Source organism: Calliphora vicina, chromosome 1 (genome assembly GCF_958450345.1).
Source record: "Calliphora vicina chromosome 1, idCalVici1.1, whole genome shotgun sequence".
In the NCBI taxonomy this organism is placed as follows: domain Eukaryota; kingdom Metazoa; phylum Arthropoda; class Insecta; order Diptera; family Calliphoridae; genus Calliphora; species Calliphora vicina.
In genome coordinates, this window is record NC_088780.1 from 327,467 (window position 1) to 399,555 (window position 72,089).

Here is a 72,089-nt window from a genome sequence, read left to right on the forward strand (position 1 = left end):
CAACGACCTCTACCCCGAGACTTATATAAAATTAAAGCTAGAAGTCTCAGCTAATGACTTATTAAAAATTCAGCTGCCCATTTTGTTAGGAAAAATTTGCTTCACAAGCATGCTATTGCGCATGCAATAACAGCTTTTTTTAAAAAATAATTCGTTATCTCGGGAACTACTGGAAATATTATTACGAAATTTCACATGGTTTTTCATTTGATTCGTAGTTGTTCAGTTTCCTAGGGGTAATGGGGGCCAGTGTGGCCCCTCAAAATTTGGTCACCTCGGTTCTCAAATTTTTAAAAAATCGCCAAAAATCAATTTTTGATCCGAATGAGCTGAAAAAATATAAATAGTACTTGAGAAGATCTACTAAAAATATGCTTAGATGTGTAGGTTATTTTGGATTTTTAGATATGGCGGGAGGGTCGAAATTTTTTATTTTCAGATACCGAAATTCCTGAAACGGGGAAAATGTGTTCCAAAACTGAGTTTTTTTTAGAAAACTGCCTACTGTGACGTAATTTACCGTGTGATAGTAAAAAAAAACTTTGCAAGTATTTAAGGAACATATAGGGCTATACTAATATGGGGCTATTTTGAGGATAAAAGCTTTGCCTTTTTAAAATTTTTTACTCAAACCAAAATTTCTTTTTAAATTGGCCAAGTTTGGATAGGTCTGGGGCGACTAGGTCCACTCAAGTGAGCCAAGTTTTACTTTACACGCTTTTGCATTAGGTTCTCTTTTCGGATCATATACAAATTGTTTATAGTTCCGAACAAAATTTTTTTCTACAAAAGAAAAAATATACGGACTTTTTTGGGAAAAAACGTAAAAAATACGGCCCATTTTACATGTTCCAAATTTTGATGCATATAACTTTTTATTGGGACGATATAACTGTTAGCAAGTTTTTTTTAGCTGATTTAGAATTTTATCACCAATATAGCTGATTTTGTAAAAAAAATTTACCCTCCGCTGGCCCGCAATACGGAAAACCAAAAAAAAGATCGAGCAAAATTAAAAAAAAAAATCATAAACCTAAATACCTCTTCAACTAATGGAAATAACCTACACGTGTAAGTGTATTTTTAGTAGATCTTCTCAAGGACTATTTACATTTTAAATTTCAGCTCATTTTAAATTTGAGACCCGAGGTGTCCAAATTTGAGTGGCCACGTACTGGTCCCCATTACCCCTAGGAAGCTGAACAACTGCAAATCAACCCGAAAACACCTCAGCTCCAACCATGTGAAATTTCGTAATCGTATCTCTAATAGTTCCCGAGATACCGAATTATTTCCAAAAAAATACGTCTCTGAACCACTGTGCGCCCCTTGTTGGTTCATTAGGTCAGAGTTCAAAACTTAAACTCGACAACACTTCCGCTTTGTGCATGTGAAATTTCATTCAAATCGGACTTACCGTTTAAAAGTTACATATTTATTTCCCTCTATTTTTTTCTGTGCGCGTTACTCTTGTAAACCCCGAGCGTACGGTACATACATTTGAAAACATAAATCCTTTTTTATGTTTAATTTTGTGTTTTTATTTTTTTAAACTCCTATATTTTTGGGAAATATTTCAAGGGAAGCATTTGGTCTTTCTAAACGGATTAAATCCCACGCGTGTTCAAGCGAGTATATGATTATAAACGGTTTTATTTTGATATGTAACTTATTTGTATTGAATCTTATTTGAACACCAACATTTTTAAGAGATTTATGCTCGATAAAGTGATTTTCGGAAGTGGGCCTTATAAGAGAGCTATGACTAGTTATGGACCGATCGTCACAAAATTTGGTGGGATAATTTGCGTATACATATGTATATGAAACATATTTGAGTTGAATTTTATTTGGATACTACATATTTCAGAGATTTATGAACACTTATACAATTTCCAAGAATGGTAGCTGTGGAACATTGTGGACCGATAGGTACTAAATTTGGTAGTACGAGTTCAGCTTATATAAAACTTATTTGTGATGAATTTGGTTTGGATATGTTTATAATTAAGACATTTGACTTTAAAATTAAATTAATGATGTTTAAAACATGTGTGTGAAGTTAGCTCCGTTTTTTAACATTACCTATGTTAATGTGTAAACTAACATACTTCGTACTCAAAGACTGTTAGGTTAACAGAGCTGCATTATTTTCAGCTCATTTAACATTTTATGATATAAAACCAAAATTAATTTAAAAATAGTGAAATTTCACATTTTGTTAAAAGGGGCACATTGAAATTTTGAAAAAATGGTTAAATTTTGAAATTGTGCTCGATCTAGTCCTAATGGAGTGGAAAGCCATTACTTCAGAGAGTTCAGAACTGTTCACCTTATATTCAGAATTTATTTCAGATCGGAGATATATAATTTTCCAAATAGTGAAATTTCACATTTTTTTTAAAAGGGGCACATGGAAATTTGTAAAAAATGGTTAAATTTTGGAATTGTGCTCGATCTAGTCCTAATGGAGTGGAGTTCAGAACTGTTTAGTTTATATCAGAATTTATTTCAGATCGGAGTAATTTGACTTTTCACATTTTGTTAAAAGGGGCACATTGAAATTTTGAAAAAATGGTTAAATTTTGAAATTGTGCTCGATCTAGTCCGAATACGCAGGAAAGCCATCAGTTCAGAGAGTTCAGAACTGTTTAGTTTATATTCAGAATTTATTTCAGATCGGAGTAATTTGACTTTTCAAATAATAATTTTTATTTTTAAAGAAAATATGCATTTTACATTTTATATTATTTATCTATGTATGTAAATACATACTCAAAATCTGAATTTTATATTTTAACTATGATTTTGTTCTAAACATACAAGTATTGAATTTAACAACAAAATCTTAAACAATTTTATTTCTAAAATTTAATCTATATATATAAAAGAGTAACGTTACTGACTGACTGACTGACTGATTGATTCATCATCGCACAGCCCAAACGGCTGAAGCTAGAATCACGAAATTTTAACTGTGGGTTCCTCCCTCACCAAAACGATCCGATAAGAAGGGATTTTTGGAAATTCGAACGTTTAAAAAACTTAAAATAGAATGTTACTCCATTTAAAAAATAAGCTGACAGGTGTTTCGTACTTTTTGGAAATTCGAAACTTTTAGGGGAGAAAACGGGTAATCACTGTATTTTGGTACTTTTTTGCACCCTATGTATCTTTTAAACCAATAAACATAGAAACAAATTTTAAATCGTATTCTTTAATTAACAAAAAATAAAAAATATAACTTTGGTACTTTTTGGAAATTCGAACCCTTAAGGGATAAAAATTGTGTTTATTTTTGGTACTTTTTCATAAAATATGTTTTTCTATAATTTGATATAGACATACGAATATTTTATTATGAGCTCTCACCACGATACAGAAATGTATTTGAATTAAATTTTACCAAAGCAATGGGGATAAAAAAGGTACCAAAAAGGGGATAAAATCGGGAAAATACATTTTATTGAAATTATTAAGCCAATTTTGATAATTTTTTAACATTGGATTCGTACAAAAATTAACTAACAGGGTGTTATTTGGAACTCGAGTGCCAAGGTTTATATTGGGCCAAATCCGGGTAAACAGTTTGGTACTTTTTTTAAAACATATTTTTTCTTGGGCACATTAACACAGATTTTAATATTTTGAGACATGTCTGTAGCATAAACAATTTTGGCAAAATGGAATATTTTTAAAGTTCGAACTTGAGGGTAAATTGGTACTTTTCTCCCAATGGTACTTTTTTTTAATATTTTAAATTATTTCACTTATCGACATTAAAGTTAGCTGATATGTATCTGAGTGAAGTTTGTGTTAGGAATAGGGTACAATATTTAGGTACCAAATGTGAGAACTGAACTATAGGTACTTTTTTATTCAGCTAATGGTACTTTTTGAATTTTATATGACAATGGACTTAGAATCATGAAATTAAGCATATATGGTCCTAAGTGAGTGTGAATTTTAGGGGTAGACTTTTTGGTACTTTTTCTTTAATCGAATGGTACTTTTTGTATTTTCTTCACCAATGAACCTAGAAACATTAAATAAAGCTTACATGGGCCAGAGTGGGTGGGAATCCACAATTGTCTGCTTTTTGGTACTTTTTCTATATTATAATGGTACTTTTTGAATTTTCTATAATAATGGATCTCGAAACATGAAATTAAGCGTATATGGTCCTATGTGAGTGAAAATTCAAGCGGATACTTCATGGTTTTTTTTTATTATAATGGTACTTTTTTTAATTTTCTAGAACAATGGACTTAGACACATGAAATTAAGCATACACAGTCCTATGTCAGTGAGAATTCTAGAAGGAGACTTTTTGGTACTTTTTCTTTAATCGAATGGTACTTAATGTATTTTCTTCACCAATGAACCTAGAAACATGAAATAAAGCTTACATGGGCCAGAGTTGGTGGACATCTACAAGTGACTGCTTTTTGGTACTTTTTCTATATTATAATGGTACTTTTTGAATTTTCTATAATAATGGACCTAGAAATATGTAATTAAGCGTATATGGTCCTATGTGAGTAAAAATTCAAGCGGATAGTTATGGTACTTTTTCTTTATTATAATGGTACTTTTTTTTAATTTTGTATAACAATGGACTTTTTGGTACTTTTTCTTTATTCGAATGGTACTTTTTGTAATTTCTTCACCAATGAACCTAGAAACATGAAATAAAGCTTATATGGACCGGAGTGAATGGGAATCCACAAGTAGCGGTACTTTTTTGAATTTTCTGTAATAATGGACATACAAATATGAAATTAATCGTATATGTGCTAAAGGTGCTTTGATTTTAACAGAAACAGTTTCAAATCGAATGTTTTGAAAATTACATTAAGCCTAATAGTTATTTAGGTTATGAAAACTGAAACTGAAATACGAAAATACAAATGCAATGGAAATATGTCTGAAAAAGAATCAGAAATAAGACAACAATGTGTTATACATTTTTGTATATCACGACGAAAAAATACCTCCAGATCTAGCTGAAAAAACGCCGTTTTGGCAACACTGTATAACATATTACCCGAACCTACTTTCTAGTGAAAGTGAGAAAACAAAAGAGAATTGAAAAGACTTGAAATAAATCTTATCTTCTAGACAAAATTGTCTTTCTATCAAGGTATAAAACATGTATGTATATCGAGTGAAAATTAACCAAGTTATTAGCATTTCCCTAGGTTATATATTCAAGAAAAACCCCACTTGGGGGCATTTGGCTTCTACAAAGCACCTCCATCTTATACGAATTGTTGAAGTTGTTTTTCGCGTATTTCCCATGTAGATTGCACTGTCCTAATTATTGGAGTATCGTGCGTCTCCATGTACGATGTTGCCATTAAATCCATTGTTACTGTTTGTATCAGTTTAAACGGTTGTTGTTCCAGCTAAGTAGATGATTGGTCTGCTGTAGCGGGTCTTCGGATACAAGTATGATGTTGCCATAAGGATTCAATCGATTGTTATTATTGCCTTGTGTCAGTTTCGTTAATCGGTTGTTGATCCTGCTAAGTAGATGATTGGTCTGCTATAGGTGGACATTTTTGTATTATTTACTTACTATTTTGCATGCAAAAGTTATGTAAACAAATATGCACAGTGGTTTAGAAACTTTTTTTTTTAAATAATACGGTATCTTGGGAACTATTGGACATATTGTTACGAAATTTCACATGGTTTGAGCTGAGGTGCTTTCGAGACGATTTACGTTTCTTCAGCTTCCTAGCGCTAATGGAGGCCAGAGTTGGACACTTCGGGTCTCAATTTTTTTAAAAAAATCGCCAAAAATCCATTTATGATCAGAATGATCTGAAATTTTAAATATAAATCGAGCCCTAACCGCGTAAATAACATAAGTGCCAAAAATCAAATTTTATAGGCGAGAGTTTTTTTCGTTTTTTTTTTAAGTTGTGGTATCATACATGCGATAAGTTAATTTTGTAAGCAACAAATTTGTTTTGGAGCATACGTTATTTTTACCGTCTCTATTACAGGCAGCTGAGACTAAATTGTGGCGCATACGATAAATGCTTTACAAAGAAAAAATATTTTCTTAAGTTTCGAAAAAATATATTTTCTTAAAGTATGCAGTAAATTAAACATTTGTTATAAATCATAGTAAAGATTTAACATAATATAGATAGTAGGTGCTTAGGAAATTAAGGCACATCTTCTTTGGGAATGTTTTAGTCCAATATATTCGTTATGAAAACATTGAGGAATACTATTTTTATTGCAAAGAGCTTATATATAACTGAATTTATGTGACGAAATTTTTAATTCTGTGTTGTATAGCGAAGGAGGTCGGTCCACGGACCGTAGAAGTATTTAAATCAATGTTAAAAGTATTTTCCTCGCTATTGTCTAAATAGCTGTATTTAATTGTAATGTTATTTTCTTTGGAAGAAGCAGATCAGAAAACATTTTCCAGTTTAGGAAATCAGAGTGCTTTAACGATATACACTCATAACTGTAAGGGTTTGTTCTTGCACTTTGAATAACTGTAGGCCACTCACTAGGAGCCCATACAATTCGGTTTCGAGTAAATGATTCTATTGTGCTGTGAATATAATCAATAGGCATCATGGTAAGACCTGGTAGTAAGTAAGTAATTTTAATAGATTTAATATATTCGTTATGAAAATCGATCGACTCAGAATCACTTTCTGAGTCGATTAAACGATGTCCGTCCGTCCGTCTGGCTGGCTGTCCATGTAAAGCTTGTGCGCAGAGTACAGGTCACAATTTTGTACATATAATTTTTTCGTCCCAAAGATGGAGCCTATTGAAACTGGCTGAAATCGGTCCATTATTTCACCTAGCCCTAGGGTTGCCAGATAACAAAAGTCAAATAACTGGACCATAAGAAAAATTCACCTGGATTTTTAAAAAATAACTGGACAATTTAAAAATGCACTTATAGTTCAAAAAAGTTAAATTTAAGTTAAGTTTTTTATTAAAAAAAAATAAATAAAAAATAAAGAAATGTTAAATTCAGTCCTACATACATATCGTCACCTAAAATGCAAAACAGCGTATCATCAAAAAATTCGAAGTTGATTTTATTATTGATTACGATTTACTACATCATATTACATATGTGTACAAAATTTTAAACTTTTACTATCAAAAATATCCAAGTTATAACCAAAATTGAAACTAAAATATCATCAAGTGCAATAGAATTTTTTTAGGCAATCTTTATGAAAATTTAATAAGTACATTTTTTTAATATAAATAAGTATCTTTAAAAACTCCTTTTTTATTTAAGATTTTATTTTTGTCATACAAATTTATATTGGTGATACGTTATTTTGGTTTTAGAAAACATTAATTCAAAATAACGTAAGACGCATATCATAAAAGAAAAGTGTACTTTTTTATAGAATATATTTCTAGTTTTATTGTAATCCAAATTTTAAAATTTTGATTCAATATCAATAGTGGACAGAAAACTGCTATTTTTGGATTTGTCATCTTCGATTTTAATCAAAATTACCACACATATTATAGTTCCAAAGGATTAATAAAATCAATCATCGGAAACCCTTTGCACTTCAAAAATATCGCGATTTGAAAATTTCAAAATTTGTTAAAATTGCTCTTTTTCTCGATTAAACGCTTATTGGCTAAGTTATTAGCGAATTTAGATATTTTCAGTTTTTAAATTAAAAATCGATTTTTGGTTAGAAATATAAGTGATCACAGATCGAGCTCCTTTTCTTGATTAAACGCTTATTGGCCAAGTTATTAGAGAATTTAGATATTTTGAGTTTTTATATGAAAAATCGATTTCTGGCCAGAATTATGAGTGATCACAGATTGAGTTCGTTTTCTCGATTAAACGCTTATTGGTCAAGTTATTAGCGAATTTAGATATTTTGAGTTTTTAAACTAAAAATCTATTTTTGGTTAGAAATATAAGTGATCACAGATCGAGCTCATTTTCTTGATTAAACGCTTATTGGCCAAGTTATTAGCAAATTTAGATACTTTGAATTTTTAAATTAAAAATCGATTTTTGGTCAGAAATATGAGTGATAACAGATCGAGCTCGTTTTCTCGATTAAGCGCTCTTCGATCGATCTTCTTTTCTTGATTAAACGCTTATTGACCAAGTCAGATATTTTGAGTTTTTATATAAAAAATCAATTTTTGGTCAGAAATATGAGTGATCACAGATCGAGCTCCTTTTCTTAATTAAATGCTTATTGGCCAAGTTATTAGCGAATTTAGATATTTTGAGTTTTTATATAAAAGATCGATTTTTGCTCAGAAATTTGAGTGATCACAGATCGTAAAAATCTTTTGTGGACTATTGCGAACATTTAAAAACAAATTAGACAAATAGGTGCAGCCGTTTTCCGGTTTTAGATAAATCGAAAAAGTGGGCGTGGTAAATTTTTCCTTCAGTAAAAACTTAAATTGGATAACTACGAATATTTGAACAAAAAATTAGCCAAATCAGTGTAGCCGTTTTCCGATTTTAGATAAATCGATAAAAATGGGCGTAAAGGTGGGCGTGGTCAATTTTTCATTCTGTAAAAACCTAAGTTGGACTGTGACCAGCATTTAAAAAAAAAATTTCAAAATCGGTTCGGCCGTTCTCAACTGATGCAATTACCAACGAACGACATTTGATTTTTATTTATATAGAAGAAGATTTCTAAAACTTTGGAAGCTTTGATAAGTTATACCACGATAAAATGGATTGTTTTAAATTTAAAAATTAATTTTGTTGTAAAGTGATTCGTCTCCGAAACCATATCATTGCTCTAAGTACGCAATATCATTTTTTAAAAATTGATTTGTTTCTAATTGTAAAGGTTTTGTTTCGAGAGATGAAATCTTTTTTAAAATAGATACAACTTTTCTTCCATATTTTAACCGATTTTTAAGGCAATTCAAAAGATTACTCACTGTACAGTTTTATAATAGTAAAGTAATCACTTTCTAGGGCTAAATTCATACATTACGTTATACATAAAATACAAATACAGTCGTAATTCAGCTCTGGGTGGAGAAAGAGCGCGCGTCATTGCCATTATCGCTTAAGGGCAATCTTGCCGTCCCTTTTTCGCTGCCTTCGAGAGTTTTGCGGCTCACTCTCGCATTGGATAATGTTTGGCGTCATCTAACTGTACCGCGTTACAGTTGCTTCGAAGTTTGCATTGTCCACATGCAATTGATTTTGGGTTTTCATAACCTAACTTTTTAATACAAGATTTAATGATCCAGGTTCGACTGGAAACAAAAATCAACGTGGGATAATCTGGCAATTTGAGAGTTTTTAACTCCACCAACCAAACTTAAATTTCAAAATTACAAAAATAAAAATATGGCTCTGACACACACACCTTCATCCATATTTTCTTCATCATCATTATAACAAATTACCATGTGACTTTTCGACAAGCGTTTTGAAGAGGTATTTTTACCTCTTTACTGCTGACCAAGGATATATTAATCGGTCGGTTGCTCGCTAGGTACTAATCACTGTAAGGAAAAAATACAACTGACTATACATTTGCAGTCACAATTGTATAACTGTACAAATTTTTTCTGTACAAAATATTAATTAATAAAAAATATAATTAATAAAAAAAATATTTTGCAAAATGAAAGAAATTATTTTATAACTGGACAAATTGTGTTTTAGCTGGAAACTGGACAAGTCACAAAAAAACTGGACAATCCAGGCCATTCCAGGCCGTCTGGCAACCCTACCTAGCCCCCATACAAATGTCCTACCGAAATTGGACTTTATCGGTCATAAATGTTTAATTTATATGGATATATCCACAAATTTTGCTCCAAATAAGTTTTATATATACGGAATTCATGTCACCAAATGCTATTGTGATCGGCCCATAATTAGTTATAGCTCCCATATAAGACCAGCTTCCAAAAATCACTTTAACGTGCATAAATCTCTTAAAAATGTTTGTAAACACATAAATAACTTTCATGTAAACATAAATCACACGACCTAATTTCATGGTGATCAGCCCATTTCGAAAATCACTCAAAAATATAAATTATTGAAATTTTAAAAGAAAAATGATTTTGCTATTTTTCGTAGTGTAGGGTATTATATGGTCGGGCTTGACCAACAATATTTTCTTACTTGTTTTGCTATGAGGCATATTCAAAACTTTTTGAAGGTCGAAACTAGCACATAAAAACAAAACATTTTCCCTCCTTTGTTTTTGTTCCTTCAAAATAATTCTTAAACTAAATTCTTCTGTTTGGATCTGACTGCTGTCTAAATTTTTTCCTTGATCACATTTAGTACATCTATCTTTTTGTATTTCAATTTCTATTGATTTTCTCTCTAGTTCTTCGGCTACTCTTACTTTCATTTACTGCCCATTTTTGCTTTTATGTCGCTTACGTTAGTTTTGCGGTAAAGCTTACGATATAATTGAAATTGCGATATCTCTGTATATATAAACACTTAATTTTCATTATTTCGGGTGTTGATGCGCACGAAAGTTTTTTTTTTTCATTAAAAAATCAATTTTGAAAAAAATGTCGCTTACGTTATTTTTGCGGTTAGGGCTCGATTATTTAGTTGAAGAGATATTCAGGTTTATTGATTTTTTTTTTATTATTTTGCTCGACCTTTTTTATGTTTTTTTTTATATATGGCCGGCCTACGGAAGTTCGAAATTTATTTTTAAAATATCAGCTATATTGGCGATAAAACTTGCTAACAGTTATCTCTTCCCTGACAAATAACCAAGATATTAGCATTTCCCTGCGTTATATGTATATTCAAGATAAACTACATTTTTGTATTGTTACGAAATTGTACTTGAATTCAAATATAACGATTTTAACGGCTGATTTAAAAGTAGCATAATGCTTTCAAGTAACAATGCTGTAAAACTGTAACATATCTGTGGGCATTGTTAAATAAAAGCTTTCAGTTGATTTGATTGTAAGTTGGCAACGCTGTATTCGAGTTCGAATAATCAGTTAAAGAACATTGTAGAAAGTACACCACAGATGGCGTATGATCTAGAATATTCGAACTTTGACAGTTAAAGAGCTTTCTAGATGGTAATGCAGTGTTATAAATAGTGGCAGAGGTTGCAGTCGTTAGTGAGTTGATCAGAGACGCTTTTCGAAGAAACATCATCTGAGTGCCTTAAAGTGTGTTGTGTATTTCAAGTAAATTCGTGTACATTATAAATTGTGTCTGTAATTCTGAGAATTTATAAACCTGTATAAAAAAACATTTAGTGGCTATTTAATTCTGTGGTTGTTGTACATTTTAAATAAATAAAGAGTTGTTACAATTTTTAAACTACTAAACGGCTTTTATTTGCAATCAAAAGTATCCGGTTTATTTAAAGGAAATAAACCAGCGTTTTGAAAAGGTTAAAACGTAACAGTATTATTTACTTACTATTTTGCATGCAAAAGTTATGTAAACAACTATGTTCTACACATAAATGCGATTAAAATATGTGTAAACTAGCAGTTTTTGCTCAATATACATATGGTCAGAGAAAACTCGTATAACTTTGCAGTTTTTCATTCAAAATTATTGTTTTATAACTTGTTAAAAAGACAATTTTCTCTAGAAGATTATATTTAGATTTTTCAAATGTTTAGAAAATATTATTTAAATAGGGCATTTTTATGATATCGGAAAAGTACCATTATTTACCCAATTTTACAACTTTCAATTAATTTCCGATTGCACTTAAAGTTTGTAGTATGTAGTTAGTTTTAGCTACATGAACAAAGTAAGGCGCATCCAAAGCAAATCTTTTTTTAAGGGCATATCTAATTTACATACATATTAGAGCGTACCACCTTACAAGAAAAAAAGGTGCGGCTTACACCTTCTAGTATTAAGTATTTTTTCAAGGCAGTAATAATTATGATAATCAAGTGTATGTGAAAAACATAAAATAAAACATAAATTCTTTGAAAGTAAAAAAAGTTTCCATGAATGGGTCTAATTTAGTTTCATAGTATGTAAAACTAATTTAGGAACAAGTTATCATTGTTCGATTGGCTCCAAATTTGTTTAAAAGAATCGAAATGTGTACGTAATTGTCGTTCTAATGAGACATAAAAAACAGAAATTGGTCAAAAAATTTTACAGTTATTAAAAATTCGCCAGGCCATTAACGTGTCTCAGGCCACTAGAACAAGAAATGTAGGAACAAAATTAACATATTTTGAGAAATATTAAAATAAAAGCTAATTTTTAATAACTTTAAAATTTTTTGACCAATTTCTGTTTTTTATGTCTCATTAGAACGACAATTACGTACACATTTCGATTCTTTTAAACTAAATTACAAAAGTAATTTTTTAATAGCAAAATTTTTACAAAAACTGAAAAAAATGCATTTTTCCCCCTTGTAAATGCATCTCAAAACTTCAGAGGACTTGCGGCACGTCTTATCCCCAACCGATTTACCTAAAATTTTTTCAGGATGATTTTTTTTACTAATGTTCACCAAACTGGAGGGTGAGAATGGCCAAAATCCAACTTTCGTTTATTAAGGGCCACCCTAACATACATACATTAGAGTGCCTTGATTTGTATGAAGGCAAAAAATATGGAAATCTACCCCCTAATGAATTAAGATTTGTATGTTTTAAAGTTATTCCCACAATGTTTCAACTCAATGTTTTCATTTACATAAAATATGCTCCATAAATTTATGTTTGTATAACACTTGCGATATTTTTGTAAGCTCGACCATTTTTGAAACTCTTTTAAAAAAATATAATTTTCGCATAAAATCATATACGTGCGTATAGAAATATATTTTATTCTTTTTTAATTCTTTCATATCCTTGAGAATTTCCAATACATTTTTCTCAAAAAAAAATATATGTTGAAACCTTATATAATACACTTTACCACATACTTAAATTTCGTTCCTACAGCTTTATTAGTACAACCTTAGCAGATTAGTCCAATATTTAAAAAAATTGTTGGTCGATATAGCAATCAAGGTTAGAAAAATACTGGACAGTACCTTTTGTACTTGAACAATAAATACCGTTATGCGCGTGAAACTAGAGAGTTTTCCATTTTCTGATAGTTTTTGTCAATATGAGTATCAAATGAAAGAGGAGCATCTCCTGAAATGGACACAATTTTCTGTTTTCAAAATCAGATCGTAGTAAACACTTGTAACAACAATTGCATTCAATTTCAGGAATATACCATGCATTTGAACCATGTTTATTTTAAAAATATTCTTCATACATGTCTACAAACAAACCACAAATAATAGAAAATTTCATACTTTTAGGGCATTCCACAGTCACTTTTAAAATACGAAAAATTATTATTTAAAATTTGAAAAATTAAATATTTTTCAAACAAAAAACATATGCTTGAATTTATGTTACCTTGTTACTGGATAATGCTATTGATATAAAGTCTAATACAACTATAATTCAATTGCTTTACTATAATTCAAGGCTTGAATTACGCTAGCGGTATTCACAATGTAGAGTACTTGGCCTAGTAAAAAAGCAGAAAAGCTATTTATTGACAAACATTTCAATTTCTAATGTATTTTGTACTAACTACTACATTTCCAGACCAAGCAAGTAACGGTATTCACAATGTAGAGTACATGAATACCGTTACTTGCGTTCAACATGAATTCCAGTAAAAATGCTTATTCACTATACTATTTCCAAATGTATTTCAAAAGTTTCTAATCGTATTTCAGAAATTTCTTCTTTTTTTTTTTTTTTTTTTTAAAAGAGAAGTAACACTCAGGCAATTAATTATGCCTATATATAAATGTGTTACTTTCTTTGGAAAGGGGATAGAGTGTAGAGGAAAAGGTGGTGAATATATAACATTTCGATATATTTTCATTAGAAATTCCAAATATTGAAAAATTTGACCTTTGACCTTCACGATTCAAAGGTTATCGTTTACCGATTTTAGTAAAACTTTCAGAACATATTTAGAATTACAAGGACTATAACATTATGAATAGGTTTTACTTAAAATTTATAACAGTAAGGAAATTGGACTTATTCGCCTAAATATGGACAAAAAAATAGTTTTTCTTGAAAAACACAAAATTTAAATCGCAGGTACGCAAATACTGTAAGAGGCATTGACATAATTTTTCACATTTTTATTCCTTATTTTGATCTCAATACACCCCAATGTGATGATCTAAAAAATCTGAAATTTGTTTAACAAAATTTTTAAAAATTTGAAAATGGAGTTTTGAAACAGCCGCTAAAAAAATTATTTTTTTTGGCCATACCTGCGAATAGGTTAACGGTATCCTACGAAGACAAAAACTCATATACAAGTAAATATGGACATATTTTAAGTAAAAATGAGCTTTTATTTTAATTTTTCTCGAAATATCTTAATTTTTTTTCCTAAATTTTTTGTTCAAGTGGTCTGAAACACGTTAATGGTCTGGCGAATTTGTAATAACTTTAAAATTTTTTAATGAAATTTTGTCATTTATATCTCATTACAACGATAATTACGTACATATTTCGATTCTTTTGCATTCAAATGCAAAAGTATTTATTTAGTAGCAAAATTTTTTCAAAAACTGAAAAATTTGCATTTTTCTCTAATTTTGGCGATAATACAGTTTTTGAGTCATTTTGAACCAAAGGAGAAACAGGGTTAATTTCCAAAACTTTTTTTTTAATGTAATATTCATTAATATAAATAAATCTACATATTTCTAGAAAACAATGCAGAAAGTTAACGAGTTTCACCTATTTATTCCATATTAACAGTAAAATTTTGCATATTTCTGAACTTTGACCTCGATGCGCGTCCAGAAATCGTTGCCCGATTTGGCACTTAACATTTAGGCCTAGTGTCACAATATTCCACCCGGCACTCTTCAAAATTTTAACAAAAATTTTTTCCATACAACTGATTGTCACTCTAATGTATAGTGTATTGCTCTAGTTGAAATTTAAGACAACAATAGGAAAACCAAAGCGAAACTAAATTCATGTAGTAAATATTTACATAAATTTGTTTTGTGCTTCCAGTATTTGTCAAGCTAAATCGTATTAGCAATAATGTTAATTATTTAATAAATATGAAGAGTGAAGGATATGATATGATTTAATATAAAATTAATATAATCACAATGAATTTAGTAGAGTGTATTTTTACCTATAATTTATTTATAATTTAAAATTTTTTATTTGTATTAAATTATACATACTGTACAGGAGAATCTATCTTACTATACACAGTGGGGCAGAATCAAAATATTTTGGAAATAAATCTGTCATTTCTAAATGGCTGATCCGATTGGCATGAAATTTCACATAGGCGTAACAGAGGAACCCAAAGGACCCTCAGGAGCGGAGATGTTTTGTCTTAAAGTAGGGCACCTCTCCTTAAATTTATTTTTATTTGTGGACACTAATAGGAAATGTGTTAAGAATTGTTAATTAAATCTTCGGAAATTTTTGCATTTTTGATTACTTAAGGCTCTATCTGTATGCAATTACTTTATATCTTTTACGAAATATTGTCAAATGCTATAATTTTCTATAAAATAAATCAAAATTTTTAAAAACGATATAAAAGTTTTTCATAAATATGTTTGAATGAGCTTTAGAAAATATATTTTCGGTTTTGGATACTCTAGTTATTACAATTTGTTTCTTAGAAAAAAATTAAAATTATCGCAATAAGCATAATTTTAAAATAGAAAAGCCTAATTTAACAAATATTTTAACGAAATTTTGAATTTGGGCAAGGTGTTCTAAAATACCAAAGCTAGGATTTCAAAATGGGCAACAGTTTTACATACTATGATTCTTTTACCAAATGTGGACTTTACGGGAATTGCGCAGTTCGCCTTTCGTGAATCGTATATTTGTTTACACGTTTATGTCTGGTATATTTCTTGTTTCGAAATGCTCTTTCTGATCACACGAAAAAAAATTAAAATCAATAAATGCAAAAATAGAGAGTAGATTCACATGTTATTCTTAATAACAATTAGAGAGCAGTACAAATAAGAGCTCAGTGGTTTAGTGGTTAGAGCATTTGACTAGAAAACGATAGGTTATGTGTTCAACCCCGCTCTCAGAAAAATTTATTTTTCTTTTTTTCTCAAATGCTGGAGTATTTTCACTACTGAATTTAATAGTGAAGTGTTATGCAGAGTGTGCCAATCGGCCACTTGCAATGACATCCCCGTGTTAAATTCACCAGTCAATAACGTGGGTTGAAAATTCACATGTAGTAGTTCTTAATGGCCAACGAATTCGACGTAGCGGAACTAGTGCATGAACTGCAGGGTAGTTATACACTCTATCCGCTCTCACCAAGTATACTGACTTGTTTTACATTAAGTGCATATGCCACTCACTCCAACTCTGCTCTAGTTATGCATGTAACTTGTTGCCAAAACATATTGAGCTTCTTTGTGGTAATATATATACTTTTTTCTCTCATAGTCCCAAAAGAATTAACGAGCTTAAAGAATTTCAGGAATACTGTTCTGTGAAATCTCATAAAATATTAGGTGTTTGCCAAACAAGATGGTTATCTTTAGAAGGTGTTATTGCAAGAATTATAGAACAATGGGACAGTTTAAAATTGTATTTTATATCACGTTTTTAAGAAGTAAATGGTATAAGAGCAGTTCTGCTGCAAAGTATGTCTAATAAAGTCAAAACTTATTTTTTATTCTTGACATACATATATGTATGTATGTATATATATTGCCTATTATTAATAATCTCAATATAGAATTTCATTCTGAAAGTTCACGTTTGCCATATTTATATACCAGTATAAAACTAACTTTTTACTAATTTTAAGTAATTTTATAAAAAAAAGAACTGATTAACAATAATATTGAAATTTATTTCAAAAATAAAAATAATCATATTGAAGTTTAAAGAATTGTATAGGCATACATAAAAGCAGAAATGTATGTATATTGAAAACAATCTTAGCTCGGATGAAATATTTGAAGTTAATCATAATCATAATTAAAATTTAAACGAATCGAAATGTGTGCATATCTGTAGTTCTAATGAGATATAAAGGACAAAAACTGGTTACAAAATTTTAGAGACACGCCATTAACGTGTTTCAGGCCATTAGAACTAGAAATGTAGGAACAGAATTAACATATTCTGAGAAATATTAAAATAAAAGATATTTTTACTTAAAAGATATCCATATTTACTTTTATTTGAATTTTTGTCTTCGTACGATACCGTTAACCTATTCGCAGGTATGACCCACAAAATTTAATTTTTTTAACGGCAGTGTCAAATCTCCATTTAAAATTTAAAAAAAACTTTGGTAAGAATTGTGCTGAATTCCCAATTATTGATAAATTCATAAAATTTATTATTGGGGATAAGCTAGTTCCTATGCGCACTTCACTGGTTGCTTAGGTCAGATCATCATGAAACCTTTTCCCAAAAGGCTTTAGAAAAACTAAAGATATTATACAAATAATACTATAGAGTGAATGAGAATTACAGACGCTTTATTTGTAAAAATATCAAAGCTTAAACAAATACCAAATTTTGTTTAACAAATTTCAGAAGAGTATGAACAGAACAATGAACAGAAATATACGACTTGACAAAAAAACCGGTGACCGGCAAGAAATCAAATAGATGATTGTCCTCTAAAAAAGGACGTAAGGTCATCTTAACAAAAGTAATATTTCAATTGATCTTTTGAATCACTTTGTGGAAGTAGAATTTCACCAAATTTTGACCACATATAGAATCAGTTGTGTAGATTCGTATTATGCAATAAAAATAATGCTGTATATGCGTATACACTATTGTTTTATTGAGGGGACGATATGTAAATACTTTTTAAATAAAAAAATCATAATTTTCTCCAAAAAAAAAATATGTAGTATATGATTTTAAAAAAATGGTAGGTTTAAAACGATTTTGGTAGTTTTTTGACAAAAATTTGGTAGGAATAAAATTTGTTCAGTGGCAACGCTGATATCGATAAGAAAGTCATGCAGTGATGTTAACTTTTTAATTTCGATTACCGTACAGCCTTAAAAAAATTACCGTTTTTTAGGTAAAATTACCGTATCCAAAGTTTAGTACAAAAATAATAATATTTTCTTATTGAAACAGGTTTATTTTTATAATTCAATATATCGAGGGCCTATATCCAAAACTCTCTATCTTAAAAAACAACTTTTCAGGAAAGCCAAAAAACTTTTTTTCGCGTATTACTTCAGTTATTAAAATTCGGTATGAAAATCCCTCTATTTCTTCTCAAAATATTTAATGTGTATATTAAAATGAAAAGATAGAGAGAGGATTTTGCATTTTAATATAATTAAATTATTTTGATTTCATTTATGCCATCGTCAGTTTTTAACGTAATTTATTTAAGAAACGGCTAATAATACAACATTAGATAAAAAAAACTTTAAAAGTAGACACTTTTTTAAGCAAACTCTAACTTTAACCATTTATTTTTATGCCATGGAAATTATATTTTCCAAAAACAAAATGGTAAAATATTTTCATGGTAATTAATTTTTGTAAATGATTGAAAAATGTAAAATTCATGTTCAGCATTCAAAAATTAGTAAAAAAACATGAATTGCAAGAAGAAATTATTCCAAAAAAATATTTGAAAATTACACTAGTTTACAAGGTTTTTGCTCATGAATTGAAACATATGGGGATTTGTGTATTAAGGTCTTCTTACTTTGGAAAAAATATAAAAAAAATCCTGGACGTCAAACTTTTGAGATATTTATTAAAAACGAAACATATAAAAATGTACATTAAATTAGGACAAAAAAATTAAATGTGAAGTGTTTAGTCCTCTTTTTATAATTATTTTCATTTGTCTCCCTCACGACACTTCAACAGTAGTCTCGTAGCATATTCTGATCCCAAAAACCTTGATAATTCCTCTCAAAAAACTTCAAATCTTAATGGAAACGCTCTCCATGTTCGTCACTCATGTGTCCGAGGTTTTCCGGGAAAAAATTCACATGAGAATGTAAATAGTGAATTTTGAGGGATATATTTACACCCATCTGTTCAAAATTATGTAATAAATTCGCAACAATATCTCTGTAATTTTGACTTTTCTTATTCCCCAAAAATTCTTGAACAACAAGTTTAAAAGAATTCCATGCTGCATTTTCACCATCGGTTAATAGACACTCAAATTTGGTATCAACCAAAATTTTTCTTATTTGCGGACCCACAAATATCCCTTTATTTAGTTTAGCGTCTAAAAGACTCGAGAACACGCTGCATAAATATTGAAATGCTTGTTTTGTCTTATCTAAAGCTTTTACGAAATGATTTAATGTATGTAAATAAGCATTTTGCAGTGTTTGTGTTATAGGAAAACCTCGATTTGACTGAATAATTTTTCTGCAAATAAAACAAAAATGGTCTGGGTTTATTTTACACTTTCTAGAAGACATTTTGATATAGTTTTTACTTTAGAAATTTGTATTTAACAGCGATTTATTAACGTTTATCTACAGGAAAGACGTACTTTTAAACCGTATTTATTTTTTTCCCGTTCATTTTTTTTTGAATTTGTCAAAAGAATACAACTCTGAAAGGATCTAGCAGCTTCACCAGAGTGTTGAGTACCCAAAAACGATGTAAATACTTAATTACTACAATTCGGTACACTACAGTATGCATTAGTAGTACTCAGGGCAGGTGAAAAATAAAAACCCATATATCTCAAAATTTTGACGTATAGGTGGGAAACAAAAAATGGTCAATTAACAAGCGTCCCTAGCTCTTCTCAAAAATATAAGTTTCATTCCATGAGCAAAGAAAAATGTTTGATTTGTAAACTAGTGTTATTTGAAAGATAGAGGCTTTTGCATTCGGAAAAAATGAATTGTATAACATAGAGAAATAACAAAAATGCAAATAAAACAGCAAAAGACAATATGGTTGTAAGAAATTCACACCATAGATTAGTACTGTTTTACTGAACATTTTACTATCAAAAAGTAATTTTCGTGAATATCAAAGATAGTGGGTTTTGAATATAGGACCATGTTTGTAAAACAGCAGAATGCCATTTTTATCAACATCAATTATTTGCCTTATAATATAAATTCCGTATCTATTTATTTAAATTCATCCATTTCAACAGCTTCTGGGAAATGCAAAACTAAAGGAATTATAGAAATGTTGGTATCGAACAATTGGGGATTTATGACGATCAGTTTTTAATACTAATTTGTATGTTGAAATATCCATACTTGAAAGACTTGCGATTACTTTACTGCCTAGATATATTTTGTCTAGTGGTAGTTGGTAATCATCATCCTCAAAGTTTTATGATTATTTTAATGAGAAATATGTACATTATATGTAGACACATTATAGAAATATAACGTTTGGGATATAATTTTTAAAAATTTAAACCTTTTAAAATTACCGTACAAATGTAGAAATTACCTGCCTACCGTACAGAGGTCTAAATTACCGTACAATACGGTAATTACCGTACGGTTAACATCACTGAAGTCATGTCATATTTAATGAGTTTCAACTTCAAGATGATACGTTTGGGATACTTTTTCTATAGAAATTGTTTACATGGAATTTAAGAATTACTATATAAAAATATAATGTTTTATGCTGTTAGCATGTAAAATTAAATCCTATTCATAATTTCCGATTAAAGCAAACTCGCATAGTAGTGACAATTCTCTGTATTTTGTAAAATAAATTGCGTATGTTACTCGAGTCCAATAATATGTATAAGACTCTAGATTATCAAGCATTGAGAGGAGAATAATTGCTATAATTGTATTATTAGTTATACCATTTGTAAAATTTTGTAGTTTTAAGTATGATTTGTTAATGTATTTTTATGATCTATGCATTTAAATGTATGTATGTATATAAATATTATGTTAAAAGCATAGAAGTAAGTAAGTAAGTATTTAAAATATTAGTATTACAAAATAATAACTAGTATGTAGTTGGAATATTAGTGCAAAGCATTGGCTGTGGCATAGAGACTTTCCTGATCGGAGATCATTGAATAATTGGCAGAATCTCGATCTTCGTGTATAGTTGAGTTGACCAGAGAACTTTCATAGACACTTTTTGAAAACGTTTGGCTATATAGTGGATCTGGACCTTTGATATAGGGATGACGTCTTAAGATGTTAGGATTTGAATAACGTGTACCATTTGGCAACGTAGTATGTGTAACTTGTGGTGGAGGTGGAATTGGTGGACGTGTATGTTCATCTCGGTCGAGCGGTGGAATTGTTTTTTGACCCGACATTGCAACTCCTGAATTGGCATATAGAGGTGTTTTGAAAGAACTTACATTAGGAGCAGCGTTTTGAGTTTGTGTCATGCAGTGGGCCGAAGTGGCATACATAGATGAGTGTTGTTGTTGCTGGTAATGATTATGACTATTCATAGGCAGTGGCATTGTACTGCAATGTTGAGAATAATCAAATTTTTGATCAGTATAAGAACGCTGTAAGGGCAATGTTGCACTATTTGCATTGCTTAACCCTGCAAAACTGGACATACGCATATTCGTGCAACGGCCATACGGTTCTTCTTGTATGGCAGGTGGCGGCAGTTTTTCAAGTGGCTTACTGGCGACCCTAGGTCTTATAACAACTTCAATTTCTCGTTCTTCAGCTGAGTGAACGCCACTTGATGATTCGGATGGAGCTCTTTCGGGTGGAGATACTGTACTTGATGTACCACAAGAATTTGTATCACTGCGTGGTGTTAAAGCTTCTTGAGGGACGCCAGAGTCGGCTCTCCGTAAACAGCGGGGAGTAGAACTGGAAGCAATCTATAAAATATATATAATTATAATATAACATTTAATTACGTTTGAATTAATTAATTTTAAACTAACATGTGCTTCATTTGTGTGTATAGCTACCCTTACCGGTGCCAAAGGGCTGATTAAATGATCTGGAGATGAAGAATGTTTAGGCATTTGTTGAGGATTCCTGCTTAATATTACTAAACTATTATTATTTGTGATTATATCCGATGTTGCTGGCGGTGGTTCCAAATCACGTGTAGAAGCATAAGTCACACTATCATCTCGCACACATTCCAATAATTTTCCCTCCTCAGATATATTGTCATCACCAAACAATTTGCCAATGCTGTCTTCAAGGCAATTAACATAATTACTTTCAGGATTTATAGTTACATTTGTTGTGTGGTTTGTAATCGTCATTGAAGATATCATATTAGGTGGAGGTGGTGGCAACTCGTCGTATTCACTTAAATGTAAAACTTTTACGCCACCAGTTGGTGTATGAACTTTAGAAAGAACAATGCTATTCCCTGTTTCGCTGCTACTGCCAAAAGTCATGCCAACAATGCTTGCTGTGCCTGATCTTAATGTTGCATATTCTCCATCATCAATTTCCCCCTCAATACTGGTAAAACATACCGAGGTTCCACAGGGCGAATTGCTATAAAATAAAATATGTATTCATTTAGAGTGCAAAATAATACGTCGATTCTTTTAACTTTCTACTAGGATTTAGATTTGTGTAATTTAAAATAACATATGGAAATAATATGTAATATTTTTCTTGCCAGTTTGTATTCAGGGCGGTTACTGCGTAACTCAATCCGAAAATGGAAATGTTCGAAATTGTGTGCTAAATACATTCTAATTCGTAAAGATTTCCTTTCGAATCGAATTGGGGAGTAACCCCCAGGTTTAGTTAAAATTCACATTTTTAATAATAAGTACTTGTAAATTAGAGCGTTCCGAGAATTGACTTTTTTTGGGAATATTTTGTATTAATATAACTCAAACAATAGGGTCTTCAGTTCCCTACCAGAGATTAGAAATCAAGATTCCAGTACAATTTGTAAAATTTCATAATAATAAAAAACTATGTATGTACTTTTTATTTTTGACTAATAAAGTTCAAAATTCAAAATAAATCTGCCCAATTGGAAAAAATATAGATTTTTTCATTGATGTACAAAAATAAATTTTATGGAGTAAAATTTTTGCAAAAGCTCAAAATTACGAAATTTTATAAAACATTTCGAAAAGTGTGCGAAACATTTTTTTGTACAAATTATTATGATATCGATATTTTCGATATACAACAAGTTCTAATAAATGAATTTCAGCCCAATATCAAATTTATATTTTCTTTTAATTAACACACAAAAACGGCAACATCTGCTGAATACTGTGTTTTTAAATAAGTTAATAAAAAAAATATGTTAATTTTATTAATAATAAAGTCTTAACTCAAAATTGCTTATGCTCACACACTTGCAGTTGAATTTTGACCACAAAAGTTATTTTAATTTAATTTTTAACTAAAAAATTTCAAAATGAAGACATCTGCTATCTTCAGATTAAGTTTATATGTTTTTAATGGGATTCAATGTAACTAAATAAAAGTCTTCCTTGTTATACATACTATATTTATCAAAATCCTTGTACTTTATACATTTCGATTAGTGATTAACATTTTCAACGCAACAAAAAAATTTACGATAATACTGTAATAATATGGTTTGGAGTAAAATGAATAGAATCATTTCAGTGATTCCGTCATTCTTTAAATAAAACTTATACAAATCGTGTGTATGAAAAAATTAAAAATAAAATAATTCAGATCAAAATTCGTAAAATTTTAATTATGGTGGTATTGTCGAAATGTGTTTTTTTAAAATGTTATAAGATACCTAATTTAATGAAGATATCTTTTCTGAAAAAAATATAAATGTGTTCCCCAATTAAAGCTTTTTAAAAATACAAATGCATATGTACATTAGGGTGGGTCTGTAATTTTGACAAAAAATGATTCTTTGAAGAATTGTAAGCATCTTTGCCCTAAAACCAAAGGTCTAAAATAGATTTTGACCTTGGATAAATTCAAAAATATGTATGTTCATTTTAGCTCTAGGGCAAAGTTGTTTACAATTCTTCGTAGAATAATACCCCCTACGATTTTGTTTTTTTTTTTGCTTCCATACAAATCGACCCTCCCTAACAAATGTATATTGTTTTACAAGGCAATAATTTTCTATTACATATACATGTTTATTTAATTGAGGACAAAGAGTTTTAGATTTTGTTATTGATATTTATAATTTTCAAAATTAAAAGGTTATTGAACAATAAGATTTTTTTATTTGATGTGTGACACACCGAATTGTAACTATTTTAACTGATTCACTGTAAAAAGAGCGTTTTATTTCAGAGCGATGTAGAATTTTGTATCAGAAAAGAGATCTTCATATGGTAAGAAATTTCAATAAACGTAGTATATTACATTTTTAAATTTAATGTTTCTATTAAATATACATATGTATGTACATTAGGGATATAACTATTGACAATTTGTGCAAATATGCAAATTGGCATAGCATAGTCGTATAGAGTATTAAAAAATATAAAAACCCACGGTATTTTTTTTCGCGGTTGTTAAAAAAGTTCACGCACCAAATGCAATAAAGTTTTTCATTCAATTGTTTCGATTATTTTGAAAAACAATATATTTTATTTTAATAATAACTGCGGACATACTTCAAAAAATAATTTTTAAATAAGGGAAGTATGCCTCACACTTGCAAAAAAAATATGAAATTATTTATATAATTTTTCAGAGAAAAAAAAATTTGGTTTATTTTAGAAATTGGTGTTGGTGCGTGATGTTTTTGATTCCAAATGACCTAAAAAAATGATTTTCATTACTTATACAACATTGGCCATCACGTGGTGGTATGCCAAAAATATCGCCAAAATTAGTTATATGCTTAATGTACATACATACATACATAAATACATATAAAAAATAATATTTATAAAACAGGCGACAAGCGGAACAAAATAGTTTCTCAACAACAAATATTGTGCTTTTGTAAACAATTATTAAATTTTTGGAAGGTCCTTTTGTCAGAGCTTTACAATTGTTAATTTGATAATAGATAAAATAAAATATACATATATTCATACAAAAAACAACGGGTGCCAAAATTAATGAGGTGTTACATTAAAAAAAAAATCATTTTGAAACTAACGAAACAATACGTGCAAAAATTAACACACAAAAATATCAATGTAAAATAAATATAAATTTTTGTTTAGATTAAATGGTGTTAACACAAGAAAATTATAATCATCAAGCTTTAGGAAACAATAATGTCGTTATTGAGATTATGTATGAATGTGTGTTGTAAGTAAAATATGGATATGGATTTGTACTAATTACACTGTACAACACCAAAAAAATTACGAGGTCCGACCAATAAATTTTGATAGAGGAGACAAAAAAAAAGACACGTGTATCGGCGTTTTGAAAGTTTACATCTGAATTTCATTTGAGGGGGGGTTAAAGTTTCCCAACTCTGGCACATTCTTATTCTTAATAGGCATAAGAAACCATGTGATCCTTACATTTTAGGTATAAAATGTGTTCGCTAAGAATATTTTTGTAGAATATGTTAATCCTCTAAATCCTCAAGGCATGGGTCTTTTTTGTGCTTCTTTTAAAAAAGAGCAACAAACTCCATTAAAACAGGGATTTAAGGGGTTAAAATGTTCCGCAAAAATATTACCGTGAAATTTTACTATAAGTCCCTGAATACACCAAAACGGAAAATTCAACCAGAAAGTCGGAAATAAGACACAACAAAAGAGAGCTTAGGGTTACATAAATTTGCCCAATGTAAGTAACCCTAAAAAATGTTCTTTAAAATAAAATTATTAATAAATGCGAAATTAACCCCATGCTCTCTTTTGTTATGTCTTATTTCTGACTTTCTGGTTGAATTTTCCGTTTTGATGTATTCAGGTACTTATAGTAAAATTTCAAGTATAATTTTTTTGCAGAACATTTTAACCGCTTAAATCCCTGTTTTAATGGTGTTTGTTGCACTTTTTTTAAAAAAGGACAAAAAAGACCCATGCCTTGAGGATTTAGAGGATTAACATATTCTACAAAAATATTCTCCGTAACATTTTACATAACTTTGCTGAACACATTTTATACCTAAAATGTAAGGATCATATGGTTTATTATAAAGATTAACAATAAGAATGTGCCAGTGTTGGGAAACTTTAACCCCCCCCTCAAATGAAATTCAGATGTAAACTTTCAAAACGCCGATACACGTGTCTTTTTTTTTGTCTCCTCTATCAAAATTTATTGGTCGGACCTTGTAATTTTGGAAAAAATTTGATTTTGTTGTATAGTGTTATTACTATATGTTTACGTTCAAAAAATTCAATTTCAAATTGGTTTATGGCTGAGTTAAAAAACGATTTTTTACCGCTTGCCATCGTTTTGTTCATGTTCACCACTTAGTCGATGATGATGATCATCGTCAGACGTACTCGTAACTTCATTGAAGGTGACTTTTAATTTCGGGGAACTGGGTGCTAGCTTGGGCCAATATATCTCATCGGGGGGTGCTTCATTTAATATATCTGAGCTCGAAGCGTTACTGATTAGATTTCCGGAATTTTCACAGTTAATTTTGTGTTCCATATTTTCACTTGCAGGGGAACTGCTAACACATATTGTGGTGGAGTTATTTAAGCTGGCTGTAGTAGTGTTTGATAAACTTCCTCTGTTGTGCATTAGTAATGGTTGTGTAGTAGCTTTTCCTATTATTGCGTATGCATCCAAAGGTGGCAATTTAAAATTCCATTTACGTTTTACAGTCAAACCCAGCCAAATTATAATCCATAATAATATATGCATTACGCTAACAAGAGCTAAAAACAAAAACAAAGACAATACACAATAAGTTATTAATTGTTATTATTTTACAGTTAAAGAACCAAGCCCAATGGGCCATATATAGTTGTCAAATTTACCACTTTAATCATATACAAATTTTATGGAAGAATGTTGTTTAGAAAATGACAAAATAAAGTATACATAAAAAAATGTAACGGTAACGCTAATTTCGGTAACGGCATTTTAATAACAATGTTAATTTCAACCAGTGGCCTATTTCATTCACTAAATGTATGTATGTATGTATGTATGTATGTATGTATGTATGTATGTATGTATGTATGTATGTATGTATGTATGTATGTATGTATGTATGTATGTATGTATGTATGTATGTATGTATGTATGTATGTATATACATATCTACCTAAATGTGTCTACATATGTGAATTGGGTTTTTCCTTTATTATTTTTCAATATATTTTTTATTTTATTTTTTTTAATTTTTTAATATTGTTTCTAATTTTATATGTAGTAGAGTTAACTGCATTTAATTAGATATATCATTGAATTTTTATTTTTAATTATTTTTAAGCATTTGAATATTGTTTAAGATTTAATATGCCTGCCCGAGATAATTTAGGAAATGTTGCGAGTGGCAATAATTTACTACGATCTCAATTATATAATTTGAATTGTAACTTTAACGTAGCTCATTTAAGTTGTACGAGTCTTAATTTAAATCCAAACTCTGCAAAATTTTCAGAGATTAAACGTCTATTGGATGGTGGTTTTCTGGATGTTTTCGGTTTAAGTGAGACTTGGTTGAGGGAAATGGTTTCTACTAGTGTTATTGATATTTCTGGGTATGTGTGTCTGAGGAATGATCGCCCATGTGGAAGAGGCGGTGGGGTTGCCCTTTATATTTCTAGGAATTTTGATTATAGGGTCGTTTATGTAGGTAGAAATTATGGAGTTGTTGAGTGTCTCTTTGTTGAAATTTTTTTTGGTGATGTAAAGCTTTTAGTTGGGATTGTATATCTTCCTCATGGTGACTTTGTTTCACTTGAGGGTGAAATATCTGATATTCTTGTTCGATATTCAAACATTCTTATTATGGGTGATTTCAATAATAATTTGTTCGATCCGATTAAGTCTCTGAGAGTTCGGGAAATTTGTCGTGGAATGAATCTTTCGCCTATTCATAATTCAATGCCTACGCATTTTGATGTTCGTCATAATTCAACTACATTATTGGACTATTTTTTGGTGTCTTCTCCTGAGTTGGTGGAGAAATCCAATCAATTTCAATGCACTGGTATAACACGTCACTCATTCATTTTTTTGTCGCTTAAGATTGTGCGACCGCATACTGGACAATTTTATGAATTTTACGATTATAATGCTGTCAATATTGGATCTCTGGAAGCCATGACGTGGAATTGTGATTTTAGTGACATGTGTAATTGATGATTTTGAATAGAAATTTGCAGTCTTTACATTCTGTTGTCCCTTTTAGTGATGAGGTCATAGTGATGAGTGGATTAATGCACCTGAAATTAGTTATCAAATGTCAATTAGAGATCTTGCCTACAGGGCATATTTAAATGATAGGACTGAAGCTAATTGGAGAATATTCTGTCGGTGTAGAAATAGGACTAAATCCGTTATTAGAAAACATAAGAGAAAGGCGCATGCTGTGATTTTTGAGGATAAAGACAGTAAGACGGTTTGGTCTATCTTGAATAGGAATGGAGTAGTTGATGATACTGACCATTATAATAGTGTGGATCCTGATAATTTAAATGATATTTTCTCCTCTAATCAGTCTGTGGATTATGATAATGTTGTTGATTTTTCTAATATTTCATATGATGGTTTTACTTTTCGTTCTGTAGATGTTTTTGAAATGTTTGATGCCTTTGATCTAATAAAGTCAAGTGCTGTTGGTTATGATCGTTTTACACTCAAGTTTCTTAGGATGTTAATGCCATTTATTGGTAATCATATATTGCGTTTAGTTAATACGATTTTAACTACTTCCACTTTTCCATTGTTATTGAAAATGGCGAAAATTATTCCTATAAGGAAGAATAGTGTTTTGGTTGGTTGTGATGAATTTAGGCCGATATCAATTTTGCCAATATTGTCTAAGATGGTGGAACATTTGATGAAGATTCAACTTGTGAAACATATTAATGAAAATCAGTTACTTCATGATCAGCGTTGCCGTTTTGGGCTTTTCCTACCAAATTTGGTAGGATTTTTTTCGTTTGGTAGGAAGGTAGTTTAAATTGATTTTTGGTAGGTTGGATCAAAAAGTATTTATTTAAAAGATAGATTTATCGCATTATTAGAGATCACTAAGGCAGATGCAGTTTAAATTTTCCAACTTATAACAGATTTCTTTTCGGCACATAACTAGGGTTTTTAATTTCCCGAACTTTTTTGATTCCCGGGAATCGGGAAATTTTTTTTCTACATTAATTAATAAAATTTGAGCTTAATTCACTAAAATCTTAATCCGTAATTGAAAAATGTCAGCCTTTTATTCCATAAATCCATTCCTAATATTTAATTTTTTAGATTCATTCCAAAGCCTTTGTTTAAACTGAATTAAATTTAAAGTTAATTAATAAAAGAATTTATTCAAACTTTGAATGATTAAATTTTTGTTAAATCTACTAGATTTGAATTGACAGACGGTGCTAACGTTATGGCTGGTGACGTTACTTACTAATGAAACTGACTTGTTTTACATTAAGTGCACATGCCACTCACTCCAACTCTGATCCAGTTATGCATGTAACTTGTTGCCAAAAAATATTGAGCTTCTTTGTGGTAATATATATACTTTTTTCTCTCATAGTCCCAAAAGAATTAACGAGCTTAAAGAATTTCAGGAATACTGTTCTGTAAAATCTCATAAAATATTAGGTGTTTGCCAAACAAGATGGTTATCTTTAGAAGGTGTTATTGCAAGGGAGTTCGATCGCGACCGTGATGAGTGACACACACATTGCGGAGATTAGAATTTTTAACTTCATTTACACCAAAGTAAATTAATAAAGTAGACTCAGTAGAACAGCTGACTATTTTTTTTACTTTGGTCTGAACTGTCAATTCACTTGTGGTTGTTGTGGCGAAAAATACAACAAGCCCAAAAGCAAAAACAACAACAGGCAACTTTGACAGCTCAGACCTTAAACCAAAAACAAAATTGCTTGTGGTTTTTGTAAATGTTGTATTTGTTGTAGTACTGTCGCTACTTTATTAATTTACTTTGATTTACACCAAAATAAATCAAAACATTGTTGTTTTCTTTAATATTTTTTTTTTGAAAGTGAACAAATATTTAATACAGTTATTTGAATATATTGTGTTCAGTATAAAAAATCTTTAAAAACATACAAAAAACATTTCTTATATGTGCGAGCAAGATGCTCAAAAGTTTAAACATGTTGATAGACTGAATATTAACAATAGTAATGTTAATATTGAAAACAAAAGAAAAAGAAGAAATAGTGAAATGGAATCATCTACAAATAAACACTACAAAAACAATTACTATGCAGTACTTGATACTGATAAAGACACTCAGTGTGATCAAAACCTGTTGAAAAATTTTGAGAATCATGTAAGAGAGAACAAGGAGAAATCTGAAAAATTAAATTCAGCTATTACAGCAATGAATCAAATGCAGAATGCTAATAAGAATACCTCATCAACAAAAGAAAAGAGTGACACAGTGGTTTCTATGACTAAATCTAACATCAAAAAAGTTCCACCGATCAATATGTTTGATATAGAAACAAAACAACTTATTGAATTTATTAAAAATGCATTAAAAATAAATGAATTTAAAATTAAAGAATTCAGAAATAAAAAATCATTGTTTATGAATAATTTAAACGACTTTTCTAAAGTAAAATCTTATTTAGAAAAAACAAAAGCAAAATTTTTTACATTTACGCCAAAAGGATTGAAAACAAAAACATACTTACTTAAAGGTCTTGAGGCTAATATATCTACAGAAGAAATATTAAATGAACTATGCAAATTTCAAACAGATGAATTACAATTTGTTAAAGTTAGCCAATTTACAACAAAAAAATCGATTGAAAAAGGCTATAGCTTGCCAATTTTTCTTGTTCAAATTTCACCAAACAGTAAAATAACTGATCTAAAAAATATTAAAGCTCTTTTACACCGTTGTGTTAAATGGGAACAAATAAGGCGCCCTGAAATACCTCAGTGTCGCAACTGTCAAGGATTTTTTCATAGCGCAGCGAACTGTTTTTTACAATCAAAGTGCGTGAAATGTAATTGCAATCATGAAAAAGGTAAATGTCCCACAATTGAAGTGTCAGCAGAGGAAAAAGACAAATTATATTGCGTCGTTTGTAATAAATATGGTCATCCGGCGTCATATAAAGGTTGCGAAGTCTTTAAGCAACTTCAACAAAAATTTAGATTAAAAAAAAAGTATTATTAGAAAATAGATCGAATAATATTAATTTACTTACTAATAAAGAAATAAGCTTTGCTAATGTCGTTAAAAGTAATAATAATAATATTAATTCCAATACAGTAATAACACTTTTATGATTGAGTTAAAAAATATGATGGTCAATCTAAACAATCAAATTGCAAACCTGCAAAAACAATTACACTTACAAACATCTCGTATAGATACAATTTTTTCCATGGTAGGGGTGTAAATATGGATAGTATACAGCATAACACTATATCAAAAAAATTAAAAATTATACATATTAATGTAAATTCTTTAATTTCAATAAGTAGAAGGTATAACCTTCAACAATTTCTCATAAAACACAATCCCGACATTGTTCTATTGAACGAAACAAAACTGAATTTTAGACATAAATTACAGTTTAATAACTATATAATGATTAGGAAAGATAGGACTGATGCAAAACAAGGAGGAGAAACAGCAATACTAATAAAAAACAATATAAAATTCTACAATTATTCCAACAATATGACAAATTCATTTAAGTTTCTAGAAACATGCATAATACGTATACCAATGATTGCTAATAAGTCAATGTATATTATATCAGCATACTTTCCTTCCGGCAATAATGATTCTTTTATTAAAACTGAAATACATAATTTATTTGAATCGCTAAATTTACAAAATACCAACAACTTCTACATATTAGCAGGAGATCTAAATTGTAGAAATACAGATTGGGGTAACCCAACTAACAATCCGAAAGGAAATAAATTGAAAGAATGGTTGTCAGATAATATAATAAATTTCAGATGTAAACTTTACGCTTCAAATTTCCCGTCCTTTCCTAGATCAGGATCATATCTAGATATTTGTATTGCAGATTTTAGATTGCACATTCATACGGAAAACAACTCACTGAATGGTCTTGAAACATTAGATTTTGACAGTGATCATAATGCTATACAAATTTACGCTTCAATGAATAATGAACAAGAGGAGTTTACTTTTATAACAGAGCCACCTATATCTAAATACAATTTTAAGAAAACAAACTGGAAAAGATTTCAGAACAAGATAAATCGTAAATTGGAAAATGAAATCAAAATACCAAATTATAGAAATCTTTTGAATTCTGAAATTGACTCTCATGTTTATAGACTTAATAACATAATTGTTAATGTTATAGAAGAAGTCACACCTAAATATAAAAACATTGATTCACTTTCCAAAAAAGCGAACTCGACCATTAAAAAACTTCATACAGAAAAAAGTAAAATACTAAATTATATTAAAAAACATAACAGGTTAGAACATATTCTATCCGAATCTTCGCTAAATCTCATGAAAGTCAAGTTGAAATTAATTAGAAAACTTATCAATGAAAATTTTCAAGTTGTAATTAACAAAGATATTGAAGAAAAATTGACTACAATAGATCCAAAAGACTCCATAGGCATGTTCAAGGAAATAAAAAAGAATTTCAAGAAATTAAAACCATTAAATCTTCAGAATATAAAAATACCAGAATATTCGGAACACCTTTTAAATAGAGCGGGAATATCACCAAATAGTCTTGAAAAAGATAATTTAAATAATTTTATAATTCGTGACCAAGAACAAATGTTAGACATTGTTGGTGCATTTTTAGAATCTGTTCATGCACACAAATCAATTAATTTAAACAACAACTTACAAGTTCAAGTAAATAATTTTTTCAATCAGTTTTTAGAAATGAAAACCTTATATGAAAACAACCATACTACTTTAACAAATTTTAGTACAGAGAAGACATCTGATAACTTAGATGAATCTCAGACAGAAAATTAGTTCATTACAAGAGATAAAATACAATATATTTTTCATAACTTAAGAGGTAAACTGTCATCAGGTGTTGACAAAATACCAAATATTGTACTGAAAAATATTCCTAATAAGATGATTTTTGAGTATTGTAATATTTTCAATAATATGCTAAATAATTCTTATTTCCCAATAAAATGGAAAGAAGCTAAAGTTGTTTTGTTACCAAAAAAAGATAAAGATTCAAGTAATCCAAAAAATCTTCGAGCAATTAGTTTACTTCCTAATATAAGTAAAATCTTTGAAATATGTATTAATAATAATATTAATACATTTTGTAAATATAAGAACTTAATAAACGAAAAACAGTTTGGCTTCAAATATAAACATTCAACAATAAATGCGATCAATTTACTTCTATCTAACATCAATTGGAATTGGAATAGGAAACTCTGTACTGGAGCCTGTCTCATAGACATGGAAAAAGCTTTTGATAGCGTTTGGATACCTGGACTAATATTTCAATTAAATGAATTTAATTTTCCAATGTATCAAATTATATTAATCTATAATATGATCAGTAATAAAACTTTTAAAGTGTATCATCAAAAAAAGAAAAGTAAAAACACATTTTCAATAACTAACGGTTTACAACAAGGTACGGTAAATTCACCTGTACTTTTTAATTTATTTATATTCAAATTACTCAATGAAATAGAAAACATAATATCCTTTGCAGATGATATAATAATATATCATGCTGACAATACCATTGAAAACATCAATCTAAATCTACAGAAAACGTTCAATGTCGTAGAAAAGTTTACTATTGATTGGAATTTGAAAATTAACGCACAAAAATGCGAAACTATCCTATTTAGACCTCCAGTAGATAAATGTAATTATAATATTAAGAAAAACTGGAAACAGTTTGGTATTAAATCTAATATAAATAACGTTGAAATACCAAATAAGGAAATAGTAAAATACTTAGGTATTTATTTAGATAAATTTTTATATTTTAACACCCATATTAATGAAGTATTAAACAAAGCAAAAAAAGCATTTTTTCTATACAAGTCATTATTTTACTCGAAGTATATATCATCAAGAGTAAAAGTTGTAATGTATCAAACATTAATTAGACCAATTATTACTTATGGTTGCCCTATTTGGTTCAATATTTCACCATCCTACATGGAAAAATTGAGATTGTTTGAAAGAAAATGTTTAAGAGCTTGCACGTCTAAATATAGATCACCAGAAAGTAATTATAAAAAATATATATCCAATAAAAAATTGTATGACATTTCAAATGTAATTAGAATTGACAATTTCATAATATATTTAATAAGAAATCATATTACAAGATGTACATCATATATAGAAAATAATTTAATAATGGCTCAGTATTACACGAATGATGAATATATTATAAATACATTAGAAAAAGGTTTTGTGCCTCCTGAAGCCTTTTTATACTTGGATAAGATAAATATTATTCAGACTGAAAATTGTGTCCCAATCTTCTATCATAATTTTAGAAGGGCTAATATAAAAGCAGTTAATTGCAGTTCAATTACGAATGATATCAGATATAATACTGATATAGGAAATCAAAAACCTTGCACTTTGCAAAGATTAAATACTAAAAAATTTTGGTGGCTAAATCAATAACTTCTTATACTGCTTTTATTTTATCCCTCTGACAAATTAAACCATTTTTTTTTTGATAAAAATGTAATGTTTTTTTATAATTTTTCATTACAAGAAATCTTAAAACAATCTTTATTCAAAGTACACAAATCATTAATATATATTTTATAAAAAAAGAAAACTACTTGTATATCAATAATACTCGAGAGCTCTATTAAGGGACTTTGTATATCTTTAAGTTTATATTGTTAACTAATGTTTATATAGTTTAATTGTTACCAAAAATGTAAATAAATAAACATATTAAAAAAAAAAAAGGTGTTATTGCAAGAATTATAGAACAATGGTACAGTTTAAAATTGTATTTTATATCACGTTTTTATGATGTAAATGGTATAAGAGCAGCAAAACTGGCAGAAAGTATGTCTAATAAAATCAAAACTTATTTTTTATTCTTGACATACATACATATGTATATGATTTTAAAAAATGGTAGGTTTAAAACGATTTTGGTAGTTTTTTGACAAAAATTTGGTAGGAATAAGATTTGTTCAGTGGCAACGCTGTTCATGATTGTCAATCAGGTTTTAGGTGCAATAGGAGTACTACTTCCTTGCTTCTTGGTCTAACTGACAACATTAGGAGTAATCTTTCTAGCAAGGGTGTTTGTGTTTTATTATCATTGGACTTTGCCAAAGCTTTTGATAGGGTAAATCATTTGCTTTTGATTGAAAAGTTACATAGATATTATGGGTTTTCAAGTTCAGCTTGTAAGTTGATACATTCATATCTATCTAATAGAATGCAGTATGTATTTTGTAATGGTAATAGTTCTAGAATACTTCCAGTTTTCAGTGGTGTACCGCAAGGATCTGTTCTTGGCCCACTACTTTTTATTATGTTTATGAATGACCTTTTCAATATGGTGTCAAGTAATATGTGTCTTCCATTTTCTTATGCAGATGATGTTCAGTTGTTGTTCAAGGGTGATGCTGAATTTCCTGACGTTTTGCAAAATACGATTGATTTTACAGTTGGATTACTTTTGAATTGGGTTACTGATAATCAGGGAAACCGGAAATATGCTCTAAAAAAAGCGTTTTAGGCGCTTTAAATATGCAGTAAAAACTTTAAAATATGCTCTTAAAATTTAAAAAATATGCTCTTAAAAAAACAAACTTTTACATAATTTTTAACCAAAAAAAATTTACTTAAATTTTCAAATAAAAATCGTTGTCTATTGGATCTGAAAACATTTTTAAACATAGAAAATGTTCTTTCGACATCAACTGATGTTGCAGGAGCAAATTTAAAAAAAATTTTATGTTTAGATGGAGCTATTATTAAAATAGTGCTTATTTTATATTAAAACAAGTAAGAGAGCTATATTCGGCTGTGCCGAATCTTATATACCCTTCACCTAATTATACTTCAAAATAAAAAATTTAAATATTTTTAGGTGAACAAAAATTTTTTTTCAATTTTTAATTTTTTGGATAAAAAAAATTTTCGAATTGTTTTTTTAAATTTTAAAAAAAAAATTTCTGTTTTTTAATTTTTTTTTTTTGGTGAAAAGCCATCTATTTTTCAATTTTGAATTTTAAACAAAGGAAGTAAAAACCTGTAACACAACAGCGAAAAATAAGTAAGACAAAATTTGTTTTTGATAAACTCAAAATATGCTATTAAACAGTAAAATATGCTCTAAAAACGCAAAATATGACATAAATATGCTCTTAAAACAAATATATGCAAAAATATGTATTTAAGAGTAAAATATGCAAAAATATGCACTAACAAATCGATGCCAAAATTCTTAAATAGTTCTGAAACGTGTAAATATCTTATCCATGTGCTCATTAGACTCACCAGAAAAAACATGCATTTGCATATTTTGGTTTCCCTGCTGATAATCATCTATTTATCAATACTGATAAGACTAAATCAATGAAATTCGGTAAAATAGGTATTTATAACTTTTCAGTTCGCTTTGGTGACATATTGATTGAGTTTGTTGATAGACTCAAGTGTCTCGGTGTAATTCTTGATAACAATTTGAGTTTTGAAGGTCATGTCAATTCTGTTGTATCTAAAGTTAACTTTACTCTACGTAAATTATATAGCTTGGATTTGTTGTTGCCTTTTCATGTTAAGAAAAGAGTTGTTCATGCACTGATAATGCCAATATTTTTATATGCTTTAGAGGTATTTTCTGGTACCTTTGGCTATGTCATGAAGAAACTTAGATTAGCTTTTAACAGGGTTATTAGGTATCTATACTCTCCTAGGATGTGTCAGCATGTTTCGTCGTATGTTTTGAAGTTGTTGGGGTTTTCATTTATTGAATTTATAATGTTTAGAAATTTGTTACATTTTTATAAGTCATATAAGTTACAGACTCCAAAATATTTAATTGATTTGTTTGAATTCTGCAGATCTACTAGGAATATTCAGCTTAAAATTCCTCCATATTAGAACGTTCATTTTGTGTTAGGGTGGCACGAGCTTATAACAGATTGCCAATCTCTTTAAGAATGTTTGACATATCTACTGATGCATATAGAAGGAAACTATTTCAAGAACTCTCTCGTAATAGTTCGTTCCTATAGGCACAGTTGAGATGTCACATGTTTTAATGGGATTGCTTTTTGTTATATATTCGTGTAATTCTTGCATAGAATGTACATTTAATTTTGAGGTGCGGTATTGATTTTTTTGCCTAGTCTATTACCTGGTTTATCTGCGGAATTTTATCAAATTGTTAAAAATCTTGACGCATGTAATTTAATGATTTGTAATTGTGTGCTGATTTCTTATTATTATATAATGCATTAATAATTAACTTAAATTTTGGGATAAATGATGAGACGTGGTAATGCATTTTGATATTGTGTAGATGCTGGATTTCTTTGTTGGAGTATTTGTTTTTTTCATGTTGTAGACAAGCATTTCGTGGATACTGGTATTGTGGTGCATGAATGATCCGTGTCTTGATGTGTAAAGTATCAACAGATTTTTTGTTGTATGTTTTATTGTGGTAAAGTTCCTTAGTATTACAGTATTTTTATGATTTCTTGATGGTTATTTGTTATCATTAATTGCACTCTGAAATTTGAATCTGAATTTAAACTTATATTGTATACTATTAGAGTGATCTGAGTGGTTGTTACATTTATATTGCTAATTGTTATTCTTTCTTCTTTATCTTTATTGTTAAATAGATGATTTTATAGGGACCCAATCATGAATTTAATTCAATTTTAAAAATTGTAATTTGCATAATATAGGGAAATTCTATATCATTTTGTTAATGGTAACTGTTCATTATCTAAAATGAATTTGGTTGTTATATTTTGTTTAACTGCATTTTGAATGTTCATTTATATGCATGTAAATAGTATGCATGTAAATAGTATGGCAGTTTTCTTCCTTATTTGATAATTGTTTAGCAACTTCCAATATGATGTAAGAGTGGATTTGGTTGTGTTGAGTGAATGTATTGTAGATTGCAAGTAGTTGGTTATGATATTGTAATGAACTTGTGAATTGTATTTTCATTGCCTCAAATATTTTCTTTATATTGATAAAGACAGATAACATTTCATTGATATCTATTGCACATAAGAGTTTTTATCGTATGGATTATGGAAATTTCATTAATGTTTTTTTAAACTCAGATTGATTATAGAGAGGGAATGGTCTTGATCATCAGGACAGGCACTCTTAATAATGTCATTCCCATCTGCTATGTCATTCTTAAGTTTTTGATGGCTAATCGTAATATTGTTCTTTTCTTTGTTCATAGTCATGTGTCATGTGTCATTTGCTTTGTTTTCTTGTAATTTATTCAGCTTGTTTTCTTTTCCGTCAGGTTGTCTTTCAGTTATTTTTGCTCCTAATATGTTGATATATTCTGAAGATATTAACTCTGATTTGGCAATGATAAAGTTTTGGTTATCATTGATCCTCTTATGCTTTTTGACTACTAGCAATCGTGGTTCTTTATGGGGTAATTGATGTAAGCATTATTAATGGATTTTTTTTTTATTATCATATGATTTTCTGCATTCTTAGTCATTGCCATGTTAATTTATTTCCATTCCGTTGTTGTGGATTTTATGAGACTGTCTTGACTGTGTTATGTTTGTGAATTCATGAAATGTTGTTTAGTAAGCTGTCGTGGTGTTTGAGTTACATTTAGTGTTTGATTTACGTGTTGCACTAGTGCAGTTGGTTGAGGCGCCAAAATAGTATATATGTTTGAAGTTTAATTTGCGGATAGTGTGTAGACATTGATTTGTGGACTGTGATAAGTACCTTTCCGGTGAATTTATCATTCTCTCATGAACTTATTCGAGCTTGTTTTGATTATTGTTTGAATCACTTATGATATTAGGATTTGAGTATTGGAATTGATTATTAGATATTCACCCTTTTGATGACATTGTTTGTCATATAGGTTGGTCCCTCTACAGTTTATATCTCTGAAGGTGGTATCAACTAATAGACATTCAGTGACTAATATTTATATATACATATATTTGGCCCTTATAGTTTCTAGGTTGTACTGAGGTACCTTGCGTTCTCTTTTATTTGGTTGATTATTTCTGTTACACATGTACTTATAAAATTTCTTTTTTCCTAGTGGAAACTAGCTTTTCTTAACAAGTTGTTAATTAACTGACATCAATTAAAGAATCATTATCTAATAATGATGTTGTATAATGTAATACATATGTTGGAGTTTAAGCTTTGACTTTGTTCATATAATATTTATTTAATTTCTATCATAATTATTTAATTTATTTTATACTTAAATTTTTTAATGTAAACTATTTTTTTAAGAAGAAATTTATAACCGGTTATGTCCAATAGGCTAGGTTGTTGAAAATAAATTATAATAAAAAAAAAAACTAGATATGTATATTGATTTTAATTCTTAAAACTAACGTAAACGAGAATAATTTAATGTACATAATAGAGTGAAAAATATTTTTTTACTTACCTGCCATAAATGTTGGGCAGTGCAAATTGTATCGATATGTTGCACTTAAGTCATTTAACAATGGAGCTTTAACTACAGATAAAGCCAAAACATAGCACAGCGAGGCACAATGTGCAAAATAAATCCAAGATTCATTAGACTTCAAAGATATTATAGAACGATCACGCATTTTAACTGATAAACGGCCATGTCCATACAAATACATGACCATCGATGAAGACAGTATTAATATAACAGACAGCAAAAATAGAGCAAGTGTGACACTGGCATTTAAGATTAAGCCAGGGTTTTGTATAGGCTGTCCTTGACTGTAAATTTGTAGTTTAAAAAGATTAGATATTCCAACGAAACTGAAGATAATATCTGCAGCTGATGCAATCATTTGCACGCTGAATATGGTAGCAAATGATTTGGCAGTAGTCCAAAACACCGCTGGATAACGAACGCACCAAACCAAAAAGGCGAACAACAAATTTACAAATTCAGCACTAGGAGGATGTCTAAAGACATTCACATCTATGGGTTTCTCTACACCAAAAAATAATTGCAACATACCAGCAAATCCATCAAGACGTACTACTCCGTTTTCGGGGTTAGGTAATTGAACAGCTGAAATGGTAGATGATTCAATTGGATTGCTGTCTGCTATATATTCACTAGAATCATTTAAAGCCAAATCTCCAACTAGATATTCCGGTTCAATTTCTACATGATTTTCTTCGGTTAAAGAAATGTCTCGTTTAATTTTTTTATTTGGCTTTGTTTTAATTTCAATAATTTTCGAATTACTTGAGAGTGGAGTAGATGGTATAATCTCAGGTAGTTTTTCTGGTTTGACAATATGAATATTACTATCCCGTGTAGTCGTGCTAATTGTCGTTGACGATTTTGGATAAATGGCTACTCTAGCATGACCATAATCGGATTCTTCATAAGAAGTGGGCCTATGTTCATATACGTTGCCACCATAACGTCCTTCATTAGAATGTGGAGTATTTAGCTCATCCAGATTATTTAAATCTATAGATTCGTCGGATTTATCATTATTCGAAAGAGGCACATTATCTATTCGCCTAGAGGATTTCATAGCTATATGATGTTGAGAATGCTGCTGGTGATTTTTACGTTGGGCTAAAGACGAAGAAATTTTTCTTTGTCGGTGATGTTTTCGTATCGACTTGCCAACATGAGGATTATGGCTTTGATGTTGTTGATTATGATGATGTATATGATATGAAATATGTTTTGGGTTTGGAGATGTGAACGAGCTAAATTCGCTATAGTTCGGAGTTATTTTAGTAGGTTGAGTAGGTATTGAGTATGTAGTATGAAAGTTATCACTAGTTATTGTCCCAACGTCGACATATCTATTAGTTGATGTAATATATTTATCAACAGCTGCATTGGTAGTAGTTTCTACATTTGATGTTAATGTTTTATTCGCAGTTTCATCCTCATATGTGACGTTCTGGATATAAATAGGGGGAATTGTTGATACTTCTTTTGTCACATGTTCAGATATAAAATTATTTGGATCATTGATATTTTCTTTTATATGGGCTTCAACTAAATCTGGCAATTCAAAGTATTTTGTTTTTCCAGATATTTTCAATATCGTTTTTTTATCTTGTTGTTTATAATTATTATCCAACAAATTGTTAACATTCTTGCCACTTTTGGCGTAGGCAGTAAATATGGTGTCATTAAAATAGTCCTCATCTTCTTGTGATTCGAATGGCGTATTGTTTTGATAAGGTGAGGCCTTAACAGATAAAGCTATCAAATTGCGACGATTTACTGTCACAAAATCAAGTTCAGTTTGCCAAATTGTTTCTGTAAATAAAATCAAAACTGGATTATTTGATTTCGGGCAACAATTGTAATGAATACCCAATAAACCAAACGATATCATATATGTAGATGATATAAACTATCATATACTAGCATATTAACCGCTACTTCGTTAGCATATAATTTGATATTAAAATAAAAGTATATCAATGTACAATTCAAAAATGTGTTACTTATGTAGCATGAAATATCTTAACTTATCAAATTATTTGATTAGCAAATAACGTTTGTACATAATTTTCAAAATATTTAATCGTCCTATTCCATCTAATCCGTTATGATATTAGCTAGTGTGAGCAACGCTACATCTGTTTGAGCCAACCTGACTTATTCGGGGAATAGGATCAATCAGATTATTGCGCTATTATGGCAGGATAGTGCAAAAGGGATGGTAGCGGATGAACCTTTAAAAGTCAATGGTAGCGCCCATAAGCTTCCAGGAAGCCTACGCCAGTGCTTAGTCAAACAAGGAGTGTCAGGCTCCACTAAGATCTTCTTTGTCCTTACAAGCATTGAAGGAAACCTAACAAATCAGTCAAACAAATAACATGAATAAAGCGCCAATGCAGAGGATAAGTCTCCCAGGTGGTCACAGACGTTTGTCAAATCCTCCCGCTTCGGCGGCAAGCTTTCCAAACTTAACTGTATGAATTAAATATTTGTTTTCTAGAGGTGTCAGAGGTTTTCGCCAAACTTTTTGTATTCCATCATGACAGTACAGCACTCTGGAGGGAGTGAAATGTGCTCTATAGAAAATCTTAATCGTTTCTCAATATTTTTGATTGAGAGCAGGGGTTTTTCCTAGCCACTCGTGAGGAATATTTGTGTTTTAGTAGCACATTTCGGAGTGTTTCATGTGATACTCTTAGCCCATAATCATTTTCCACTTGCAGATTTTCCTTTATAATAATTAAAATACAAAAACTGTATAATCTTTTTCGAAATGCGATTTCCTCCATTATTTTTATTTAAATATAAAGTCACTTGTAGAACTTAATCAAAATATTTTATAACTAAACGATATGCAACCTCTTTCAAATGCGATAACATTCATAAAAAGGCCTATTTGCTCAAAATTCGAGTAAATTGAACCAATTTTTTGTTTTCTTCACTCAGTATGCAAAGATTTTTTTGACACCATTGATATTGAAAAAACATATATTTTTGTTGTTGGTGTTGTAACGCGTGTGTCAATTTTAAATGTGTTGGTGGAGTCAGACCTGGTGTTGGTAACAGGTTATTGGACCTGGTGGTGGTAACAGGTTCAATAACGGAATGTGTGAAAAAAAAAACAAAAATGTAATGAATTTATTCATGGAATTCTTAAATGAAAATAAAATTTTAAAAATTTGTTGACTGTGCAAAGATAACGAGCCCTTAGCGCCAAATTATCGTAAGCGACATTTTCTTTTTTTTTATTGCAGAAATTAAAATTTTATGTTTTTGCGTTCTCAGAATATCAAAATTGTTAATACAAAAATATAGGGGGTAAGATTTTATCGTAAGTTAATGTTTACATTTTACAGTAAACGAATTTCATCGTAAACGACACACTGTGGTATAGAAAAAAAAGAGGGAAATAAATCTGTAACTCTAAATGATTAGATTGGTTTGAATGAAATTTCACATGCGCAAAGAAGAAGTATTGTTTAAGTTTTGAACGTGGACCTCATGGAACCACCAGGGGCTCGACCAAGGGTCCTCAAAGTAGGACACCTCATGTATGTTACATTTTTAAAACGATCATATTTCTTCGTTTGAGTTCCGATTTCAAAAAAATTACATATATAAAATCTAATCATCGAGCACTACAAAAAACCTCAATTATCTCTTATAGCTTAGGAGATATTCGTATTTTAAAATTAAATTTTCAACATTTTTACCCACCCTACTCCAGATTTTTGATAACAGCGTCTCCAACTATTTCCCGACTTTCTTCAGTTTTCCTTTATTGGACTAACAACACATGTATGTGTCAAAGAAGAAAAAGAATTATTTAAAAATAATGACTAAGTCCAAAGTTATATGCATTTGAATTTATAAAATTTTAAAAAGGCGATTTTTCGCAAATTTTTTGGGAAAAAAAACTTTTTTTCTTATTAAGTTATCGCAAAAAATTTCTAAGAGGATGTATAAGAAATTTATACTTTCTGAAAGCTAAGTTTTCATAAAATATTTTAAATGAAAAAAAAATAAAAATTGTTGTTACCGAGGCGACCTGGTCCATTCAAAAACACCTATTTTTTATGTAAAATTAAACTTTAGGGCAAAAATTCTCAAATCGCATATTCGATATCAAAATATAGTAACCGATTTTAGGTGGCCCAAAATATTTCTAATTAATTTGTAAAGGGTTCCGATAACCCCTATATAGCCAAAAAACTAAAAATTCCCATTTTTGGAATTTATCAACACCATTATTGGGAATTCCGGGATTGCTGATAATAAATTTCAAAATTCGTTTTTATTTTTCCATTTTGAATAGAAAAATCTACATAACTGTGAAATTTCATTAAAAACTATTTATAAATAAAAATTGAATTTCAATTCGAAAAATTTGTATCTATGCAAAAATTCAATAAAAAATATTTTTTGTCATATTTTTCAATAAAGTATTCATTCCATGAATTTTTAATTGTCAAAAGTTATAAATATTTTTGAAAAATAGACAAATAGCTTGAACGAAATTATATTATATCGCATCATAAAATGTTTAATTCTATGTATAAATTTCAAAATAATCAAAAAAACCTTCTCCTGTAAAATTTGTGTTTTGTCGCTTACGATAATTTGGCGCTAAGGGCTCGATATTTCTGACAAACTGTACATATTTCGTTAAAAAATTCCTCTTTGGGAGGAATTAGCTAGGAGAGTGCATCAAATAAAATGTAACACGTTAGTTCAGCTAGAAGAGTCCTTACTAGAAGCATGGAACTCAAAAGAGACGCAAGTGTGCCAAAACTTGGTAAAATCGATAATAAGGCGAATACAGGCCATTCTAGACAACAAAAGATGTGCAACTAAATATTTATCGCACACTTTGGAATGCCTATTTTACTTTGTCCGATTATGTGTTGAACTCAAGAAATTGAGTTATTTTGGGTTTTCTGAAAAAATATACAGTTTTAGTTATGCAAATTTTAATTTTTGTTATTTTTTAGATTTATTGGAATGTGCAGTGTAATTATAAGCGAAAAAACTATTTTTTTGGTGCATTATTTTGATGTTTAGAGCACGATTCCGATTATGCGTTGGATCCACTGTATTTGTAAAAAAAAAGTTATAGGTAAGTAAAAATGAGTAGCAAACAAACATTCAAACCATATGTTCAAAATGAAAAAAAAAAAATTGGGAGTATGTTAAATACCATTTCGTCGACAACAAAATCTCATGAAGATCATCTGCGCAATGTGAAGAGATCCGTGATAAGCAGGAACAACATTTTACCCAAGATTTGGCGGAATTGAGAAATTGGTTTATAGAGTACAACCCATCTGTACAATGCTGCAGTAGCTTATTAATAAATTTAAAAAGTGGCCTAATGCAAAAAAAAAAATGAAATGTGTATCAAGAACGGTACACCTGGCTAATATATTCATATTGGATTGGAAAATCAGCTTCGAAAAAGGAAAGAAGTTCTTTTGCAGCATAGTGGTACACTGCAATTGGATGTAGGAATTGATGGGTTGCCACTTTATAAAAGTTCTGCAGTTGGATTGTGGCCAATAATGGGTAAAATTGTGAATGAACACGTTTAAGTGTTTTTATAATAGGGACATATGAGGAGCCGTAGAACAAAAGGTACTTTTTCGATTCTTTTTACAAATTGATTTTTTGGTATTTTTATAACATTTGGGTTGAAATCTTCTAGAAAAAATCAATTTCCCCAAATTTAAAGTTAACCGGTTTTTAAAATGTGGGACTAAAATTAATAAATCTCATGTTTGGTCTGATTTGAAACTTAAACTGCTGATTTACAATACAAACCTTTTTATATTAATATTTTTAAGAATTACAATGATTCTAAATAGTAGAGGACGATGAGTTTACTTAAAAACTTTTTTGCACATAATGAAACTATATTTTAAATTAAAATTAAAAAAAATTATAAAATATTTAATTAAAAAAATTTTGATTTACATTAAAACAAGTATTATATATTTAGTAAAATATTTATACTCAATTCCATTTGACTGAGATAATAATTTTGAAATTTTAACAAAATAAAATGGACTTAGCTCTTTTGTGTATTTATAGTTATTTAATATTAACCATTCCTGACTACTAAAAACTACAAATTTTAAAGCTGTATATACTTTATTGGACATTTTATGTTTTCTTCACATATATGTCGGTTAACCGGTTTAACCGGTTTAACCGGTTTTTTGAAGTCGGTTAACGGAAAAACTTTTTTTTTAAAAAAAGTCGGCTTTTTATAAACACTTGTCATAATGCCTTAAATGGATGCCACCGGTGCCATCAAATAGGTACCCGTATCGGATAGAGGTAGAAAACCGAAAATTTTAAATTTATTTAATTTGGATGGGACGCACAACAAATTGCGTCTTCTAAATTTTCCAAAATTTATGCATATATTATTTGGTAAGTATTTAATTTATCTATTAAATATATACATATATATTTCTAATACATATTACTTTTTCATTATAGCCGGAACATATTGCGAGGGCAGTACTGACAAGTCATTTAAAAACGGGTAAATTAGGTAACCTTATATCTTCAAAACTAATAAAGATACAAAAAAACATAAAATTGCATGTTACTTCATCTACAAAATAAACTGACAGGTGTTTCGTACTTTTCCGAAATTCGAACATTTTAGGGGAGAAAACGGGTAAAAACTGTATTTTGGTACTTTTTTGGCACCCTATGTATCTTTTAAACCAATAAACATATAAACAAATTTTAAATCGCATTCTTTACCTATCAAAAAATACAAAAATATAAGTTTGGTACTTTTTGGAAATTCGAAGCCTTAAGGGATAAAAATTGTGTTTATTTTTGGTCCTTTTTCATAAAATATGTTTTTCTATAATTTGACATAGATATACGGATATTTTATTATGAACTCCCACCACGATGCAGATTTTGATTTGAATAAAATTTTACCACCGCAATGGGGATAAAAAAGGTACCAAAAAGGGGATAAAATTGGGAAAATACATTTTATTTGAAATTATTAAGCCAATTTTGATAATTGTTTTAACATTGGCTCCTGGATTCATACAAAAATTAACTAACAGGATGTTATTTGGAACTCGAGTGAATAGGTGTATATTGGGCCAAATCCGGGTAAACATTTTGGTACTTTTTTTAAAACATATTTTTTCTTGGGCACATTAACACAGATTTCAATCGTTTGAGACATGTCTGTAGCATAAACAATTTTGGCAAAATGGAGTATTTTTAAATTTCAAGCTTTAAGGGTGTTCAAGGAGGAAAAGGGAAATTGGTACTTTTTTAATATTTTAATTATTACACTTATAGACATTAAAGTTAACTGATATGCATCTTAGTGAAGTTAGTGTTAGGAATAGGGGATAATATTTAGGTACCAAAATTTGTGAACTGAACTATAGGTACTTTTTTGTTCTTCTAATGCTACTTTTTTGAAATTTCTATAACAATGGACTTAGAAACATGAAATTAAACATATATGAATATAGAAACATGAAATAAAGCTTATATATAAACCGAGTGAGTGGAAAACCACAAGTGTGGGTTTTTTGGTACTTTTTCTATATTCTAATGGTACTTTTTTGAATTTTCTATAACTGTGGACTTAGAAACATGAAATTAAGCATATATGGTCCTAGGTGAGTGAGAATTCTAGGGGGAGACTTTTTGGTACTTTTTCTTTATTCTAATGGTAGTTTTTTGAATTTTCTATAACAATGAACTTAGAAACATGAAATTAAGCATATATGGTCCTAAGTAGGGATGCCAAACGTGACTGGGTTTTACAAATCCCGGGATTCGGGATTTTAGAAATGTAAATCCCGGGATTCCGGGATGTCAATACACATCAAGTTCAACAATAAAAACCATTTATTTCGTTAATACACTAAGTAGAAATATACAGCTCAATTATGAATAAAAATTCCGCGGGAGTTTTTTCCCTTTTCTATATATTATTGGATTTCAATGAGAAAAAACTCCCGGGGAACAAACTCCCGCGGAATTTTTTATTCATAATTGGGCTGATAACAAAGAAAAACTAATGCATTGAATTAAAATATATATAAAGTATTGTGGAAACCGGGCTACATTTGTCCCTAGTCCCCATACATGGTCCCCTTCAGAAAAAGACTTTGACATTCATAATTGTCTTATAATAATTAATATAGTGATAAAATTGAATAAATAAGTTGTATATGAAAATTAATCTTTCTACCAACTCTTGTGAGGACCAGTCAATAATAATATAACCTCTATATCAGAAAATATTTTATTGTCAATAAATAATTTGTATATAATGATATTAACATAAATTTCATTCATTCAAAAATACTGATTCAAGTCCCCATAGAAGACCAAAACTACATATTGATGGTGGGTATAAAAGATTCGCCATAGCTGAATATAACACTCTCACTTGTTTTATATTAGTATTATAAGTATGCTGAAATTTAGCTTTCTAGGTTTCATCCTAAAATATTAAAAAATCTCGTAATTTTCGGGATTTGTTAATCCCGATCCCGAAAAATCCCGGGATTTTCGGGATCGGGATTTCGGGATTGGCATCCCTAGTCCTAAGTGAATGAGAATTCTAGGGGGAGACTTTTTGGTACTTTTTCTTTATTCGATTGGTACTTTTTGTAATTTCTTCACCAATGAACCTAGAAACATGAAATAAAGCTTATATGGAACCGAGTGAGTGGGAAACTACAAGTGGGTGCTTTTTGGTACTTTTTCTATATTCTAATGGTACTTTTTGAATTTTCTATAATATAATGGACCTAGAAATATGAAATTAAGCGTATATGGTCCTAAGTGATTGAAAATTCAAGCGGATACCTCATGGTACTTTTTGTTTATTCTAATGGTACTTTTTTTAATTTTCTATAGCAATGGACTTAAAAACATGAAATTAAACATACATGGCCCTAAGTCAGTGAGAATTCTAAGGGGAGACTTTTTGGTACTTTTTCTTTATTCGAATGGTACTTTTTGTAATTTCTTCACCAATGAACCCAGAAACATGAAATAAAGCTTACATGGGCCCGATTGAGTGGGAATCCACAAGTGGCTGCTTTTTAGTACTTTTTCTATATTCTAATGGTACTTTTTGAATTTTCTATAATAATGGACTTAGAAATATGAAATTAAGCGTATATGGTCCTATGTGAGTGAAAATTCAAGCGGATACTTCATGGTACTTTTTCTTTATTATAATGGTACTTTTTTTTAATTTTCTGTAACAATGGACTTAGAAACATGAAATTAAGCATACAAGGTCCTAAGTCAGTGAGAATTCTAGGGGGAGACTTTTTGGTCCTTTTTCTTTATTCGAATGGTACTTTTTGTAATTTCTTCACCAATGAACCTAGAAACATGCAATAAAGCTTATATGGACCCGAGTGAGTGGGAAACCACAAGTGGAGGATTTTTGGTACTTTTTATATATTCTAATGTTACTTTTCTAATTTTTTGCAATAATGGACATATAAATATGAAATTAGGCGTATATGGTCCCAAGTGAGTGAAAATTCAAGGGCATACTTCGTGGTACTTTTTCTTTATTCTCATGGGACCTAGAGTTTCAAAAAAAATCGAAGAATTTCAAAACCGCGGTTTCGTTTTTTTCGGTTTTGTGATAATTTTTAAATATTAATTGTTATAGAAACAAAATTAGTTGATAATATAGGAAATAATATACATAACTAAAATATATATATATATATATATATATATATATATATATATATATATATATATATATTTAATAAATAAGAAAACTTTTAATGTATTTTTTTAAGAATGCATATTATACGTATTGAAAATACATATTAGAATCATGCCACTTTCATTGGTTTAAAGCACTCATTTGAGGTAATGTTGCAGATCAATGAAAACCCATGTTCACCAATGACACGCTAACGTTAAAATCATTCATGTTTTACCTAAAAAAGATACCAGTTCACTATCAGTGGCACCCATGCATTTACTACATCTGTTGCATGTTTTTTTTTTTTTGCTGGGAACTATCATATCGTTATCTGGTTTATTGGGTAGTATTGTTTAAAATTCATTATTTAGGACCTCTTTTGTAAAACACAAAAATGTGTATGAAAACATTTACTTCAAGTTTCGTTTAAGATGAGTTAAACATTTACATGCGTTTTTTTATTCTAACAAGAACAAAACACATGCAATTTTTTCGCATCTCCAAAAAACTAAAAAGTATTTATACAACATAATATTAACCTCTTGGCAGCAGACCATTTTCAATTATACGTCCTTCCAAAAGTAAACGTGGTAAAAGTAAACACATTGCTATCAAGATATGTATAAAAGCTGCCGTAGGTCCACCATGTGTCCACAACGTTCGAAATGTACCACCACGTGATTCTTCTTCTAAACCATCATGTGGTACCATCGTGCAACGACGCTCTTTTGCAGCACTTCCCAATTTAATACCATCGTTTGCCAAGTTACCTACCTAAAAATAGCATAAATTTTAATTAACTTTGTAAAAGAAAAAGTGACATTAAAGTATATAAAATGTATATTAAAAATTATATTGATGTTAATAAAGCAAATCACAACAAAGAGCTGCTGTGCTGAATGCTTTATTTTATTTTTCATCTGTTTGTAGTTTGGCACTTAGGTTTAACTAATGTGACCGACCATACATACGTCCTCTTTTTTAGAGGACAATCATCTATTTTAACTGGCTGTCATCTATAAAATTTGTGTCCTCTATCTGTCATATTTTTCCATAATCTGTCATCTTTTGTCATCTTAATTTTTAAGAGCATGATCAATATTTATTTTTATAAATTAAAACTCAAATCGTATAGAAAATGCCGTGCTGTGCTTGTTCTGTTCATACTCTTACTGAACTTTGAAAATAAATGGTAACACTTAATTTCTTATTGTAAGCTTTATAAACAAATTCTGAAATTTGTTAAAAAAAATTTTTAAAATTTGAAATAGATTTTTGAAACTGCAGTAAAAAAAATATATGTATGTACATATTTTTTTGGTCATACCTACGAATAGGTTAATGGTATTCTACGAAGAAAATAACTCAAATACAAGTAAATATGTGCATTAGGGATATAACTTTTGACATTTTTTGCAAATATGCAAATTGGCATAGCATAGTCGAATAGAGCATTAAAAAATATGAAAAACCACGGTATTATTTTTTCGAGGTTGTTAAAAAAGTTCACGCAGCAAACGCAATAAAGTTTTTCATTCAATTTTTTCAATTATTTTGAAAAACAATATATTTTATTTTAATAATAACTGCGGACATACTTCAAAAGATAATTTTTAAATAAGGGAAGTATCCCTCACACTTGCAAAAAAAAATATGAAATTATTTATATAATTTTTCACAGAAAAAAAATTTCGTTTATTTTAGAAATTGGTGTTATGGTGGTATGCCAAAAATTTCCTATTGTTCTTGTGTCCCAAATAGTTTAGATAGCTATTTCTTCAATCTTTCGAAAAAAAATATTTAAAAAAAATAAAAAAAATTTTAATATTTTTTTCCAAAATCAAAACCTTTTTGACTTTCTTTTAAAATGGGCCCTTTTTTTCTTAAAATAAAGTATACATATTTTCCTTGAACACCTATTTGGTCGCTTAGTGGGATATCTATCAAAATAAATATTTTGTAACTCAAAACATACAATTTGGGCTCTTTTTGTAATTTTTTTTTTTGCTATAAAGAAAGCTTATGTCTATTCCTTTAAGATGGCTTTGGTCGCTTAGTTGGATGCGAGTGGGATATATATCAAAATAAATGTTTTGTAACACAAGGCATACAATTTTTGAGTTAAAACATTTATTTTGATAGATATCCCACTAAGAGACCAAAAATATCTTAATATCTAGGCTTTCTTTTGAGCAAAAAAAAAAAAAATAAAGAAGGGCCCATATTGGAAAAAGTCAAGAATTGTAAGTCTTGAGTTAAAAAATATTTATTTTGATAGATATCCCACTCGCATCCTACTAAGCGACCAAAAGGGTCTTCAAGGAAAATATCTAAGGTTTTGTTTGAGCTAAAAAAAAATAAAATAAAAAGGGTCCAAAAAGTCAACAAAGTTTTTGATTTTGCGAAAAAAGTCAAAAATTTTATGTTTTGAGTTACAAAATATTTATTTTGATAGATAGCCTACTAAGCGACGAAATAGGTGTTCAAGGAAAATATCTAAGCTTTATTTTAAGAAAAACAAAGGGCCCATTTTAAAAAAAAGTTAAAAAAGTTTTTGATTTCAGAAAAAAATATTAAAAACACAAAAATTTTAAAAACACCTCAGCTCTAACCATGTGAAATTTTGTAATAATATCTCCAATAGTTCCCGAGATACCGAATTATTTCCAAAAAAAAAAGTTTCTAAACCACTGTGCGATCTTGTTGAAAAATTGTGTCTGAATTACTATCCAATAGAACTAAATTTCATCCCGATCGGAAGACATCGATTTCAAAAGTTGGTTCACTTGACATGAAATGCCCCATATATTTTAAAAAAATTCGCTTTTATTTTAATATTTCTCAAAATATGTTAATTTTGTTCCTACATTGCTTGTTCTAGTGGTTTGAGACTAGAGTTGCCAAACGGGATTACTTAAACCCCGAAGCCTGGGATTTTTTAATTTCATACCCCGGGATTTTCCAAATCCCGTTTCTCTTTATTAAATAAGGGAAATAGTAATTGTTGTGTGCCTTGTTCATGTATTTTGACATTCTACATGTCCGAATATCGCAAAGGGATGTTCAGCAAAGCTCAACGCCTGCCAAACTACCAAACTCAACTAAAATCATCTTCATATGAAATTGATTTTATCCCAGATGAGGAGCTCGATCAAAATGAAAATATTTCGATTGCTCAAAGGCTAAAAGATATTATTAATAAATGTAAAAAAAACCCCCAAATAACAATAACAAAACCAAATTATAATGTAGATTTGCAACTTACAAAAGAAATAGATCATTTTATTTCTAAATGATCAAGAGGAAAGTACTTGCAGATTTGTTACAAGTACTTGCAAATGGTTTTGCAATTATGAAATCCGTTTTTCGGTAGCAGCATATGTCGGAATCAAAATTCGTTCCAGAATGACAGATGAAACTATAGATACAATAGTATTCTTAAGAAGCTATTTATTTATCAAAAAAATTTATTACTTAAACTGCAAATAAACAAACAGTTAATAAAATACACTTTTTGCAAATATAGTTCCAAAATAGGGCACTCAAATGCATTTAATATTTACATACAACATCTTTTAAATATTTTTGTATAATTTTTTAAATTTTCTACCATACTGCATTTACAGAATATAAAAACCTTGCCTTTTTATACAAGAAAAAATAAGCAAAATTGAAAAAAAAAAAAAATATAAGTTCGTATTTGAAAATCTGAATTTGTAATGCTATGAATAAAAAACCATCGAACAAGATGGCAATGTTATATTGAATAGAATATAGAAATATTTAGAAAATTTAATTAGCTTTCTAATGTATTAGGTTCAAATCCGTTAAGAATTGGTTGAGTTAGAGGAAAATTACTAAAGCAAGATTTTTTTATTTTTTGGAAAAAAGGAATTTTGCCTAAAAAGACGAAAAAACGATTTAAGAGACCACTTCCTATTCATCAATATTTAAGTGTTATACACTTAATCTACTTTTTAGAGTAGATTAAGAAAATCGATGATCATGAGGGAATTTCGAAAAAAAATTAAAAGTGAATCTTATAATTTTAGGGATTTAGATTTCCCGTAAATCCCGAAACCCCGGGTCGGTATTTCGGGATTCTTTATCAAACCCCGCACCCCGGGAATTTCAAAAATCTGTCCCGATTAGCATCTCTACTTGAGACACGTTTAGGGCCTGGGGAATTTTTAAAAACTTTTAAATTTTGTAACCAATTTTTGTCCTTTATATCTCATTAGACCGACAATTATGCACACATTTCGATTCTTTGAAATTAAATAGTTACTTTATTTAATGGTAAAATTTTTACAAAAACTGAAAAAATTGCAAATGCACCTCAAAACTTCAGCGTCGTTGCGCCACCAGTTAACGTTATCCTATCATCCTAATATTTTAGACAACGTGTTTCAACAATACATAGAACACTACAATCTTGGAGCACTCTAATACACATACATACATGTGAACTTAAATTTTTCTATAAAATATGTAAAAAAAATTTGAATTCAAATAAATTTTTGACATTTTTCTTTATGTCATCTATTTTCATTTTCAAAATCTGGTCGCCTTAGTTTAACTCACCAATGATGCTCAGTTAAACCTAGATTATAGTAAATGAACAACGAACGTTTGTTGAGTTCATAGGCCAGATATCAAAATTACGCAAGATAAAGATTGTTGCCGTAATTATAAATCGTTTCCGGGCCTGCCTTCAGTTCCCTCATGATACAGTGCATCTCTTTCACTGCGCCCAATTGACTTATGGTTAATTCCCGTAATTTCAACAAATAGATATCTATCAGTGCTTAGTTACTTACGGAGTAAAAATATTTGGTAATTTTTACCCGTAGATATTGATTTGAAATTAATGTCAAGTTACCTTTTAGGTAACTTTATCTGCTGGTTATTTTACACCGTAGATATCTACATGTTGAAATTACGGGCATAAGACGACTGTAGTGGCAAAATTTTTTAAAGAAGTTAATTTATATTTGATTTTAGTTTGGATGTTATATTCATTATTAAAAAATTGTGTAGAATACAAAAAAATACAGAATTTAGGAATTCACTTTAGTCTGGTTTTTATATACATAGGTCTATGTTCATATTTTTTAATAGATGCGTGCAAAATACCTAAAGTAAAACTCTTAATAACTTTAGAATTGTTAGTCAGAATTTACCATTTTTCATATTACAGGATAGATTGGGCGTATTTATCCAAAGTATTGGCCACTGTTAACTGTGACCTTTTCCCGGCTTTCTGACAACATATTGTTACGTTTTAACCTTTTGAAAACGTTGGTTTATTTCCTTTAAGTAAACCGGATACTTTTGATTGCAAATAAAAGCCGCTTAGTAGTTTGAAAATTGTAACAACTCTTTATTTATTTAAAATCTACAAAAACAGAATTAAATAGTCACTCAGTGTTTTTTTTATACACGTTTATAAATTCGCAGAAATACAGACACACTTTATAATGTACACCAATTCACTTGAAAAATGCAGCTCACTTTAAGGCACTCAGTTGATGTTTATTCGAATAGCGTCTCTGATAAACTAACTAACGACTGCAACCTCTGCCACTATTAATAGCACTGCCATCTGCACTCTAGATTGTTCTTTAACTGTCAAAGCTCGTATATTCGAAGCCTAGAGCTTTCTAACTGTCAAAACTGAATATTCGAATATACGAGTCGCAGCAAACATTCAGCGTTGCCATACTTACGATCAATGATCAACTGAAAGCTTTTATTCAATGTTAATAATGCCCACAGATATGTTACAGTTTGAGAGGCACTGCTATTTGAAAGCATTATGCAACTTTAAATCAGCCGTTAAAATCATTATATTTGAATTCAAGTACAATTTCGTAACAATATGCATTCCGAACCAAAATAACTGATCTTTTGAGGCCAAGAGTGAAGCGTATCACAGAGAGAACGTTCTGCTTCGATCGAAACAAGTAGTAGTCGGACGGGGCAAGGTCTGGACTATAAAAATGGTGAGACAAAACTTCCCAACAACTTCATTCTAAATACATTTTAACAGGTATTGCAACATGTGGCCGAGTGTTGTCATGATGGAATATTACAGTTTCGTGTCTGGCCGCATATTCTGGGCGTTTTTTCGGCCAATGCTGGCTTCAAACGAATATGTTGCGTTCGGTACAGGTTCCCTGTGAAGGTCTGACCAGATTTCAGCAGCTCATAATAGATAGGACACTTTTGGTCCCACCAAATATAGAGCATTACCTTAGAGCCATGAATATTTGGCTTTGGTGTCGATTCGGCTGGTTGGCCGGGCTTCACATACGATCTCTTACGCTTCGGGTTATAGCAATGGATCCATTTTTCATCGCAAGTAATGATTCGGTGCAAAAATGATTTTCTTTTATAATATTGTAAAAATTGGATAAGCGGTTAAAAATTTATATACAATTGAATTTCAGTGTTTTACACCATTCTTGTATAAAATTGTAACTTTGAACCACGATAAATGAATTTAACATTTTAGAGCAACTTAAAATTTTGGACTACCATAAAGAACCTGTGTAACAAATTTTGAAGGTTATGGCCCGATGTATTTTCGAACAATTTTGTTTCCTCCCAGTTACATATTACTTATTATGCGAATCCCAATATTTCACTCTTATTTTCAACATAATCTGTTTTAATGTTTTCCAACTGATAAAAATACATGTACTTACTTTAAAAACTGCAGAGGTAAAGAAAAATGGCAGTAATACGAAAACCAACCCAGACAAAATAATTTGTAAATTCAGCTCAGCTACAGGCTCAATTTTCCACGGAATCAGAGAACAACCTAAAAATAATATATATATGTATATATATATGTATACAATATTCAAAATACATTATCGATTTTAATAATTACCCAAAAACCTATAAGCACCATGTACAGCTAAATATCCTTGGAATAAGGTAAGCAATACTCCATACCATATTGACCATAAAGAATTTAAATGCAAGTAATTGTTATGATCCGGATACATCTGCGAAGAATACATACTGTTGTTGTATTTAGAATGCTTTCTTTTCGAATTCATATACTTGGCTGGCAAATAATTACTCTGTAAATTAGGATGAGATTGGTGTTGTTTATGATTTCCAGTTGAATCAGTTAAAATTGTATTCGATATGCTCGAATTTAAACTGGACGGTGCTGTTTTTCTCATAGAGATTGCTGTAGTAGATAAGATGCTAGTAGTACAATTGGAAGAATAAAAAGTGGAACTGCGATTTTTTGATTTATTTACAATGTGGTTATTATTTTCATATGTTAACAATGATCCCGTAATAGACATGTCCTTGTTCATGTAATTGATATGTATACAATATTGATTTTACGTTTCTTAATTTATATTAATCTCATGATTAAAATGACAATTTTATGCAATTCACTGAGAGTTTCCATTGAGAGAGAAATGTATGGTAATCAATAATTCTCATCATTTTGTGTACATACATACATATTTACATACATATGTTTGTATAATCTGCAAAAGAAAAGAAAAATATTGTTGAAATGTAAATGGCTGACTTCATAAACGCAGTTTGCAAAGCAATATTGCAATGCATAGTGTTCATAAACTCAATAGATTTTGTTTACGCAATGTCGCAAGTTCATTATTGCATGACAATGCTTTTAAATGCGCAACATTTGTCAAATTTGAGCTTTATTTTTATTTACATATGATTCTTTAATAATTTTTGAGTTCTATGTATATTAGGGTATTCAATTAATCGGGTTTCTGGTTTAATCGAGCCAATAATTAATTCGGTTAATAATCGGTTAATTTAAAATTATTCGATTAACAGAATAATTTCTATGTAATAGCTATTTACTAATGTTAGTTCTTCAAGTTTCTCCAACCCACATACACCTGCCTGTTCTTATTTATTTGCAAATAAAATATGTAAATTTGTACTGCATACTTTAGGGGGCTTTTTTATTACCGTTGACTGGACTGAAAAAAAATTCAGAGTTTTACCCCGATTTTTTTTAATTTTTTTTCTTTACAAATTGTGCTGTGCCGAATTTTATATACCCTTCACCAAAATATACTTTAAAATAAAAATTTTAAATATTTTTAGGTAAACAAAATTTAATTTTTTTCCAGTTGTTTTTTCGAAATTGTTTTTTAATTTTTTCTAATTTTAAAAAAATTTTTATTTTAGTTTTTAAATTTTTTTTTTTAATATTTAATATTTTGAAAAATTCGGGTTAAAAAATATTTTTTCCGATTTTAACCCATTGTAGGTCCAACTTACTATGGTCTTATATACGTCGTTGCACAGGTCTTTGAAATATCTATCATTAGATATCCATATTGTCTATATTAATGATTTAGTAATCCAGATATGGGTCAAAAATCGAGGTTGTCCTGGTTTTTTCCTTACATCTCGGCCATTTGCGGACCGATTTTCTCGATTTTAAATAGCAACCGAGCCGGAAGAATTTCGGAGATATTGATGTATCATTCGTGTATGTAAGTTATTTGGGGGCTTCAGAAAGTTGATTTCAACACACAGACGGACAGACGGACATGGATATATCGACTCCGCTATCTCTAACGATTCAGAATATATATACTTTGTGGGGTCGCAAATGAAAAATGTAGAAATTACAAACGAAATGACAAACTTATATATACCCTTGCCACTCATGGTGAAGGGTATAACAAGTAACAGAGCTATGTATATAATCTTATATACTCTTCACCAAAGTATACCTTAATTGTATGTTGAAAAAAATAACAACAAAAATAAAACAAGTAAGAAAGTATGGTCGGTCAAGCCCGACCTACACCAAGTAAATGAGTAAAACTATTTTTCTTTTAAAATATCAATAATTTATATTCGTGAGCGATTTTCGGAAGTGGGCCTTATATGGGAGCTATGACTAATTATGGACCGATCACCATAAAATTAGGTCTTGTGATTTATGTCTATATGAAAGTTATTTATGTTGAATTTTGTGTATATACCAACATTTTTAAGTGATTTTCGGAAGCGGGTCTATATGGGAGCTATGACTAATTATGGACCGATCGTAACAAAATTTGGTAACATGAATTTTGTATATGGGGCATTTCACGTCAAGTGAACCAACTTTTGAAATCGATGTCTTCCGATCGCGATGAAATTTGCACCAATGTTAGTTCTATTGGATAGTAATTCGGGCACCATTTTTCAACAAGATCGGTCAAGAACTCTCTGAGTTATAGGAGGTCAAAATTTGACATTTTGACCAAACAGGTGTTTTTTTTATCCATATAACTTATTACCTATTGTTCTTAGCAAAATGTGTCCCAAATAGTTTAGATAGCTATTTATGCAATCTTTCGAAAAAAAAAATTAAAAAAATTTAATAAAATATTTTTGATTTTTTTTTTTTAAATCAAAAATATTTTTGACTTTTTTTTTCAAAATGGGCCCTTTTTATTTTTTTTTTTTATTTTTTTTAAGAAAGCTTAGGTCTTTTCCTAAGCGACCTATATGGTCGCTTAGTGGGATGCGAGTGGGATATCTATCAAAAAAAATATTTTGTAACTCAAGATTTAAAATTTTTGAATTTTTTTGCAAAATCAAAAACTTTGTTGACTTTTTTTAAAAAAATGGACCCATTTTTTAATTTTTTTTTTGCTCAGAAGAAAGCTTATGTGTTTTCCTTTAACACCCTTTTTGTCGCTTAGTGGGATGCGAGTGGGATATCTATAAAAAAATGTTTTGTAACTCAAGACATACAATTTTTTACTTTTTTTGGAAAAATCAAAAACCTTTTTGACTTTTTTTTCCAAAATGGACTCTTTTTTTATTAATTTTTTTTTCTCAAAAGAAAGCTTAGGTCTTTTCCTTTAAAACCTTTTTGGTTGCTTAGTGGGATGCGAGTGGGATATCTATCAAAATAAATGTTTTGTAACTCAAGACAAAGGTTTTTAAATTTGCACTATTTTAATTTTTTTCATATTTGTGTGTAAACCTTAAAAATTAAACTTACGCAGAGAAACTAGACACATTAGCCTTTCCGATGGTATGTAACATACCCAACTAAAATTTCATAGCCTCGATACTGTAATATCCATAATATGTTAACCTCAGGAATAAAAATCACTTTTTTTCTATGGAAATGTTGAATAATTTAATTTTGTTATTTATTTGTAATAATAATTAATTTAATATATAATAATAATAATAATAATAAAAAGATGAATAATTTAGTAAAATTTAATCTTAATCACAACAGATCAATTTATATAATAACTATTTTTACACTTAATTTATGAAGTTTTTAAATTTTCAAATATCCATACTTTTATCCTCCTTATTTGTCACCTTTATTAGCTGCTTTTTTTTTGTCAATCCTTTCTTGGCGTTATTAGATTCAGCTACTGATTTCGCTGCTGGCTTCTTTTTTGGCTTTGGAAAGAAATCGCATTGAGTAGATGCAGAAAACTTTTTTAATTTGAGTCTTCCATCGACAAGCGGTATGAAAGCATGGTATTGAGCAGTGCCATCGATTGTTACCGCAGCATCGAATCTGCTCTTTAGTGTTTTCAATGTTTCCTCATGATCCTTTTTGCTACTAAAAACTATTTTAGTTTCTTTACAATAATTCTTTGCCCAATGGAATAAAGCAGTTGGATCTAAGATGCGATCTTGATGAGAGCACTGGAGGCTATACTTCGCTGCATTTCTTTTGAGGTTTGCTCCAATACCATCACATGCTCCTTTACCATGAGCAGTAGGATGAAAATGCCACTCAGCTGGCATTCCAAAATCTTTTTCTGCAACAGTGTCGCAGTTTATGAGTACCAGAAGATAATACTAAATTATCTAAAATCAAAATTTACAGTAGAAAAGGTATACTACGTTTCGGACGAAGCTCGTCAACATTTTAAAAACAAAAGTAGCTTCGCAAATCTTACAGCTTTTAAATCGTCGGATATGATTGCCATACTTTTGTGTTCCAGGTTTTCTTCTTTCATGTAGTAAATAACTACTGTGAATATAGTTGCTTGGTCGTTATTGAAGTGGAATGCTTGTATGGAATCCTGAAGAACATATTTATAGTTCTCTGCGAAATCAAATGAAATAATGAATTCACCAGACTTCAAATGTGTTTTCAAGTCCTTGAAGAATGACCACTGCTCTTTGACTAAAAAGTCATGGGTTCTCAAATTTAGCAATCCTCTACACAGTTCTTCCACAAAATCATCCAAATTTAAAATTATGGTTTTCAGTGTGCATCTTTCAGTCTGAAGCCAAGATTCAAATTTTAACTCCTCAATACATTCTCGATCAAAAGAGTTGATTAAATTTTCTTTGATGGATGTGGTTTCCGGGCAATTCGAACATTCACCTAAGTGGCAAGAAGTTGTAGCATTAGGGCACATAGTCAATTTAAGGCAATCGCGGTAATGGTGTAAATCTTCTGATGAATCATCTTTTAAGTAATTTAAGTTGATTTCCTTCAACATCAATTTAACATTTTCATGGTAAATACAAACACATACTGTGTGAGTTCCGCTGCTTCCTGCCAAAACGCAATGTTTTGGCCTCAGTTGTGTAAATTTTGTGAATCCAATTTTGACATCCTCGTATTCAGATTGAAATGTTGCGAATAATTCATTCAGGTTACAGAGAACCATTCTCTTCTGCATTTGAACTTTCTTGCCATCGATTCGTACAGACATCCAGTCTTTCATCCCTGGCATCAGGCGACTCATATCATCTCGCTGATAAAACTGAGTTATTAGAGATTTAGTATCGCACTCCAAAGTTTTTCCCTTCTTTTTGTTTGGGAGTGTGAAAATCCCATGCTCAGCAACCAATTGTTTAGCAATTCTTGCTTTTCGTTGAGACGTTCCAAACTCAGTCATTGTTTTTGCAGAACTCCATGTTCTTGAAGCAAGCGTGAGAAGTTGAATTCTTTCAGCTTCACTCTGTGACGTTTTGTATTTCTCTTTTATTTGTTCAAGAACTTCTACTGCATCATTATGGTATTGGTTTCGACACTCATTCGTTGAATTTGAAAAGTTAGAATAACCATCATCATCAACAGTTCTGTCTTCATTCTCGGAATTACTTTTGTCTTCATCTGGAATAACTTCAACGCAAGGCTCATTACTATTCAAATTCGGTAATTCGTTCAACTTTCCGAGCTCTTTCCTGCATGATCCACAAATTTTCAATCGTTTTGACAGCGTAGGGAATTTTTTTAATAAGCCGTCGGAAATATTTCGCATATCTGAGCTTCATTTTGTTAAAGGGATTAAAACAAAAAGACGAATAAATTTCATTTTCAACCTTAGCCTTTTTAGAAGTCGTAGACATTTTGAATTTTGTAAGTATTTATGTAAATAACACACGTCTTAACTTTAACGCTGTTTCTAAAAAACTGATTTCCGTATGTCTTCAGAATGACAATAAATAGTTTTTTAAGATCATATAGGTAGTACGTTTTAATGAATGAGTCTAAAATCTTTTATTAGGGTCAAGAAGGGCTTACATACTAAAGTACCTAGTTTAACCAAATGTTACAAATAATAATAAAAATAAACCACCATATAAATAACCTACCTGTCAACTTCTACCTCTCCACCCACTTCTTAAAGTCAAATGTCATAAAATAATAAATAAACTGGTACTTCGGAGAAGGGCCATAAAATATTTCCACTTGATTCCAAAAATTTGTTTCTGGGGCACCTGATATTTTAACAATGAAAATCACGTGCGCTGAAAACTACCTCTAGGATTGACTAAAAAAGCCGCAAGATACAAAACTCAGGCAAATTTTGGGGGTGGACAATTAATAGCGGTCGGCCTCATATTGCACCCCTTCCAGTGGCTATTATCGGTCAGTTGTTGTGGTTTTTATTTTTAAGGTTTTAGAAACACTTACACACAAATATGAAAAAAATCAATTTAAAAACATTTGTCTTGAGTTACAAAACATTTATTTTGATAGATATCCCACTCGCATCCCACTAAGCGACCAAAAAGGTTTTAAAGGAAAAGACCTAAGCTTTCTTTTGAGAAAAAAAAAATTAATAAAAAAAGAGTCCATTTTGGAAAAAAAAGTCAAAAAGGTTTTTGATTTTTCAAAAAAAAGTTAAAAATTGTATGTCTTGAGTTACAAAACATTTTTTTTATAGATATCCCACTCGCATCCCACTAAGCGACAAAAAGGGTGTTAAAGGAAAACACATAAGCTTTCTTCTGAGCAAAAAAAAAAACTTTTTTAAAAAAAGTCAACAAAGTTTTTGATTTTGCAAAAAATTCAAAAATTTTAAATCTTGAGTTACAAAATATTTTTTTTGATAGATATCCCACTCGCATCCCACTAAGCGGCCATATAGGTCGCAAATTTCATCGCGATCGGAAGACATCGATTTCAAAAGTTGGTTCACTTGACGTGAAATGCCCCATATATAAAACTTATTTGGAGGGAAATTTGTGTAGATAGTATCTTTATATATAAATAATCGATTTTTGGTCAGAAATATGAGTGATCACAGATCGAGCTCCTTTTCTTGATTAAACGCTTATTGGCCAAGTTATTAGCGAATTTAGTTATTTTGAGTTTTTAGATAAATAATCGAATTTTGGTCAGAAATATGAGTAACCAGAGATCGAGCTCCTTTTCTTGATTAAACGCTTATTGGCCAAGTTATTAGCGAATTTAGATATTATGAGTTTTTATATAAAAAATCAATTTTTGGTCAGAAATATGAGTGATCACAGATCGAGCTCGTTTTCTTGATTAAACGCTTATTGGCCAAGTTATTAGCGAATTTAGATATTTTGAGTTTTTATATAAAAAATCGATTTTTGGTCAGAAACATGAATGATCACAGATCGAGCTCCTTTTCTTGATTAAACGCTTATTGGCCAAGTTATAATCGATTTAAGCTATTGTGAGTTTTTATATAAGTAATCGAATTTTTGTCTGAAATTTTATTGATCACAGACCGATGTGTTTTGCAGATGTATTTAATAAGTGGGTGTATTAGTGGTGGATAATTTTTATTTATGTAAAAACTTTTGTGGACTATTAAATCGGTCCAGGCGATTTTAGATATATTGAAAAAAAAATTGGAGCGGTCAATTTTTCTTTCATTTAAAACTTAAATTGGATTACTATGATCATTTAAACAACGAATTAGCCAAATCGATGTAGCCGTTTTCCGATTTTAGATAAATCGAAAAAAAGTGGGCGTGGTAAATTTTTGATTCCATAAAAACCTAAGTTGGGCTATGACCAACATTTTAAAAAAAATGTTCTCTACTGATGCAATTACCCCCGTATTCGTAAAAAAAATTAAAATTTAAACAAAGTTTAAAAGCTAAATTTCCATACAACGTTTTAAAGTTGTTTAAATTTAAAAATTGTTTATGAATAAGGCCCTAATTTTGTAAATCACGTCACCAAAGTGATATTTATATGGTAAGCAAAAACAAAATTTAAAAAATGTTAATAATTTGTTTTTGTTTTATATACAAAATTTTCAAATTATGAAAGGCAAATCAACGCTTAATTTTGGTGCGTTTGTTCTGTTAAGAAATTGTATATAAAACAAAAACAATTTTTTAAAATTTTTGAAATTTTGTTTTTGCTTTCCATATAAATATCACTTTGCGACGTGATTTACAAAATTAGGGCCTAAGTTTTTTTGGTCTCCGATATATAGTCTACTAGTTGAGTTTTACCCGCAATTTTTGATGTTTTTTTCTTTACAAACCATCTCCTGAAAATTTCGAATCGAATAAAAACAAGTAAGAGTGCTTACTTTACAACAACAACGCCAAACGAAACAAAATACGCAAGCCAATGAAACCAACACACATCCAAACATACGTTTAATTGTATAAAAAACAACAACGCCAAAAGAAACAAAATACGCAAAGCATGCACATCCAAACATACGATTTGTTGCTTTTTTGTCAAAAAAACCAACACAAAACCAAACAAACGTTTAGTTGTATAAAAAACAACAACAACGCCAAAAGAAACAAAATACGCAAAACATGCACATCCAAAAACATACGTTTTGTTGCTTTTTTGTCAAAGCATGCAATTGTGTTTTTTGATGAAATTTTCAGAGGTTGTCTCGGATTTTTGCTCATATCTCCGTTATTTATGGACGGATTTTGCTGATTTTAAATAGCAAAATTCTCGAAAGTATGTCTGACAGAATTGTTGAAGATTTGGATCCCGGAGATATCTGGGGCCTCCAGAAAATTGATTTCAACAGACAGACGGACAGACAGACGGACGGACATGGCTTAATCGACTCCGCTATCTAGAAGGATCCAGAATATATATACTTTATAGGGTCGGAAATGAAAAATGTAGAAATTACAAACGGAATGACAAACTTATATATACCCATCTCACGAAGGTGAAGGGTATAAAAATCATCCAACTCGCTCCAGCCGTTCTCACGTGATGACATTACATACATGGAGCATTTAATTTTGTTATATATGATGTCACACGAATGTGTGACATCCACTGTTGCCAGATAATTTTGGTATCAAATCGTCAAAATTGGACTAAAACATCGTAAAAAAAAATCGGAAACCATTAAAATATGTAGTTTTCTTTGCGAAATTTTAGAAAAAACTAACAATCCAATAAAGAATTCACATATTAAAAGAGTGGTAAGGGTATATATAAGTTTATCATACCGTTATTATTTTCCACATAGAGTAGTCGATATTTCGATGTTCGTCTGTCTGTTGAAATAAACTTTCAGAAGGCTCTCAATAAATTACAAACATGTGGTTCTGGTTCGGTTGATAATTAAAATCTGGATGATCGGCTTACAAAAGGCTGAAAGATTTGCAAAAAGCTACGACTTACATATATCGCAAATACTAAGTCATGTACAAAAACAATTTAGAAACGTTTAGGACGTATACGAAATTCAAGTGTCAGGCTTAATTAACTTTAATAATTCCTTAGTATAGGTTTATAGAAATCTTTCAAGTAGCTGTTATACACATTGGCGGACGACTAAAATTAAAAATTTCACAAATTTTTTCAAAAATCTTAACAAATATTTTACATTTTGATTCATTAAATTATTAAAATCAAGTAATTTTAGCTCTTTAAATTCAGATTCTGTTTTTATACCCTTCTCCTTCGTGAGTCTGTCTGTCTGTCTGTCTGTCTGTCTGTCTGTCTGTCTGTCTGTCTGTCTGTCTGTCTGTCTGTCTGTCTGTCTGTCTGTCTGTCTGTCTGTCTGTCTGTCTGTCTGTCTGTCTGTCTGTCTGTCTGTCTGTCTGTCTGTCTGTCTGTCTGTCTGTCTGTCTGTCTGTCTGTCTGTCTGTCTGTCTGTCTGTCTGTCTGTCTGTCTGTCTGTCTGTCTGTCTGTCTGTCTGTCTGTCTGTCTGTCTGTCTGTCTGTCTGTCTGTCTGTCTGTCTGTCTGTCTGTCTGTCTGTCTGTCTGTCTGTCTGTCTGTCTGTCTGTCTGTCTGTCTGTCTGTCTGTCTGTCTGTCTGTCTGTCTGTCTGTCTGTCTGTCTGTCTGTCTGTCTGTCTGTCTGTCTGTCTGTCTGTCTGTCTGTCTGTCTGTCTGTCTGTCTGTCTGTCTGTCTGTCTGTCTGTCTGTCTGTCTGTCTGTCTGTCTGTCTGTCTGTCTGTCTGTCTGTCTGTCTGTCTGTCTGTCTGTCTGTCTGTCTGTCTGTCTGTCTGTCTGTCTGTCTGTCTGTCTGTCTGTCTGTCTGTCTGTCTGTCTGTCTGTCTGTCTGTCTGTCTGTCTGTCTGTCTGTCTGTCTGTCTGTCTGTCTGTCTGTCTGTCTGTCTGTCTGTCTGTCTGTCTGTCTGTCTGTCTGTCTGTCTGTCTGTCTGTCTGTCTGTCTGTCTGTCTGTCTGTCTGTCTGTCTGTCTGTCTGTCTGTCTGTCTGTCTGTCTGTCTGTCTGTCTGTCTGTCTGTCTGTCTGTCTGTCTGTCTGTCTGTCTGTCTGTCTGTCTGTCTGTCTGTCTGTCTGTCTGTCTGTCTGTCTGTCTGTCTGTCTGTCTGTCTGTCTGTCTGTCTGTCTGTCTGTCTGTCTGTCTGTCTGTCTGTCTGTCTGTCTGTCTGTCTGTCTGTCTGTCTGTCTGTCTGTCTGTCTGTCTGTCTGTCTGTCTGTATGTCTGTCTGTCTGTCTGTCTGTCTGTCTGTCTGTCTGTCTGTCTGTATGTATGTATGTCTGTCTGTATAGAAAATCTTGTATATAACAATATTTTCTATAGAAAATCTTGTGTATAACAATATTTTCTATAGAAAATCTTGTGTATAACAATATTTTCTATAGAAAATCTTGTGTATAACAATATTTTCTATAGAAAATCTTGTGTATAACAATATTTTCTATAGAAAATCTTGTGTATAACAATATTTTCTATAGAAAATCTTGTGTATAACAATATTTTCTATAGAAAATCTTGTGTATAACAATATTTTCTATAGAAAATCTTGTGTATAACAATATTTTCTATAGAAAATCTTGTGTATAACAATATTTTCTATAGAAAATCTTGTGTATAACAATATTTTCTATAGAAAATCTTGTGTATAACAATATTTTCTATAGAAAATCTTGTGTATAACAATATTTTCTATAGAAAATCTTGTGTATAACAATATTTTCTATAGAAAATCTTGTGTATAACAATATTTTCTATAGAAAATCTTGTGTATAACAATATTTTCTATAGAAAATCTTGTGTATAACAATATTTTCTATAGAAAATCTTGTGTATAACAATATTTTCTATAGAAAATCTTGTGTATAACAATATTTTCTATAGAAAATCTTGTGTATAACAATATTTTCTATAGAAAATCTTGGGTATAACAATTATTTCTATAGAAAATCTTGGGTATAACAATATTTTCTATAGAAAATCTTGGGTATAACAATATTTTCTATAGAAAATCTTGTGTATAACAATATTCTCTATAGAAATTCTTGTGTATAACAATATTCTCTATAGAAAATCTTGTGTATAAAAATATTCTCTATAGAAAATCTTGTGTATAAAAATATTCTCTATAGAAAATCTTGTGTATAACAATATTTTCTGTAGAAAATCTTGTGTATAACAATATTTTCTGTAGAAAATCTTAAGTAGGTATAACTACAGGTTGGCCTCCATTTACGCGATTTGTTGGGACCAAAAAAATAGCGTGTAAATCAAATTTGCGTAAAACGAGGTTCTAATTTAGAACGAAATGCTTTTGTGGTTCCAATAATTTTTTATTTCGCGTAAAACAATACATCAGTCACATAACAAAAAAGAAATTGGGACCTAAAAATCGCGTAAAAAAACTCAACTAAAAAAAATATTTCTTATCAAAAATTAAGGAAAAATGTCAATTAAAAAAACAAAATATTCTAATACATAAAAGAGATCAAAACATAACAAAAAATTCATAAAAATTAACGAAGTTTTCAAAAAAGAAATCTGTTATTCGCTTTTGTTTTTTCGTTTCTTGTTGTTTGTTGCCGCGTTATATAAAAATATTGTAAAAAAAGTCGCGTATTTGAAAAAATGGTTGCTAATTTCAGTTCGCGTTATATCGAATTGGCGTAAATAAAGTACAGCGTAAATGGAGGCTTACCTGTATATTTTCTGTTGAAAATCTTGAGTGTAACATTTTTCTATAGGAAATAAAATATTTTTCTGTAGAAAATCTTGTCTATAACTATATTTTTTGGACATGTTGTGTATAACAGTATTTTCTATAGAAAATCGTATGAAAAACAGCATTTTCTTCAAAAATCTTTTCTATTATAACAGCATTTTCTATAGAAAATCTCGTATTCAACAGCACTTTGTATAGACAATTTTGTGATAACAGATGACTGTTTACAACATAAAGCTACTGTAATATGAAAATATTAAAATTTTAAGTACTCTGGTGATGAAGAAAGTAATTTTTAATACTATTTTAATACGGAACAAAAATATAATTTTCCATCCCTGTATATAAGATTTAAAGAAAAGAAAATCTTAAAATAGGAGAACACATATGGAATCGTAACAGCAAATCCAATATAGAATCGTTTACATAATCTGTTGAAATTTCATAAAATTTTATAGAAATTGCAAACGGAATGACAAACTTACATATATGTATGTATATAGTAGAGTATTCATTCGACTAATGATCGTTCGATTAATCGAATAATTGTCTGTCTGTCTGTCTGTCTGTCTGTATGTATGTATGTCTGTCTGTATAGAAAATCTTGTATATAACAATATTTTCTATAGAAAATCTTGTGTATAACAATATTTTCTATAGAAAATCTTGTGTATAACAATATTTTCTATAGAAAATCTTGTGTATAACAATATTTTCTATAGAAAATCTTGTGTATAACAATATTTTCTATAGAAAATCTTGTGTATAACAATATTTTCTATAGAAAATCTTGTGTATAACAATATTTTCTATAGAAAATCTTGTGTATAACAATATTTTCTATAGAAAATCTTGTGTATAACAATATTTTCTATAGAAAATCTTGTGTATAACAATATTTTCTATAGAAAATCTTGTGTATAACAATATTTTCTATAGAAAATCTTGTGTATAACAATATTTTCTATAGAAAATCTTGTGTATAACAATATTTTCTATAGAAAATCTTGTGTATAACAATATTTTCTATAGAAAATCTTGTGTATAACAATATTTTCTATAGAAAATCTTGTGTATAACAATATTTTCTATAGAAAATCTTGTGTATAACAATATTTTCTATAGAAAATCTTGTGTATAACAATATTTTCTATAGAAAATCTTGGGTATAACAATTATTTCTATAGAAAATCTTGGGTATAACAATATTTTCTATAGAAAATCTTGGGTATAACAATATTTTCTATAGAAAATCTTGTGTATAACAATATTCTCTATAGAAATTCTTGTGTATAACAATATTCTCTATAGAAAATCTTGTGTATAAAAATATTCTCTATAGAAAATCTTGTGTATAAAAATATTCTCTATAGAAAATCTTGTGTATAACAATATTTTCTGTAGAAAATCTTGTGTATAACAATATTTTCTGTAGAAAATCTTAAGTAGGTATAACTACAGGTTGGCCTCCATTTACGCGATTTGTTGGGACCAAAAAAATAGCGTGTAAATCAAATTTGCGTAAAACGAGGTTCTAATTTAGAACGAAATGCTTTTGTGGTTCCAATAATTTTTTATTTCGCGTAAAACAATACATCAGTCACATAACAAAAAAGAAATTGGGACCTAAAAATCGCGTAAAAAAACTCAACTAAAAAAATTATTTCTTATCAAAAATTAAGGAAAAATGTCAATTAAAAAAACAAAATATTCTAATACATAAAAGAGATCAAAACATAACAAAAAATTCATAAAAATTAACGAAGTTTTCAAAAAAGAAATCTGTTATTCGCTTTTGTTTTTTCGTTTCTTGTTGTTTGTTGCCGCGTTATATAAAAATATTGTAAAAAAAGTCGCGTATTTGAAAAAATGGTTGCAAATTTCAGTTCGCGTTATATCGAATTGGCGTAAATAAAGTACAGCGTAAATGGAGGCTTACCTGTATATTTTCTGTTGAAAATCTTGAGTGTAACATTTTTCTATAGGAAATAAAATATTTTTCTGTAGAAAATCTTGTCTATAACTATATTTTTTGGACATGTTGTGTATAACAGTATTTTCTATAGAAAATCGTATGAAAAACAGCATTTTCTTCAAAAATCTTTTCTATTATAACAGCATTTTCTATAGAAAATCTCGTATTCAACAGCACTTTGTATAGACAATTTTGTGATAACAGATGACTGTTTACAACATAAAGCTACTGTAATATGAAAATATTAAAATTTTAAGTACTCTGGTGATGAAGAAAGTAATTTTTAATACTATTTTAATACGGAACAAAAATATAATTTTCCATCCCTGTATATAAGATTTAAAGAAAAGAAAATCTTAAAATAGGAGAACACATATGGAATCGTAACAGCAAATCCAATATAGAATCGTTTACATAATCTGTTGAAATTTCATAAAATTTTATAGAAATTGCAAACGGAATGACAAACTTACATATATGTATGTATATAGTAGAGTATTCATTCGACTAATGATCGTTCGATTAATCGAATAATTTCTTACGAATAATTATTCGAACAATTTAAAAATGGACATTTTCGAATAACGAATAATTCGAACAATTTTATGTAGAATAATCGAATAAAACGAATAAATGTTCATATATGGGGGATTTCATGTCAAGTGAACCAACTTTTGAAATCGATGTCTTCCGATCGGGATGAAATTTGCACCAAGGTTAGCTCTATTGGATAGTAACTCAGACACAATTTTTCAACAACATCGGTCGAGAACTCTCTGAGTTATAGGGGGTAAAATTTTGACAATTTGGTCAAACAGGGGTTTTTTCTTATCCATGTAACTTATTACCTATTGTTCTTAGCAAAATGTGTTCCAAATAGTATAGATAGCTATTTCTTCGATCTTTCGAAAAAAAATATTTAAAAAAAAAAATAAAAAATTTTTAATATTTTTTTCCGAAATCAAAAACTTTTTTGACTTTTTTTTAAAATACGCTATTTTTTTATTTTTTTTTTTTCTTAAAATAAAGTTTAGATATTTTCCTTGAACACCTACTTGGTCGCTTAGTGGGATGCGAGTGGGATATCTATCAAAATAAATATTTTGTAACTCAAAACATAAAATTTTTGACTTTTTTTGCAAAATCAAAAACTTTGTTGACTTTTTTTTTTCAAAATGGACCCTTTTTTAATCTTTTTTTTAGGTCAAACAAAAGCTTAGATATTATCCTTGAAGACCCTTTTGGTCGCTTAGTGGGATGCGAGTGGGATATCTATCAAAATAAATATTTTTTAACGCAAGACATACAATTTTTTAATTTTTTTTTGCAAAATCAAAATTTTTTTCCAATATGGGCCCTTTTTTAATTTTTTTTTTTGCTCAAAAGAAAGCCTAGGTCCATTCCTTTAAGATATTTTTAGTCCCTTAGTGGGATGCGAGTGGGATATCTATCAAAATAAATGTTTTAACACAAAAATTGTATGTCTTGAGTTACAAAACATTTATTTTGATATATATCCCACTCGCATCCCACTAAGCGATCAAAACCATCTTAAAGGAATAGGCCTAAGCTTTCTTTATAGCAAAAAAAAAAATTACAAAAAGGGCCCATTTTAAAAAAAAGTCAAAAAAGTTTTTGATTTTGCCAAAAAATCAAAAATTGTATATCTTGAGTTACAAAATATTTATTTTGATAGATATCCCACTCGTATCCCACTAAGGGACCTAAAATATCTTAAAGGAATGGACCTAAGCTTTCTTTTGACTAAAAAAAAATTTTTAAAAAAGGGCCCATTTTGAAAAAAAATTCGAATTTGCAAAAAAAAGTCAATAATTGAATGTCATGAGTTACAATATTTTTATTTTAATAGATATCCTACTCACATCTTCCTAAGTGACAAAATAGGTCTTAAAGGAAAAGACCTAAGCTTTCTTTTGAGCAAAAAAAAATTTTAAAAAAAAGTCCCATATTGGAAAAAAATTTCGATTTTGCAAAAAAAAATTAAAAAATTGTA

General features: G+C 29.7%; 1 protein-coding gene across 2 annotated transcripts; it reads right to left on the reverse strand.

The window, feature by feature from the left end:
- Positions 1-20,714: 20,714 nt before the first annotated feature.
- tinc (tincar) lies at positions 20,715-56,882 on the reverse strand. 2 transcript variants are annotated; one of them, XM_065498586.1, is made up of 7 exons: positions 56,338-56,882; positions 56,150-56,265; positions 49,979-50,213; positions 39,680-41,512; positions 26,323-26,770; positions 21,947-22,487; positions 20,715-21,847 (listed from the first exon to the last, which is right to left on the reverse strand). In XM_065498586.1, the coding sequence occupies exons 1-7, from the start codon at positions 56,777-56,779 to the stop codon at positions 21,014-21,016; spliced, it is 4,449 nt and encodes a 1,482-aa protein (XP_065354658.1). In that variant the 5' UTR covers positions 56,780-56,882; the 3' UTR covers positions 20,715-21,013. The 2 variants fall into 2 exon arrangements, with proteins under 2 accessions (XP_065354658.1, XP_065354657.1); XM_065498585.1 differs by having other exon boundaries at positions 21,914-22,487.
- Between the last annotated feature and the right edge of the window lie 15,207 nt (positions 56,883-72,089).

Bases quoted from the DNA above. Each gene is read 5' to 3' on its own strand.
- tinc (XM_065498585.1), bottom strand. From the start codon at position 56,779: ATGAACAAGGACATGTCTATTACGGGATCATTGTTAACATATGAAAAT. The intron at 22,488-26,322 runs GTAAAAAATCGT...TTTATTTTATAG, and splicing joins GAACAAAACGATGGCAAGCG to CAATTCGCCCTGTGGAACCT. The intron at 21,848-21,913 runs GTTAGTTTAAAA...TATATTTTATAG, and splicing joins TACACACAAATGAAGCACAT to ATTGCTTCCAGTTCTACTCC.